This window comes from Numida meleagris, chromosome 1 (genome assembly GCF_002078875.1).
Source record: "Numida meleagris isolate 19003 breed g44 Domestic line chromosome 1, NumMel1.0, whole genome shotgun sequence".
NCBI lineage: Eukaryota > Metazoa > Chordata > Aves > Galliformes > Numididae > Numida > Numida meleagris.
In genome coordinates, this window is record NC_034409.1 from 172072409 (window position 1) to 172134866 (window position 62458).

Consider the following 62458-nt stretch of genomic DNA (forward strand, 5'->3'; position numbering starts at 1 on the left):
CATGCAGGTTTTGTGGCTGCCTGCCCTCTCCCAGTTGCCTGCTTCAGTCTTGTCCAGTCTGTCCGTGTTCTTGTGCCAGTGCTGTATTTCAGCTTAAATATGTCTCTTCTCCCACTCTTGTGTTTTCCCTGGTTTGTATTTATAGGTAATATTCTGTCATCAGCCTTACAAGGATATGGCATCCTGGCCTTACAAGGATTAGCCAAAAAACAAACTGTAACTTCACTTCTCTTCCGTATCTCCAAAAGACTAGTTACTAAAGTGATTCAATCTTGAATGTGTTGCTGCAGGACATGGAGGACAGATTTGCCAAGGGGAACATGCATGCTGGTTGCCATCTCTGTGGAGCACGAAGAAGCTCCTCTTATGGGAGCGGTGCGAGCCGTTGTGATGGACTCTCAGTACCTGATAGAGCCGTGTGGCTCAGGAAAAGCCAGGCTTACCCATATCTGCAGAATTGACCTAAAGTAAGTATCTTGTCTGCAAAAAGCAGATGTTCAGTCAGTGAGGCAAAAACGTCCAGCTCAGGGAGGGGAGGTGTTGGGAACAGACAGCGTAAGTAACATAGGTTTGCTGCTTTGGAGTCCTCTTGCAGTCTTTTCTATCCACCAGGCTCATTTCTGTGTTCAGCATGTACTGTTGTTATGATGTGATCAGAGAAATAAATCTGGTTGTTTGATTACTGCAAGGAAGCACTGCAGATGCAGCACTTAAGCACTGCTTACAATGACAAGTACTCAAAGTCCCCAACAACACCATGGGTATTGGAGAGTAGGGGGCATGGGAAGCCCTTTCCTGTGGAGTACAGTTCTTGTGCATTTGGGTTTCTTAGTAACTATGTCTTTCCATTTCTTCAGAGGACATTCCCCAGAGTGGTATAACAAAGGCTTTGGACATCTGTGTGCAGCAGAAGTTGCCAGGATCAGAAACTCGTTTCAGCCTCTGATTGCTGAGGGACCAGAAACGAAAATCTGAGGAAGTGTTTGTGGAAGTGTGTACGTGTAAATCAGGGTATGGCAGAGAACAGGAAGACAGAAAGCAAAGCTCTTTATTAGGTTACAGAAGTCTGACCAGACCCAGGTTTGTACAAAGGTGAGAAAGGAATTATATAGGAAAGTTCTTTTATTCTGGAGACTTTGCCTCCCATGTCCCTTCTGCATTGATTTCAATTGCTGAAGTAAAATTTTCTTCAAAGACCTTTTATCTTTATTGTTTTAAAATCGTACTATTGCCATGACTTGTGTGTTACATAACTCTGGTATTTAAAGGCTTCTAAGAAGCATATTTTAATTGTAAATAAATTGTGTACAGTATGTATATATTTATCTATATTATATCTATATATATGTATATGTATAAATTAATTATTTTGTATATAATTCAGTGCTTTCTAGAAGTCACTTGCATCAGTTGGACTTCAAATGAATCCGTCACTTGTTTCTTAGTGTGTCACTGCTACATAAGCTGTGTTTGCTGTTGTCACAGGACTACCAGGGATAATCCACGTGATAACAGAAACGTTTGTTCTCGAGTTTGTTTTGTGTTTGTGTGCTACGAGAAGGTACCTAGAAGTAGATGTAGAAGAATTAAGAGAATTAAGGAGGAGGGAAGTGGCTGTAGGTTTAAAAGTAATGAGCGGATCAGTTTCGACAGATACAATGCATGAAGTGTAACTGAGACATTTGGAAGGCCATTTATATTCAGCTGCAGAAAGTTTGTGACTGTCAGTACAAGGAGATGTTGAAAACTTAGCTATTGCCTTAATTAGTGGTCTGTCTGTCACTAGAGAACCTCACTATGTGCAGTGTTCAGTGTAACTGCTCATTCTTAGCGAGTACAAGATAACACTGTGTACTGAGGTATCTGAAAGTCTGAAAGCAGACTGCTAAGTTACTAAGCTGTAAATGTTTTGTTTAGCATTTCATCTAGGCTGTGAGGAAGTGTTTCTGTGTTGTGCTTTCCTTGATCCATAGAGATGGCTAATTATTAAGAAGCTCCAAAGCAGGTTGTCTACATCCAATGGACAGAAAGATGTACGGATGAACACCATGCCTTTTAGTACTCTTCCTATAAAAATAACTAAACTTTCTGAAGCTTTTAAACACATCTCAGAGATGTAAAAGAATAAATGCAGTCTGTGCTTGGGAAGATCGCTTTTATAGTAACAGCAAGCATTTTTGTATTATATTGCACTGATCTACGTGATCCTGCCTCTATAGGCATTGGTGGGAGCAGGATCAGCCCCTGACTATGAGGAGTAGGAGCCATGTAAGCCTATTATATCATTTCATTTTCAGGGACCTATTATTTGCTAATGGAAGAATGCTTTAAAAGTCGTAATAATGATTTGTTGATGTTACCATTGAGGCAGGGTTCTCTTCTGTTTTTCACTAACCTAAGACCAAAAATGATATTACATCTATGATTCAATAAGAATGTACAAGCCTGTTAATATTGTTCTTCATTAATCGCATTTGTTCACTTTATTTATTGCTGCATAAACCAGCTGAGTCATTCATAGCCAGTGTTTTAGCTCAGTCCTTCCAACAAAGTCGACTGAGATTTAGCATGAGGTTGATGAAATGGGAGACATTTCCTACAGGAAGCTACGGTCTTGTGCCCTGATCTAGTTTATGGAGAAGTCTTCCCATGCAGTGGCTCTGCTGGTGTGGTGAATCTGCCCTGGGTACAGGGACTGTGGGTGGACAATTGATGTTAGAGCATGGCCCCATGTGTCACTGTGCATATGCTGGTGGGGGACACTGCCATCTGAGGAAGTGGGGTGGACAGGGGCAGGGTGACCCAGCATGGTCCCACCATGGAGCAGCAAGTCCCTGCAAAAGTCACTGGCATCTGTCCCTTGTGAGCTGCTGCTCTCTTTGTCTCACCCATGTTCTATTGAGCAGTGCACAGGATCAGGGAGCTTGGTTGCCTGTGAGCTTGTATATTGAGTTTGCTGCCAACAGTCACAGAATCACAGAATGGTTTGGGTTGGAAGGGACTTTTAAGATCATCTAGTTCCAACCCTCTGCTATAGGCAGGGACACCTCCCTCTAGACTACACTGCTCAAAGCCTCATACAGCCTGGCCTTGAATGCTTCCAGGGAGGGGGCATCCACAACCTCGCTGGGCAACCTGTTCCAGTGTCTCACCACCCTCACTGTAAAGAATTTCCTCCTAATATCGTGTTGCAACAATAGTTGCAACAATAGTTGCAACATGGAAATATTGGGATTTTTTAAGTATTAAGGGATGAGTGAGAGCACTTGCACTCTATGTGCTCGTGATGAGGTCCAGGTGCTCCCCAGGTGAGAGGTTCCAGGCAGCCATGGACACCACCCACTGCCCATGTCCATCCTTTCCCCTGCTGCCATTGGGACTGCAATCCCAAGGAGCAGCAACTCCTCCCATCAATGCCTGTAGCCATGGCAGCAGATTTCATACCAGCTGTTTTCCAAAACAGGAGCAATTAGAGCGCTTCTGCTACATTAGTTTGCATAAATGAATACAATTGTGCCTCGGTATCAATGGAAACATTCTCTGATACTGGGAACGGCAATTGCCTGACACTAAATTAGTTTTGAAGGAAATGAAGGGAAAACCTGGTCAGTGTTTTTATCCTGTCCAAGAACTCATCACTCAGCTGGAAGGGGCTCTGTGCCACTGCCATTGTTAGCAAGGTAGGTGTGTCCTCCTCACATTGCAGAAGCTCTGTCATAGGCTCCCAGCATCTCTAAGCCGTGTATCAATGAAATACGTTTTTGTTAAAATGCACGTTATGCCATGTCTACCGTTCAGCTACCACAGTACTATTGTTACGTTGCCATTGAGAATACGTTATGATGATTATGTTTTGAAATGTTATATTCATATCAATACCTCATATTTTTACCTCATCTGTTGGTATCAGTCATTAGTTGTAAATAAATCATTGCAAAATTGAATAAATTTGCATATATTAAAGAATGACATTTGTTTGATGTGTTCATTTCATCCATTGGCTCAGGACAAAATGTGTAGCCCTTGCTTTCTTTATTACAGCCTGCTGCGCACTAAGCTTTTCTCATACAGGACCTCAGTAACTATTTTGAGCTTAAAATGATATTGTTGTCTGCCATGATTCTCCTGTATCGTAAGCGTACTGGAGCTTCATGGCAAAGATATAGGAGGAAAGTATTTTGGAAGGCTGACTTGAGAAAGGTAAACTCAGGTCTGCAACAGTACTTAAACCCCTGACTCCAGTGAATTATGAATTCAACCATCTTTCTACACCTACATACTTGTCAATAAGTTGTGTGGAGATCTGTAAGAGTTCCTCTGGAGATGGGATGCTGAATGTTGGGTTCACATTCTCAGATGCTGGCTGTCTCAAATCCGCCACTGCCAAAGAGAAAAATGGTGCAACAACAGGAGAGTGATTCCTGAGGTTTGTCTTACACACATCTACAGATGGAATTTATTTCCCTCTGGATGGGCCTATGTCTCTCCAGCTGTATTTAATTATCAAAAGAAAAGGAATCTCAGCAAACCGGATGCTGGATTCTCTGGACTCCGGAGAAAGGAGTCAGCTATGAGAGATCATCTAGGAGAGAATAAATCTTTATGTCCCATCATTTAGAGAAAGCTAAGTATTATAATTTGGACTGAAAGTGCTTTTCTCCAATTCTCTGCCATAATAAAGGTGTGCAGCTGTAAGTCCATCCTTTCTTGCAAAAAAATTACAACATGTGATGTGTTCTCATTTCTTTTCTTCTCTCTACTCACCAGCAGTGATGTCAGGACAAACAGGCCATCATAACCCTTATGACACAGATGCTTTAGGTCCTGGTATGTGCAGCCTTTATGATGTTCAATTCTTGGGCATCATCCCCCTTGTAACTTCTTGGCAGAAGTCACAAGCAACACATCCTTTGAAATGGTGGGTACTTGTTAGATGAGAGCACAGGCTGGACATACTGAAATGGCTGTGAGATGAAAATGTTGAAATACCTGCACAAAAGACTGCTGCAGAGTGCAAATCAAGTAGGAGAGGGTGAAAAATGGCATTGTCACTTTAGCTCAGTAGTGACACGGCAGAGGCAGGGAGAGATCTTGCAAGCAGCACTTGTAGAGCATGAACCACTTGCTCTTTGGGGATTTAGCTTGGCTGTGTTGGGCTCTCCTTACCAGATGTGCAACAGTCACAGCTGCAAAAGGGCTTTACTGGGATGGGTGCTTAGCCAGGCCAATCATGTTACAACCTTACCATGATGTGCCTGGTCCAGGGTACAGAGTGTCAAATCCCAGGTTCAGAACAAGGTGTGTGCTTGGACTAAAATATACAAATTTAAATTATAAGGCATCTAGCTCCCATGCCCTCAGCATCATGGTTACCCAAAGATGTAATGGATGCCAAAAAGATCCACACGTAATCATGGTGCAACTATAGACCATAGGCTGTAGATCTGAGCAGTGTCTGGGGCAACAAGTAAATGACAGGGAAAATGCAGATAGCCATTTGCCTGTCTTTTCTAGGCTGATGTTGGGAAAGCTCTCCATAATCCATAGATCTGCCCAGACACTAGAAATGTTACTATGCCTATGATGAAGAGTAGCACCTTTTTGCATAAAATGTAACCTAGAGAGCACTGGGTAATTGTGGCCAAGCGGTCAGTGGTCACAGCCCCATACTGGGGAGGGCACTGCCATCCTGCCAGGGCTTGTGTCTGCAAAGGGTCCATGCACCACAGAGATGAGATGAGAAAGCCTCGAGCAGAGAATTGAGCCACAAGATGCGTTCACTGGCACCAATTTGCAAGGAGACAGGGTGGGGTCCCGGTCATGACTGCCCTTTAACAAAAAAAATGCATCATTCTAGGGTAGTATCTTCTCCAGCAGGAAACCACTCGGCTTGGAAAGAGCAGCTGCATGGAGCTTTGCTGACATGCCAGCAAGAGGATTGCAGCTTATTTCTTAATCAAAATACTCAATTCTGCAAAAGGGCATTAGGGAAACTCAGCCTAAAACTGCAGACTCTGCTCTTTCCTTCTCACCAGCTTGTAGCAGTTCAGAGACAGACACATGGCTGAAATACAGAGCCAGTAATTGCAACAGCAAGGATTTGCAACGGCTTGCAATTTATGGGTGTAAATGAGCCGCATGGCCATCTGTCCATCCCCAGACCATGCCTGCCGCATTCTGCAGGTTCACTGGAACAACTCCTTCTCCTTGAGAGGCCGCCTATTGAGTTACTATTTATTTCTTTTTTTTTTAATTAAATGAATGTGGGAACTGCAGACTGCTGACCAGACAGCAGTTACTCTACCAGCAGCATCTGCTGGTTGACAGTGCCCTGTGGTGTGTGTGGGACAGATGTGAGCTGGGCACCTGCGGGTAGCCTGACCCCAAACACACCAATCCTGAGCTGAGTGGCAGCCCAGGCCCAGCCAGCTCCAACACTCCTCCACACCTCACCAGCTCCAGCTGGGCCTGGTGTTCACAGCAGTAGAAGCTCCACAGACCAGGAGCCCCAATAGGTGGTCTAACTTGACTGTTTTTTCCCCACACTCCTTCAGTTTTGAGATCTGCCATGAGGGAGCTGCTTTACCCACATCCAGCACCCCTCTGCATCCAGCAATATTGGCTGTCACCAACCAGCATGAATGAGGAGCCCACCACCTCATGAGTGCAGGTCATATTTGCTTCATGGCAGCCCCAGTGGCCTGCCCAGTGCTGGCCTGATCCCCAGGGGTCAGAGTTGAGACCAGAAAGAGAAACTGACATCTTTTAGCTCTTCAGTTGGATTTCTGCTTCCCCAGAGAGTCACCTCCTCACTGACAGGACAAGAGGAAATGGCTTTAGGTTGCATCAGTGGAGGTTCAGCTTGGATATTAAGGAAAAACTTCTCCTCCAAAAGAGTGGTTCAGCACTGGAACGAGCTGCCCAGGGAGGTGGTGGAGCATTGTTATAGCATTGCTGGTAGCACCTATGCATGAATCATAGCATCAACTGCCTCCAGGGGTGGAGGGATGGAGAGAGAGCCATTTTGGAGTCAGATTTTGATCATTCAACTTTTCTGCTTCTCCCAGGGCTGCTGAGTCAGCTCCAGGCTGGACACTGCCCCATCAGCCATCAACTCACCCCATCAGGCTGCAGGGTCCTGCGCCGCACAGCGCGTGCCTGGTGCTCACATGTACATTGCTCCAGCTGGAGAATTGTTATTGTTGGGCTGCACTGGAAGGAAAAATAACATGATCAAGCTCTTTTTATTTTCTTCTTTTGTCTTTGTGGTCGTATTAATTCAGAATAATCATTATATAAGTTATGCATAGTGAGTCTGCCCCTCTACTCTGTTCTCGTGAGACCCCACCTGAAGTATTGCATCCTGTTCTGGGGTTCCCAACACAAGAAAGACACATTGAGCTGTTGGAGCAGGTCCAGAGGAGGGCCACAAAGATGATTAGAGGGCTGGAGCACCTCCCTTATAAGAGGTCAGGCTGAGAGAGCTGGGGCTCTTCAGCCTGGAGAAGAGGCAGCTCCGGGGGGACCTTACAGCGACCTTCCAGTACATGAAGGGGGCCTACAGGAAAGCTGGGGAGGGACTTTTTATAAGGGCATGTAGCGACTTGACGAAGGGAAATCGCTTTAAACTGGAAGATGATAGTTTTAGACAAAATATTAGGAAGAAATTTTTTACAGTGAGTGTGGTGAGACACTGGAACAGGTTGCCTAGCAATGTTGTGGATGCCCCCTCTCTGGATGCATTGAAGGCCAGGCTGGATGGGGCTTTGAGCAACCTGGTCTAGAGGGAGGTGTCCCTGCCTATAGCAGGGGTTTGGAACTAGAGGATCTTAAAAGTCTCTTCCAACCCAAACTATTCTATGATTCTGTGATCTATCTCACTGCTGACTTCACCAGGACAGCAATGGAATAGTCTGTGGCTATTATCACTACATCTGAAAATAATTGCTGAAAATAATGAAAAATTAAATGGGTGTCACTGGGCTAATCCAAAATGTTACATTATGTCTTCCTTGGCCTCACCAGGTTTCTTGCCTTGGGCAACTTTTTTTTCAGCAATCACTTGTATTTATCAGAGAAGAGATACTTTTATTGCATTTGGATTTTTTGAATAATTGAGTAATTTAATCTTTTAAGTGCCTCTGAGATCATTTGCTGTAATTAAAGACAGAAGATGAATGACTGAAGTGTAAGAGCACTGGAGGACTTTAAAAATGAATGTGCCCTCCTCTGCATCTCCTGTGCATAACTTATATAATGATTATTCTGAATTAATATGACCACAAAGACAAAAGAAGAAAATAAAAAGAGCTTGATCATGTTATTTTTCCTTCCAGTCCAGCCCAACAATAACAATTCTCCAGCTGGAGCAATGTACATGTGAGCACCAGGCACGCGCTGTGCAGTGCAGGACCCTGCAGCCTCGGGGTCTGAGACACAAGGAGAGGCAGCATCAGCCCTCATGTCCTGCAGCAATGTGGCTGATAAACGAGTTACAAATGTTTATAAAATCCACAGACTTCCATTAGAGGTGGACTTACTTAACGGCAGGCAGACAGGCCCCGTGACACTCTCCAGCACGTGCTATTGCTTCTGCCAGCCTACAAAACTTTCTCACCTCATAAAACTTTATAGTGCAGGCAGTTTATAATGCTGCACCTCTTGAACTAAACACTTGGCCAATTCACAGCTCCCTCCAGCAGGAGGAAAAAACAGATTTCCATAGACAGGTGTTTAGTTTGCTCAGCCCTGCCCAAGGCCCACTGTGCAGCCTGCCCTGCTGGTGTACAGCCCTGCCCAAGGCCTGCTGTGGGGCCTGTAAGGCAGAAGAACCAAAGCACAGCCAGCTATTTGCTCAAGCCTGTTCAGCTATCAACACACAACATCATGCTGTGGGCTCTGGAGGTGCTCAGCCTCAGGGTAAATCATCTCCCCTGTTCCACTCAAGGCCCCACAGCCATTGTCCTCCCAGCAATCAGGCCAAGGAATTCACACATTTTCTTGTGCTTTTGGACTTTCTACCCTGCTTTGTTAGTATTTTCCCTGGCTTCTCTCTGCTCCCCTGGTCCTTTTGCCGTGCCTGCCCAAACACACACAGCACCATGATGTAATAGCCAGCAAAATGTCAGCACCCACGAGCATCTTGGCTGCAGGCTCCTGATATTGCAACTTTCTGGTTTCTTAATGAATTTGATTTTCTTAGAACTGTTGGACAAAGTAGTGTTTTTGCTCAACTCACAATACAAAACAAAAGCCTCTGATACACCAGACTCTGCCACTTTGATGTCACTTTATTATTCCTTCTTTTTTTCAGTCTCCTATAAAGAGTGGGCTGAGCCAGAAAGCACCAGCCTTAGCCTTGTAGTTGTTGGCAAAGGACGGTTCAGCAATCCGAGAGCAATGCATGGGAGAGGAGAAAAACTTTCTCCTTTCCTCACCTCTGCTTCACAGCTCACCATGAGGAAGGGAGGAACAAGACTGGTCTTTTTCAGCTGAAGCTGAAGCACCTAAAACTGGCCATTTTAACCTTAGTAAGGATGTAAGTTTTTTCCTATGAGGTTTTTGCAAACAGAATGAATCTCTAAATGACTTAGAAGTAAATCGATAAAACACAGTTAGAAAAGCAATGTGTGTGTTTAAACATTTTGCCACTTGCAAGGCTGCTATCCCATTTGTTAGCTTTTTTCCTTTCTGCTCCCATTGCCTTTCACTGTGGCATGTGCTTTGCTGAGGCCATACCATGCAGGTCCCAGAGGCTGCCTGCTTTGTGCCACAGCCCTGCTGACCAGTTCCTTTAGGGCCCTGAGCAGCTCTGCTGAAACACAAGAGCCATAAAGGTTATGGCGGTGTTATGAGGGAATAAGCTATCACAACAACTTAGAATCATAGAATCAAAGAATCACCAAGGGCAAAAAAGACCTCCAAAATCACACAGTCCAACCACCCACCTAACACCAATATTTCCCCACTAAACCATGTCCCTCAACACAACATCTAAATGTTTCTTGAACACCTTCAGGGACAGTGACTTCACCACCTCCCTGGGCAGGCTACTCCAGCACCTCACCACTCTTTCGGAGAAGAAATTTTTCCTAACATCCAACCTCAAAACTTTCCATAGGATTATAGAATCATAGAATATCCTAAGTTGTAAGTTACCCATAAGGATCACTGAGTCCAACTTCTACTAGTATGGTTACTTCCACAGGTTTTTTACTAGTTAAAGTCAATGTAAAAAAAAAAAAATAAAGAACCCAAACCCTTCTGATCCTGTAGTCAGGGCTCTGCTGGAAAAGCCCCTGCTTAGAGGCAGGCCCCAGCATTCTCCCTCAAAAGTCAGGGCTGTTCATGCACCACTGGAAAAACAAACAGCAGCACAAACTGCTTGTGGAGTTACCACTAGAGCCCCTCCCAAGTCACTCTGCATTCAGATTGCAGACTGGAAAGCTGGACAGATTAAAAATTAAGAGCAGATTGCCATTTGTTATCTACAGTATCTTTATTTCTACGATTGTTGTAAAAACAATATAAAATTCATTCTTGCAATTAGTGAAGATCCCTCTGGCACTCACACTGCACAGTCTTGAGAAAGAAAACAGAAGCATTGCACTCAAATCAAAAAATATTTTGAATAAAAGTATATATATATTATTTTACAGGGTGTTTAATTTGGAGCATTGAGCAACAACTTTTCAGTCCAGAAAATCCCATGGCCACAGCTGGGTCACAGGAGGTGCTGGCTGGAGCTATCTGCATGAGCACATCGCACGTCCCCTTCCTTGGCCAGGGCCTGATCTTTGCCTCCAGGGCTTTTCTGTTGTTAGCATTTTTAAGAAAATTGACAAGAAACATGCACTGGCCCCTGATAACTTAAAATCATAGAATCATAGTATCATTTGAGTTGGAAGGGACCCTTTAAGATCACCTGGTCCAACTCCCCTGCACTGAACAGGGACACCCACAGCTCGATCTGGGTGCTCAGAGCCACGTGCCATACCACAGGCAGGCTGCCGAGGTCAGAGCTTCAGCAATCCCCAGGGCCAACTGTGCAGTGTCATCGAAACCCATTCCTGAAGGGCAAAGCACCAAAGGCTGTGTTATTCCTATGGGCCGTGGCACCATTACAGGATGTGATCACGCAGCTTTGCAGTAGCAAATACCAATTTACGCACAAATTAGCTATCCAGCTGGTGCCATCTGCCTGTCAGTGGTTACATATCACCCAGCCTGCAGTGTCTCCTCGCTAGGACTGCTGGCTTCACCCCTCGCACTGTGACCGGCTTGTCCATTAGCACACTAACACAACGTGCAGGATGGAAAGCTGTCAGTGCAGTGCCAGCACAGTCTGGGTACAGCCTCAGCACCCACCAGCACAGCACCTCATTGTCCTTTGCCTTCCCAAGTCCATTGTGTTTGCCTTCTCAAGTCCATTGAACCTCAGAAGCCCAAGGTGGATATGGATACTCAGCTCCCCCAGAAGATCAGGCCTGGTTTCGTTTTATTTTACCAACAACAAAATCATTAAAACACATATTCACATACAATGTGGAAGTTACATATGACCGGGCTACATTTTGAATAAATGTCACTTTTTGTTACAGATTGAGAAGCTGTCTGACACAACGGAGTAAATGCACACGCGTTGCGATTCATTGCAGTGACATGGAGAAAACCATTTTGCATTTCATACACTTAGTGTGAGCGATTTCTTTGTAATCCTCACTGCACCAGGCAGCAAGGCATAAGTACAGCAGTTTAAAATTTGCTCTTCTTCAGCAAGTGCTATCATGCTATAAATAATTTTTATGTATATTTTTAATGCTTCTTGACTTACCTGGAATTTCTCACCTTAATATCAAATATATTTTCACCTTGATATCAAAATTTACATTAGTGCAAAGAGAGACCATTTTAAGACCAGAACTGAAGGGCAAATATATTAATCATGGTGATAAAATACTCTTCTATTTCTACAGATTATTTAAGAAAAACATATAGTTTTCAGTTACAAATGAAAACAGTATTTCATACATAAGCTTTAATGTGCAACACAGAATCACAGATTCGTAAAATATTCAGATTGGAAGGAACCAAAGGAGGTCATTTAGTCATCTGTTAGCCATCTAGCAGATAAACATCACATTTAATACAGTGTAATCAGCTTAGTAGATAAATAATTCTTAATTAACACAGAGCACATTTCCTTTAAAATATTCTTTCCAGTGACTGACATTATTCACATAGCAATAAAAACACAATTACAGCTGAAGGCTATGCAGGCCCAGAGTTAGAGGTGGAGAAAAATGGCCACACTGCTTTCTACCACAGACGCTCCTAACACAGTAATTCACAAAGCAGGCAAAATAACACTCAGTCTTCTTCCATTTCCTATCTCTATTTCTACTAATAAATGATGCTCCTAATATTTTGCTAATTTCAGCCCAGTAATACTCTGGGAAGGAAATGTTGTCAGGGCCAGATCCTGTTGCTCAAAAGAAAACGTCCTGCAGAACCAGAAGAGCCTCATGGATAATGGATGGCTCATTTCAGAAGCAGCAGCTCCAAGATCTCAGACCCTGGCAAAAGCAGCCACAAAGTGTTGGGTTATTATGGAGCAAGGTTGAGATCTAAATTCTTCAAGCTCAGTATAACTTATGTGCAGAGAAAGGTCCTTTTACTCTTCTCAACTCTTCCCATCAGGGATGGCACAATCCCTGCTATCCCAGGACAAATCCCTGCTTGACAAATCCTTGAAATAAGATTCCCCAAACAGATCCTCAAGTCCTGCACAGCCATCAGTGCTGAGTTGTGCTCAGAAGCATGAAGTCAAGACAGCAAGTCAGTGGTGCAGCAGCAATAAGTTTGTGGGAACATGAATCCCAGCAACCTGAGTTGCTGTTCGTGCTATTCTGCTCTGTCTCTGCTCACCCACGTGCCCTGCTCCAGGCAGGTGTTGGCTCTGATCACCTATCATCAGCACTAGAGCCTACCTTGGAAGTATAAATCATCTTGTTTTTCCATCGTTTCTTGGGTAATTTTGTCATTCAGGCTCTTCCACCACTCATTGTGTTCAAAACACACTTATCAAACTCAGTAAGGGAAAACCACAGAGGGGAAAGCATCTGCTCAGCCAAACATCCCAGGGAAGGGTGTGAGATAGCTCCAACCACAGGAATTAAAGACTGGTCCCAAATCAAATGTACTAAACCACAGAGAGTGGTTTCTGGAAGCCATACGCTAGCAATCTTTTCTCGGTGTCAGTGTCCTGCAGCACCAAGCAGTGTGCATGCCTTCCTAGTGCTGAAGTGACCACCACACTGTGGGCTCCTATTTCATATCTCCCAAGGGGATGCAAGAAAATGGGCAGTGGGTGATGGATGCAGGGGCAGCTCTATTTATACTGTCTTTCTGCTCTTTTGGAATAGTAAGCAATTAAGAATATAGTAACAATAAAAGCAACAAATATGAAAGAGATGAAGGCAAATAATGATTTTCTGGTTCGGAAGAAGTGGCATTCAGGACACAAGGCAGCCTCCTCCGGGCACAGCACCTCAGCAGTGTCAGGACCAGGAAAACCATTGTTGTCAATTATTTCTCTGTAGTGCTTCATAGAAGGCTTGGGTTCATATTGATTTGCAACATAACTGTACAGACCATATTTAGGAGCAGTCTTGTCATTAAAGGAATAGACAAAATGTCCTTGGAGATTAACATTATCCAAGGCATAAGCTGCAAAAAAAAAAAAAAGGAATAAATGTCACTTTGGCATTCAAGAGCAGTATCATATACCAGTACACAGAGCGGGAACAGGGGGCTGCAAAACCCAGATGTGCCCCCTCTCTTCCTAAAAATAAGGTAAGGTACACATATATCCATGCAGTATTTGCCATAGAAAGAGTTTCTCAGACATTACCAGACAATGTGATCGCTGAGTATCCTGTAAATTATTTTCTTACACTTGGTAAACACAGCTGTGAGTACAGGACTCTGTTTAATGATCAGCCTGAAGCCTACTGTGCAAAGATGGGTCTTCTTTTCAGTGTAAAAGAAAGCAAGAATGCAGGTTTATTTGTCCTCTCACCCAGACTTCTGCAGTCTGTTCCTCTGGTTCCAGAGGGGAAGGGCAAGGAAGGAAGATACCAGGCTGCCCTTCTCGGTACCAAAGGGATGGTGACATCAGGGAAAGACACACTGACGCTGAGGTCAAATCACAGAATCATACAATGGTTTGGGTTGTAAGGGACCTTTAAGATCATCTAGTTCCAACCCCCCTGCTATAGGCCTCGAGACCTGGTCTAGACCTATAGACCTCTAGACCAGGTTGCTCAAAGCCCCATCCATCCTGGCCTTGAATGCTTTCAGGGAGGCGGCATCCACAACCTTGCTGGGCAACCTGTTCCAGTGTCCCACCACCCTCAGTGTAAAGAATTTCTTCCTGATATCTAGCCTAAATCTACTCTTTTCCAGGTTAAAGCCACTTCCCCTCGTCCTGTTGCTACATATCCTTATAAAAAGTTCCTCCCCACCTTTTCTACAGGCCCCCTTCAGGTACTGGAAGGCCGCTGTAAGGTCTCACCAGAGCCTTCTCTTCTCCAGGCTGAAGAGCACCAGCTCTCTCAGCCTAGCCTCGCAGGGGAGTTGTACTGAGGAATCACTGGGGATCCACTGGTGGAATGCTGGGGAGTCACTGGTGGGACAGTTACACAGATCAGAGCCCACTCTTGCTGCTGGGTTGTGATCCAAGAGACCACAGAGAACATGCCCATGATGCATGCTGCTAACCAGGCTGCTGGAAGCAGTGTATCCACTGGAGCATTAAACTTCAGCTGTCAGTCCCACCTGACAAAACCAATCCACTCACAAGAGTAAAAGCAAACTAATACTCCATCCCTCAAAACTGCTATTTTTTACAAACTAGAGCAACCTTTTCTCCCAAATGAACACAGAACTGAAAGGTAGCAATCACTGAATTTTCATGTCATAGGATCACAGAATAGCTTAGGCTGGGAGAGACCTTAAAGCCCACCCAATCTAAACCCCTGCTGTGGGCAGAGACACCTCCCACCAGCTCAGGCTGCCCAGAGCCCCATCCAGCCTGGCCTTGAGCACCTGCAGGGATGGGGCTTTCACAGCTTCTCCAAAAGTTGTTCTCTCTGCAGCCACATGCAAGACGCCAAGCAGTCCTAACCTACTTCTCACGTGCAAAATGAGATATTTATCTACCCTTTAACAGAGCTGCTACACAGGATAATTAGTTTGTGTTTGTAAAACTGCATGTGAATTTAATGCTGTCACATAAATGGTTATTGCTGTTCTTTATTTTCAATTGGCAAAGGTGAAAATAAACACTCCACAAAAAAAAATACAGCCTCAGCCTAAACGGTTCTGTACGGTCCCTGGAAGTGTTTATCTGCATAAACCTATAGGCTCCTCTGAGAGCAATGTGCCAGTGCAGCCACATGCAACCCCAGAGACCAACTGGAAGAAGGCAGAACAGGAAACTCAGGGTGAGACCACACACGTACCAACACCCCTCATTCCTCTGCAGCATGACCCCAGGGTAAGGACAAAAGATTTTTAGTTCCTGTCAGCGCAGAACATCTTGTGGAAAAAAATGTAAGTTCTGGAGAAACCTGATTTATCAGAGGGCCAAGGTTAAAAGCTTGTTATGTGTGTAAGGAGAAGATGGACTAAAGCACAGTAACAGCGTGGGGGAAGAAAGGAGAGTGAAAAAGCTCTTTGGAAGACAGAGCTCTGGGATAAGTGTTGTGACTGGTTAGCAAGGGTATGTTCACCCATTACAAAGTAGGCAGAAAGCCTGGAAAACATGGCTTGCATGCAAGGATTATGTTATTAGTGGGAAAACATAGTAGCTATTTCCAGGCTGCTTAGAAGAGGAGGGGAGTAATTGAGTGATACTGTTATCACATCTGTATGAATGACAAAGTTCTATGAACAGTGTGAGTATGTGGAGACTAATGGGAACTGAGAGAAAGGCCCATATTCACACACTTAGATAAGTCCCAAGAACTAGTACAGCCTGAAGTGTTAGCAAGGAGACAAAGCAAACAAGCAAAACAGATTGAAACCACAAGCCCAAATACATCTAAGATAAGTTTTTAACTACAGATGCGGAAAACATGCACCCAATACTTCAAAATGTTGCCAAAGGAACTCTTGGGCACTTAGTATGGATACTGATTAATTCCTAAAGGAGGTGGAAATTACAGATGAGGAAATTAAAGCCAACACTTAATGCAGTGGACAGGATGATGGAACTGCCAGCCATCCTTCACTACCTACCAAAATAATAGACTAGATTATATAAGGCTTGATAAATAAGAATTATAGGAGACATATATGATTAATGCCAATCAGCTGAGCTCTATGAAAAATAAATCTTGTCAAACTAATTTGACATCTTAACTTGACATCATTTTTATGAGATTGGTAGATCAATACAAGTAATGTTTAATGAGATATACTTACAACTTCATAAGGTAACTGACTTGGTATATGGCATTTGGATCAAGAAAATAAAATGTTATGAGGTCAAGGTGGGCCCATAATAAACAGATTTCAGCTGGACTCGAATAGAGCTGGTAGGTCTAGAAATGTAATTGCAGAGAGTAAGTGTCCCAGTAGGTGTATGTCCCAGTAGGTGATCATAAAAAAATAGCTTTTACAGCTAAGATATTTAATCATCTTTTAGTGGCCTGAATATAAACTATTCCTCACAAAGTTTGCAAATAACACACATTAGGGACATAGCTAGTGTAGCAAGTTTTCCACAGTAGGTTATGGGTACTTGAACATGAAAAAATATAACAATGGCATAGAAGTAGACAGCACTTCAGTACAAACAGTTCCATCCTGAGGGAATGGAACCATTAATGAGTAGATAACAGCAGATAGCAACAAACTGCATGTGACCAACCTGCTGCCAAAGGGCTGATAGGCTGCTGGGACTTAGAAAAGAGGAGTAAGATTGTAAAAGGCAACATTAGACATACTTCATCTACAGGTGTGGCTGCGTTAGGAACAGTGTGTCCAGACCTGGAATTTACACATCTCGGAAGAATGCTGGCAAACAGGAAAAAGTTTAATAATTGAAAGATTCTATATCATGTTTTATCTAAGGGACACAAAGAGCTTTGTTGGAAGTATTTGTCAGGGAGTTAAATGAGAGGTGGCTTATAGAACCATAGAATCGTGAGTTGGAAGGGACTTTTAAAGGTCACCTAGTCCAACTCCCTGCGATGAACAGGGACCCCTACAGCTTGATCAGGCTTATTTTCTGCTTGTGAATACCTACATGGCCAATACATGGAAATGCATTAAAAAATTGCTGAAAGATGAAAGCAAAGAAATTAACACTAGAAATAATTTTTTAATAATTATATATATGAAAATGGTGGGTAACTTGCCACTGAAACAGCTTATATTGAAGTATGAGAAATTCTTAATTAAAAATTAACTCATCCAGGCCTTGGGTTTTTCTAAAAAATATCTTTGTTGTGAGACAGGATGACTCAAAATGCCTCCATTTTACCTTATAATTTATGAATCTTTGAAACAGAGAGAACGACTGGCTTCAGTTCTGAATAGCAGGAAAGAGTCCAGGAAACAACATATGAGGCAGAGAGCTGAAATATTATGAAGAGCCAAGATAACTGCTGGATTAGATACAGAGACAGCTGAGGAACAGAACTCATATCCAGTTCTGAAGCACACCAGTGAAGAGAGAAGCAACAAAGCAACAAAATGGTTGAACTGAAATAGGAAGAAAATAAGACTACACACACATGGAGCTACTCACATAACATCTAGTTAAAGCTCTTGAATCCACCAAAAAGTTATGCAGAGTACAGGCAAGGCCAGTCGTCCTTATGCTCAGTAATACCAATCAGTTGTAAATAAAAGGAAAAACTAGGCTGTAATAATTTATGGAGTATTCTAAGCAAATCTTCATTTTTTTTTAAATGAAAACATTCTCTGTCATGAAGTATACACTGAAAGTGGTATTTGTGACATATAAACTACCTATGATTCCTTACCTTTTAAAGCTTCATTGATGTAATTCTGTATGTAATATACTCTGAGCTTATCGTGCACCATATTCTGGTCATCATCAATTCCATTAGCCATAATGTAAACTGGGACATCACCATACTTTGATTTAACCCATTTGAGCACTTTACGCAGTCCCCAGGGCACTACTGCAGCTCTGCTGGGGGAGTGCAGCCATGTGATGTCATTGATCATCTGAACTTCAAGATAGTGGTCATATTTTAGCGCATCTTCTTTCTCCCAGCCCACAAGGGTAGTCGTGTAGTGACTTAAGGCAAAGAAATCAAATGAGCCCTGAATTAATTTCTTTTCATCTTCTGAGAAAGAAGGCAAGTGGAAATTATACAGGTCAATGCTGTTTCTCTGGTGAAGCCATGCTCTCATCACATGTGGGTAGTCACCATTGCCAAAGATGGGCTCTGCAAGCCAGCCAATGTCAAACTCTAAAATTCTGTCGGCAACTTCTTGGTCATTCCTGGAAAAGGGACAAGCTGGTTCTACCCAGTCAGCTTGCAGAGCTATAGATATCTTACCCTTCTGAGATCTTCTGAATTCTTTGTCATAAAGATGCCATGCTTTCGCATGGGCTTTCAACAGATTGTGTCCTGCAGTGTATGTCAGGTTTTTCACAGACGGTTCATTCATTGTGATCCAAAATTTTACGTGGTCCCCAAGACTTGCAAAGCAGAATTTGGCATACTCAACAAAAGCCTGAACCGTTTCTGAGTTTTCCCAAGCCCCGTATTTGGCAAGAGAAGTTGGAAGCTCTTGATTCTCGGCCATAGGTTGCCATAAAGCAACAACAGGAGTTATATTAACTCTGAGAAGTTCACTAGCAAAACACTGATAATAATGTACAAGTGTGTGGTTGATTAGAGAAAGATTGCCTAAAGGAAGGAATGAAGACCACTTCAGTGAAAAATGGAAGTGAGTGACGTGCATTTCCTGCAGAAGAGAGATCTGGAGCCTGATGGCAGCGAAGTCAACACAGTGATGCTTGCGTTTGGAGGTGAAAACTCCATCCACTTTAATTAATTTCTTCGTCTGGTGAACATCCCACACATAAACATTAGGGTCAAGAAACTGGGAAGGGGTTGTGTCTTCCTAGGTAGAATCAGAAACACAGCAGATTCAAGGTGTTTGTTGTAGGTATGTGGGAATATCATTACCATCAGGCACAGCTTACTGACACAACTTTGCAAGATAAGCATTACATTTAGCACTTCTCAAATCTCTGATACATTAACATCTCTGGCTCATATGAAAGAATTAATCCTCTGCTAACATGTGATATCAGAAAAGTACCAAATTTACATATCTTTTTCATCCTGTTTGACAAACAAGCTTATGCCAATGGTCTCTGTGCTTATACCATCTTCAGATTGCTGCACTACTCACAGAAATGAGGGAACGCTCAGGGCTAAAGCATTAAACCTGCTTAGTCTCCAACTAAGCAGATCTGCAGCAAAGACTACAGGCCTTTTTAAAATGTTTTTCTTTCAAGATTAAGCTACACTAAAGGTTCTAGCTGTTGTAAATTACCCACTGGCTTCTGTTTCAAGACCACTCCTTGAACACAGTAAAAGAAATAATAAAGGCAACATCATTTCTGTGTCCAGTTTTTTTCATGACTGTAATGCAAGATGCATAAAGCTCTGCACTTGATTTTTAGCACAAATTCACTTGACAAGCAAAACTTTTCCTTCTTGCTAAAGATATCCCTATTTATTTAATTCATGCTAAACTCAGTTCCAAGTTATTTCAGCAAGACATCGATTTCTGATGGATTTTTTTTTCAGACCTCTGAGTAGACCCACTATATGTCACCCCCAATAAGCACAGTTTTCCTGCAAGTCTCAGGGCTTCAGATGTCAGATGTGTCTGTTATGAGATACCACAGACAATAAAACAAGAGCAGAAGTCTCACAGAATTATAATTTCACTTTTAAGTGAGTATCATAAACATAATAATGACTAGAAAATGGAAAAATGAATTATGTAAAATAGTGCACAAAGTGAATTCCTCTTTCATAATCTAGCATAAAGATCCAAATTTAAAGGTGCTGTTCCTATATACCTGTTTATTTGTCCCTCTCTCTCTCCTTCTGGTGCAAGGCTCCCCTGAGTTAAGATTTCCCTGTCCTGCCCTGTGTTTGAAAAGCAGGTGTCAGCCTACAACCAGCGTTCAACTCGTAGCTGAGGCTCTGCAGACCGTATAAAGAGCTGCTGAAAATCAGTTGCTATTTTCTCCGGAGAGGTCAGTGCAGTGCTTATAGAAGAAAGTAATAAAAAACAGCGTGTCTGAGGGAAATTGCTTTTCTGGAGAATTGTCCCTTGTAGATTACTAAAGCATGCATTTCCACTAATACTCTGGGAATGCTGTCAAAAGAGTTTTTCCACTGTGATGCATCTACAAATCATGCTACCTAAGCCTTACAGCACAAACTGTTTGGACAGCATTTTGAAATGAAAATATTCAGCTTTGAAGGTTTAGGGGATGGGGGGGTTTTTTAACTGTCTTAGGCTGACTGACTCCATAACTTTACAGCTGTTATCGATCCCAAAGGCAGCAATTTCATTTCCAGTCCCTAATCCATCTACGAGCTGGGAGGATAATGACCGTTGAATTTTCTTGGAAATCAATGTATCAGATAAGGAAGGTGCCATATTTTCTAAGAGAACAAAGTTAGATCTTAGTTTTGGAGTAAGAAAGAACGAACAAGCCCCCTATATTCTAGCCCGAAGAAATATTCTGTCTTTGTGGAAAATCTAAATTAAAAATTCTGTTCTTGGATCCAGTCTCAGAGCTGAATTTAACTGCACATCTTCACTGTGGTGGGAGAAGCCCTGTAAGCCAAAGCAGCATCTGAGAATTACAGAGCCAAACAGTTAGGGACTGTAACTAAGCTACACTTTTTACACATTATGAAGTCTTAACATTTGAAAGGTTCTCCTGAACTATCAGATTTAGTAGAAATAAAAACAGTGAGACCTCTGAACTGGATCCTTGATCAATCTATGCGCTGTCCAGGGGCACTGAAGCTTTAGACAGATACAGTTCTATACTAAAGGGCAAGGAAGGAATACAGAAATGTTATGCATATCCAAATAATTTACTTTTTTTTAACACATAAGTCCTCTAACAAAGGTGCCAAAATGTACACACGTAAGATGTAGAAACACACCATTTTAAACACTGGGAGTTTTCAGGAAATTTTCTAAAACATGCATAACCTCAGCAGGCAAATACAATGCCATTGACTTGAAAAAACAGTGACACTTTCCATCTCATAAATTAGGACCTTTAGAAATATGCTTTAGCACATCTAAGCAACTTCCATTAAACAGAATTAGAACAGACTTCCAGTGACACATCACACAACACATCCAGGGAAGAGGAACATCAGACCCTTTTGCTTCTGTACATTTTTCTAGGCCGTTCTTTCCTAAACTGTATCCCGAGCCAACTGGCTCTCCTTGGTCACACACAGAAAGTCTAGGGAAGGACAAAAGGCACAGTGTTTCTGACAAAAGTCTTAGTCTCATCTCCTCGCAGTGCTGCGGTAATATATGCCAGCAAAGACCCTATTCAGCAAATTTGCCAACATGATCTTGCCCAGTGGTTTGGCTGGAGAACCTAATGACTGCACTATCAGACTTACCTGAATGTAGTTGTCAACAATCCCCCAGGCAAAGCCGCAGGGAAAGAATCCTGCTCTGGGCTGATTTTCAGGCAAAGGAGGGAAGCCATTTTTTTCTATCAGCTTCTGATAGAATAAGACAGAAGATTTTGGTATCAGCTTTTTGTCGTGGCTTTGGAAGTCAACATAAAACAATCCGCGCCGAATGCTGTATCCCCTGTGCCATTCAAAGCCATCCAGGAGGGACCAGACTGTGTATCCAAACACATTAACTCCATCGTACCGGATGGCTGAGGAAAAAACAAAACCCAAACTCATTGCAGTGCTCTTTTTTTCCTGTGTAGATTACACCATATCAGCAATGTTTGCAGTATTCACATGTAAGAACAATGCAATAGGTCTGATAAGTACCTCAGGGTCTGCTTCAAAGCCCATTTAAGAAAGATATTTCAGCTGCACTCAGGATGCTCTGGGACAGGCTCCCAGGCCATGGGCACACTGTGCAAGGCAGCAGAACTACCTGGCTTGGCTTTAAAGAAGTCAGATTTAGAAAAAGGAGTGGTGCAGCAGCAGTTCAAGCAGTGCTGCTGACAAGGTGTGCCAGTCCTTGGCCTTGGAGGAGGGCATGCTGTGCCTGAACAGTGTGCAGCCTCTGAGCCAGTACTGCAGGGCACTGTGCTCTGATAAGCACGTGCTGCAGGTCACTCAGGGGGAGCAGAAGTGTCACTAATGTAGCACTAACCAGTCCCCAAACCCAGACAGACTCATTTTTCTCATTCCTTTCCACTACTAATATAGATGAAGAAAACCTGAACAACACTTCAGGGGTTATGATGAATTTTTATTACTGTGGATTGTAAGTAGAAATGATAATGTAAGAAGACTGCAGGTGAAGACCGACTTTGTCAATTCTGTCCCTTTTTATCTTTTATGGCATAGAGTTTTCCAGCTTAAATATTCAAAGATTTCTAAAAATATATATTCTAGATCAACTGTTTGGCTTTTATGAATCACCACACACTTTTTAGGTTAAAAGCATTGTCTACTGTCATCTGTACTGCCAGTGTTACAGCTTTATTTCGAGATTTCAAGCGATACTCGCATTTAGTTATATTAAACACTGAGATTCAGCAAAATGTTCCCGGGCAAGGCTCAGCTTCAGGAAAGCACACAGGAGAGTGCTTATTTTAATTACGTAATTAGACCCACCTAATTCAGCAATGCATTTAAGTGCATTGTTAAATGTTCTTTTGAACTTGAGTTTGGCTCAGCAGTCAGAGGAGTATGTCTCTATTACTCTACATCTTCTGTAAACCCAAACTGAGTACTGACTGCACATAATATTTTCCAACTTAACAACACTAAGAGCATGTTTTGGGGAATCAGGGTATCAAGATCCTCATTTCCTGGTTTTGTTAATGTACCTCATTAAAGTAAGTTATGAAGGGCCACATGGATTCTTGATTGCAACCCTGTTTGAATCAATTGAATTAGCTGTGGTTATATAAGCTATGAATTTGGCTCAGTCTCTATCGCAGGTCATGAGAAAATGTCTAAGGAAGTGGAACACGTCTCCTCCTAAAGGCATCATTCTTTTATGTTTGGCATATGCTGGTATTTTTCTAACCTCTGCTCATGTACATGATGACATCTGCCGTACCAGCAGAGTAAAAGCCGGCACAGGTCCACTTTGTTAGTCAGGATTTCTCTTTGAACAGCACGTTACCCCTTCTGTAAGTCATCACACAGCACTCCTGTGCTTCCTGAGCACCTCAAAAGTTCTCCTCAAATCCTTCTTTCAAAATGTAATAGCTTTAAAGTGTCGCCTATGAAAGAAGAGACTTGAAAAGACTTTGGAAGTTTAGAAGTCTCAAACATAGTTTCCCCTGAGAATTACACATTACTGAAAAAATACAACAAAAATGACTGTCTTTTCTCCTTTTTATTTTTGCTTTGTCTCCTTGCCCTCTTTTTAGTGTCTGTCAGTGTGCAAACTAGACCTACTGAAAGCTAAGCCCTCCGTCTGTCTGAAACTGAGTGCCCTTGTCCGTAAGGCCTGCTGGAAATAATGCCTGAGCCGAGCAGTCCACAAGGCATGCCTAGGTGAGCTGCTGCATAGAGCTGGGCCAGAGCTGGTTTAATGATTAAAGAACACTGACTGTGTCCTACCAGCTCTTCAGCTCCTGTGCTGTTCAGCTCAGTAATCTAGAAATAGCTCAAGGAGCCACATCAGTCAATACCAGATAAAGATCCTTAAAACCGTATGCTCAGCAGCTGTCCCACCCTGGAGGGGTGGCTGAAACCCACAACCCATTTCCACATGGAATTTGCCCAGGGATCTATGTTTTGCCTCTCAGTATACCTGAGAATAGCACAGTCCCGACCTGACAGAGGCCTGGCCATTCCTATTCTTCTTGCTACTCCCTGAATTCAGATCTGCTAACTCCCCAGGTGACGACCTATCCTCTTGGCTAGGCAACATAGCAGAGAAGAACCATCATGCCCTTCTGTTCTACATGCTCAACTTCACAAGAAACAGTCAATTTATTTGTTGTATCAGAAAAAGAGCAGAATATTATCCTGGAGTAAGATAGCCACCCATGAAGACACCATGAAGACTCCTCCAACCAATTAGCAACTTCAATTAGTATTTACATATTTTATATTATAGATCTATTCACTCTATTCTATTCTCACTGTTATTTGGGAAAAAATATACAAATAAAATTTAAAAAATAAAATATGAGTAAACAGTAAAATTTGAGGATGTGAATCCCAGATAAAGAGGCTCTTTCTAAAAGCAAAAAAAGCAAAACACAAACCCATGAGGCTTGTCTACAGCACACAATGTCTGAATGGATGCTTCAGCACTTCAGCTGAAATCAGGAGCTTACTTTTTAAGCAAACCTCCTGACTGCCCCAACTTAACCCGCCTTGATTCACATCACAGAAAGGTCTGAGGATGCATGTCCTGAGTTCCTCTGGGGTGAAATTAAACCAGAGTTGGGCTTCAGGAATGCACACAGTGTGGATACCTGTCCCTCAACACCAACTCATTGGATTTGTTCCAATGGAGCTGTACTTTGCTCCAGTGAAGCAGTACAGACAGAGGAGTACAATGTTTTGATGGAACTGGTGCATGCACACAGTGTATCAGGCAGAGGTACTGTCCAGATCTAGGAAGCAGCAAAATCACATCTATGTGGCCTTGGATCTAAATTAAATATCCTGGCTTCTCAGTGCTCTAAACTCCAATGCCATTTTACTATCACTGCTGGAGTGAATCTGGTGGGAACTAGTTCATGAATCTGTATGTGATGGTGCTTTACTGCACAAGACAGACATGCCCTAAGTCTCTGACAGAGGCAATGTATGCCTTTGTCTTTGGTCTTTCGTGTTGTACAACTTAAGACTGCTGACTGCCAAATACTATTAGAAGGAAGATCCATGTATGTATATCCAGGACTTTATAAGTGGAGCAGAAATATGGGTATCAGCCGTAAGGGTAAAACCCTTTTCAGTTCAGTACTTCATCTGACTTCATACAAACTGGTAATACTGTGCATTCAACAGCTACTGTCTGTTTCACATTCTATTACTGCCACTTGGGATGCACTGACTCATGTATTTATTCATCTTTTAATTTATTTTTTAATAAATAGGTTTCTGGAATAGCATATGACCCTTCTAAGTCTTTGTGATGCTGAGAATACAACAAAAGTTGTTTATACCCATCACATGTATGAACATGGCAATGTAACACAACGGCTGTCTTGTCTGAAGAAATACCTATAATAATACTGTTTCTAAAACCAGAAAAGTAAGCTGTCGGTCCACAAGTCAATTATTCACTTGTAAATTAACATATTAAAGACAATGTAAGTGGAAACTGAAATCCCAACAACTCATTGATGAGGACTGAAAGAATTTGTTTTGGCACAAGGAAATGGGAAAATAGATAGTAACAAGGTAGTGCATGTCTCTTACTGTGAAAAAAATGATAGTCTGACAAATAATGTAGATTATATAACACTCAGTTCTCCTTAAACTGATGCAAATTCGTATTATTGTGATTGATATTGAAAACTGTATTAATGTAACATTTGTGCAAGTGCAAAACTGAGATGCAGAATGAAAAGTATTTTTTTACCAATATATTTTTTGCAGAGGAACTCCTGCTGGATAGCATTTACCTTTCCACGTATGTATTCTCAAATTTTGAATATGCATTCATGCACCAAAGATATGGAAAGCAATTATTAACAAATAACATAATACATTTCCCTAAGTCCATTGAGAGTAAAGTTCACACAGGCTTTGCACTTCCTCCCACCAAAGATAGCTGAAATTTTCCTACTGACTTCAAAGACAGCAGCATCGAGCTCACTAAATGCTATCTGCAGATATTATGGGTCTTCCAGAGATGAAAAGAACAAACCCAGGAAAGAGATCTGGAGTCTCATTTCACAAATGCCAGCATGAATGTTAAAGACCAAAATAGATTTCAGCCTGTTTTTTGTTGTTGTTGTTGTTGTTGTTGTTTTAACAAATCTCTTTAGGCTATGTTTTTTTTTGTTTGTTTGTTTGTTTTTTTCATAATTATTTTGACAAGAACATATTAACACAACCTCAATCCTACCTTTCAAAGTTTCCATAATGAACTTCTTGAGATAGTAAATATATTTGGCATCATCTCTCTTGGTGCTACCAGAAACAAACCAGCTGTTTTCCACAATGAATACTGGGGGGTCGTTATATTCAGTGCTTATCCAGTAAAGGAGCTGCCTCAAGCTTATTGATTCCAATTGCTGGAATTTCATGTGCGAGTCCAAGAGCTGGAAACTCAGGGTAGCTCCAAAAGAAAGAGCAAAAAAGTCAGCTGTTCCCTTGATGTACTTCTTGTCTTCTTCACTGAATTCAGGCAGCAGAGATGAGAGGTTACTCCTCATGCTCTCTGGATAGTCGCCGTTAATAAATATGGGCTTAGCAAACCAGCCAAGCACAAAATCAAGGGATTTTTGACATTCTTTTATATTTTTTTCAGTCATATGTTGAGGTTTTATCCAGTGGGAGCTAAGAGCAATGGACACTTTTCCTTTTTGAGTTGGACGAAAATAATCATTGTACAGATGCCAGACTTTAGCGTGTGCCTGTGGAAAAGAAAGACTGTCATTAGTGTGCCCAAAGCTTGATTTTAAGTATTGTAATTTGTTCCAAATACAATCCAGTGTCATGTAATGACCACATAAACATTGCATTTGAGGGTCTGATCCTATTCATCAGCAGTTTACAACTCCTAATTTAACTTCTCAATATAATAACGAAAGACAAATCTCTGGCTGTTCTGGGAAAATTGCATTGCAGTTCCCTATGAGATAGATACAACTCCAGACACTGAGCACATCTTTGGTATTCAGCTAGACATCTTTGTGAGCTTTTATGATTGAGTTTGGACATATTTCCAGTACTTCCAAAAATGAAAGTGCATTTAACTAAACACGTCTCAAAAGACGTTTTCTTTACATAAATATCACTTTATTTGCAGATTCACAGACACATAAAGAAGTCAGGCCTATTTGTACAATCTACTGAGATCTCTCAAACAATGCAAGACACAGAAAACCTGCAAACTTGTTTCTAGTTGAACTAAAACACACAGTATAGGAAAAACTACTAACCTGGTTTTAGAAAAGCCTATGGAAAAAAAACGATTTATCACTGCAGCTGAAGAATTATTCCAATAATTCAATTTAATGTATTCATTAAAATTTAGTATTTATCTCAAGCATCAAATTTCAACCACTTGACTTCTGGTCTAACTTTATCTGCTACTATGGGATGTTTTCTACCAAATTTCTTCCCCGTGATCTTACAGAGTTAGTTGAAACAGTCTCTTGATGTTCCCTTTGAAAGCTAAATAGATTAAGTTCCTGGAGCCTTTCATTATCTTCAGGCATAGTTTCAAGCCCTCCAACCACTCTTACTGTTCTCTGAATCTCTTCCAATTTGTCATCATCCATCTCAAACTACAGCAACTGGATTAGACATAATATGCTAATGACAGTCTCGCCAGCAGTGAAACCAGAGATAATTTAATATACTGTTTCTGCTTATGTGTCCATAGCATTACACTATGAGCATATACTCATCTAAAATACCATGATATTTCAAGAGCACTTCACCACCTAAAATATATTTTTCTCTGCACCTAGCTTATCAAATTTTGACAGATCTATGAATCAACATCATATCTTTTTGTCATCCTCACATTTGTAGAAATTGTAATGCTTCTTTCTAGGTAATTGCTTAAAAGGCAAAAGACACAAAACCTTTTCATTAGAACAAAATCTACCTGATAACTATCCCCAGTTTACACATGCATTCTGAGACTTATCAGTTAGTATTTGTTCATATAATGTTGAGATGACACAAATTTTAATTTTTGCTATAGAAATTCTCAGGTGTGCTGAATATGTGACAGACTATTAATCAAAATGTCACGGGCATTTTTTCAGTTCTCTGTGGAATAAAAGACATATAGAAAACCAATCTTCCAATTCACACAGCTGGTATGTTAGCAAATTTTATCGTTAATATCATAACTTTTGTTTACAGATTCCTTTTCATATACTCTTACCATTCAAGCTTTCAACTGCAATGGTTTCCAGTTGCAAACCTGATTAAACATTAAAGAATTAAGATTACTGGTCATTTTTTATATGGACCCTGTCAATTACCAAGGAGAAATAATGACTTCTATCATTATACTGTTCTTGCAGAATTTTAATTGGAAGTAAAGGACAACTAAAGGTAAGATCAATAATTAGGGCTCAGTTCAGTTGCTGCCATACAGAAACGTACTTCTGTTGAGTCATCATGGGGTATGTAAAACACCTGTGCGTTTGACTGCCTGTGGAAGAAACTGATGCCATGCCCTTTTAGAATGGTCACTGAAACCCAAAGAACTTCGAAAATTCTAAATCAATAGAGGATGCACCTATGTGTACGTACCTGAATCGAGCTGTCAGATGCAAACTTTAACATACATGTTCTCAGGTACAGTATACCAACAATTAACATAATGCAGTCCTGCCACTTGTCTATACTACAATTAATTCTAATGCTAGTGAGCAACTGAATATAGCAACCACTTTAAAGTCTCATGACACAAATGAAGCTGACTGGCACTTACTTAACTTTACACTGAAGCACCAATGTGCTGACAACAGAACAAAAGACATTTGGCACCGTGACCAAAATTTCACACAATCAACATCATAAACACATAAGCATGATTTTTAAAATATCATTGGGAACAAATATGTCACCACTTGCAACTTCAAGAGATGTCTAGAGATACATTATTGATAGTACAATGAAGCAAGGAAGAAGGGAATTCCACAGGTCAGCCCTTTCCACAGAGAGGTGCTGTTCACTATCTCATAACAATGAAAAAAATATGAAGTGCAAAAATGTGGGATTATCTCATTCAATTTCACCTTCTAAAATGGTCATCTAGTCTGCCTCTTTAGAAAATAAAGAGACGTGTTAAAAATAAGCAGGATGAGTCATTCTTTGGGAGTGCATCTCTTTCCACTGCTGACAGACAAAACCTATCATTTAGTTTAGACAAGACTTATGATCTACAAATAGTTGAAAGCAGGTAAGAGGAAGTTAATTTAAGTGTTTGCCTCCTGAAGTGTGCATGAGCTGGAATTATACTATGCATAACTGTAGACTATCCATAATAAACTAGCAAACATAGAAAATAGGGTATTACAGTTCTCAGGCTTGGTGGACATAGTTTAATGGAGTAGTTCAAATACACATAGAAATTAAGCTGGAAGGAGCCATGACAGAACAGAGTCTCTCTGGATACCTGGAATAGGATTAATTTTCCTAAAATCAGATGTATAGTGCAGCTTTGGAGACTTCAGAGTATTCCAGGCTCTAGCTGCAGGTTCAGAAAGCTCTGAGTCCCGTCTAAATCCTAAGTCAAAACTGCCAGCCCCACACAGATGCCTGGGGTATTACAGGATGTACTGAATGATAATTTGCACATCCATACCTATCTTCATGCCAATACAAGCCCACTGCTAGGGTGTGACTCATTTTGAACTTGAAGACACTTCTAATTCTGCCATCCACATTAAAGCTAGATGCCCAGGCTACCACTGTAGACTCAGGCTCCACTCAGCTGCCTGAATATTGACATCTATTTTCCACTCCAGAATGATGGCTGTTCCATGTAAAAGTCCTAAATAGTGTGGGAAATCTCACATGGCACTACCTATACTGACCTAACAAAGTTAATTTGCCTAATGAAGTCTAGAGACTGATTCAGTGGTACAGTACGAAGGACATATCACGGCACCCAGCAGGACTGCTGCCTATGTCCCAGTAGTTTAAGGGTTTAGGGGTAGATGCCCAGATCCTTTTGAGATCAAAACAAGGCCGGCAGGTATGATTCAGGACCCAAATGGAGACCATGTTCTTCTGGAGCAGCAACTGGCGGCTAGACAGAATATCCTAGGGTGGCTCAAATCATAGAATCATAGAATCATAGAATCACAGAATCACAGAATCATAGAATCATAGAATCATAGAATCATAGAATCATAGAATCATAGAATCACAGAATGGTTTGGATTGTAAGGGATATTTAAGATCATCTAGCTCCAACCCCCCTGCTATAGGCAGGGATACCTCCCACTAGACAGCCTGGTCTAGTGATTGGCAACCATGCCCACGGCAAGGGGGTTGAAACTAGATGATCTTAAAGGTCCTTTTCAACCCAGGCCATTCTGTGATTCTATGATTCTATGACCCTATGATTCTAGACCAGGTTGCTCAAAGCCCCATCCAGCCTGGCCTTCAATGCTTCCAGGGAGGCAGCATCCACAGCCTCACTGGACAACCTGTTCCAGTGTCTCATTACACTCACAGGAAATAATTTCTTCCTAATATCTAGTCTGAATCTATCCTCTTCCAGTTTAAAACTATTTCCCCTCATCCTGTCGCTACATGCCTTTATAAAAAGTCGCTCCCCAGCTTTCCTGTAGGCCCCCTTCATGTGCTGGAAGGCCACTTATAAGGTCCCCCTGTAGCCTTCTCTCCTCCAGGCTGAAGAGCCCCAGCTCTCTCATCCTGTTCCAGTAAGGGAGGTGCTCCAGCCATCTGATCATCTTCGTGGCGTTCCTCTGGACCCGCTCCAACAGCTCAATGTCCTTCTTGTGTTGGGAGCCACAGAACAGGATGCAATGCTCCAGGTGGGGTCTCACAAGAACAGAATATAGGGGTAGAATCACTTCCCTCAGCCTACTGGTCATGCTTCTCTTGATGCAACCCAGGATACAGTTGGCCTGCTGGGATGCAAGCATACATTGCTGGCTCACGCTGAGTCTTTCATCAACCAACGCTCTCAAATACTTCTCAGGGCTGCTCTCAAGCCATTCTCCATTCAGGAGAACACAACCTGTACCTGTGCTTGGGTTTTCCCCAACTCAGTTGCAGAACCTTGCACTTGGCCTTGTTGAACTTCATGAGGGTGGCATGAGCCCACATCTCAAGCCTGCCCAGGTCCCTCTGGATAGCATCCCTTCCCTCTACCATGTCAGCTGCTTGGTGTCATCTGCAAAACTGCTGAGGGTGCACCAGTTCCAGCACCGATCCCCGAGGAATGCCAATTGTCACCAGTCTCCACTTGGACATTGAGCCATTGACTGCAGCTCTCTGAGTGTGACCATTCAGGCTTATCCAGCAAGTGGTCCATCCATCAAATCCATTTTTTTCCAATTTCATGACCAGGATGTCATAAGGGACAGCACAGAAAAGAAGCATAAGCCAGACTAATATTGATTACTTTATATTTATCTAAAATCTTACTTCTTCATCTCACTGACTTCCTTAGAACACATTTTAGTTCACAGCTGACTAGGATTAAGATCATGACAATCCATACTTCAATACTTTTCATGACACATAATGTGTTGACTCCTTGCAAGCTGCTGAGGGCTCTTACTTTGTTCCTTGTTAGCTCAAGCAGATGTGTGGTGCTGACAGATCACTTGGCTTGACTGGAAAACCTTACCAAAAAAGGCTGGTTACAAGACATGCAATCACCCATGTGTTTTGAGCAGAACTAACTGCTACAGCTTGTGTCCTAGTTTTGAGGTTGCTGAATTTGAGTAGTCTTGTCATTATTACTTGCTTTCAGACAGTAGCACATATTGCTAGATACCAAACTCTTGACTGACACCTTTTTTGGGGGATACTCCCCTACATTCTTAGACTTGAGCTAAGCTGGTACTGGGAATGCTGCCAGTTACTGTGGGGACTCTGTGCTCACTACTGTACGTTCTTTAGGAACATAATCTCAACTAAGCTTTTAAACACTTACTTTACCCTTAAAATGCTTACAGCACTAAAAAAAAAAAAGTTTTCTATCACTGCGAAAATGGAACAAACTCTCAAGATATAGCTTGTCCTTGTCCAAGTCCATCCACATTTATGTACTTAATACATATTTCATACTCTGGCGTAGACCTGTTTTCAAGTCAATATATTTTTTCCCCTAATTTTCCCACAAAATATACCCATTCAAATCATGCTCTACCTATATTCAACCTGTGAAACTCTGGTATTCATCAGCCCAGTAATGACCAAGTTTGGCCTAGATGATTTATCAAACAAATTTCCAAGGCTGAAAAGCCCTTCGCAATGCCAAAGTATGGGCCAGTCTACAAAGTCCAAATTCCTGCAGAAGTAGCAGAAATAATTCAACATAGGCAAACAGTCTTCATAATAATATGTCATTGTCATATCCTACTGTATCGCGGTACAGAGCTACACAGTCCAAGAATCATTAGGTAAAGTCAGTTTAGTAACATACAGACATTTGTTTGCCTGACTACTCTAAATTCCTGCTCAAGATCATTAACAGCTTCCTGGGTCTGGCACTGATATGTAACATTCTACAAGTTCTCAGTGCTTATGCCTATCATGATGCATAACCTTCATGACAGCAAATCAAGAATTATAATTGGGAACATCATGATTCAATAATTTGTGCTCATTCCTCTAGAACAAGTTGCCTCAATATTCAGTTTTGTGTCTTCTCAACCTATAATAATACCATTCATTTCACAAATAAACTGCACAAATTACCTGCTCTCTACGCTCAGATGAACTATGTTTTAACTCTCTATTTGCATGTTAATGAAGCTGAAGAGGGAAGTGTTACTAAAACTCATTTAGTAATACAAAGAGAAGAGTTAATTGGAAAAGATGTGCAAAGGATTTTTGATTACTAGAAGGTAGGTTGATGTATCTCCAACAAAAAATGTCATTACTCAGTCCTACATCAAAAGCCCTTCTGAAATGAGAATAATTTTTGGAATGGTATGGGAAACTCTAGTGTATGATTAGTCAGAATATACTTTGTACCAAGAAGAGAAAAGATGCAATCACCTTCTTTTCCCCATTTCATCAAAAACACGTACTTTAATCAAAAGCTACCAAATAAGAATGTCACATTTCATGTAATGTTTCACCCTTAGAACCAAAGTCAAGTAGGTTTTATCCAGACAGTGTTTTGACAAACATTGTCTTTCACAAAAAAATGATATTCTTAACACTGAGTAACAGATACAGAAATTTAGAAATTGCTTAAGAATTTTCCCACATTCTAAAGCAAATATGATAAAACCTTCACATATAAAGCACAAGACCTTGCTATAGATAATATGCTAGTCATGTAATTACTTCATTTTTTTCTATATATTTTTTTCAGAATAAATACCTATTTTTCTAGTTTCCTATTAAAGTCTATTAGTTAACATTACCACAAATTATTGATTCAACAAGTCTGGTATTTTTGACCAATTTCAACAACATGGGACCAGAGTTAGATGTGTAAATGATACATAGGATGCTAAGCAAGTATTTTTAAGTCTATAAATATTTAATGTAAAGTTTGCTACAATTTTAGCTTTCAGAGTTGATAATACACCTAAACTACATTATTTTGTTGCACTTCCTTTCTTACTGCAGTTTAGTCACTTTTTTTTTTTGGCTGTGTGCGTCATGGTAACATGTTTGTGCCTCACAAACATGGATGAATTTATACCATACAGAAGGCAGGAAGCAATACCATTCCTATTTAAGAAGAGCAAAAAAAGATATTATGGCATTCATAGAAGAAGAAGAAAAATTAAACCATATACCTTAACTTCTAGAGCAGTGTATTAATTCCAGAACAATGCCTCTGCTTGGTATGATTTTCATCTCTAAGAAAAAAGCACCAAAGATGGCATTAAATATTTGTCTAAAGGCACAAACCTCTCTGAACCTCATCCTGCCTCGCAAGGACAGGAAACCCTGGGGAACAGCAGCTGGATGACGCACTCCTGCCCTGCAAATCCCACTATCACCATCAGAGGCTGAGCAAACTCAGCCATACACTTCTGGAGGAAAATTCATCTCACCTCATTTTTGTCATCGCCTGCATCTGAGCAAGTCAGGCAAATGGCAAAGGCAGAAGATTCTAGGCCACAATTCATCCAAGCCACTCTTAATCACCTGATGAGAGTAAGATGAGAAGCGTGCATTTCCATCCGCTCACTCCACAGGTGGGCTGGCACCAGCCAGTTCTGTCTGAGCAAACCAAAGCAACAGAAGAGGAGATGGCTGGGAAAGCGGCTATGGGTCTCATGAGACACTCTGAAAATACAAAGGTCATCTGGAAAAGAATTAGGCAGAATCTGACTTCGAGAAGCAATAGGAGACAAGATAAAAATAGCTTTATTTCTGACAACAAATGTTTCTGAGACACTTGATGCATTTAATCATTTTCCGTTACCTCTGACAGAAAAGATTAATTATGGAACTGCACAAAAATAGTTCAAGGAATGTTGTGACCCATGTGCATATTAAAGATATGAGAGACTCTTAAGCAGAGTACAAAAAGAAGATAAAAGTACAGAGCAGTCTGAGAGATTTAAAGCTGAAAGACAATCTTGCAGTACTGAAGGGAGCTTAAATTAGTCCCTGATAAAAGACTTGACTCTGATTGAAATCTGGGATATACTTTGGTGGTATTTAGGGGAAGACCAAGAAATAATCACTGCTATCAAAACTGGTTCGGGAGCAATGAAGTACATAGACTTATAAAAGCTCCAGAAGTGAGACTGGCCTGCAAAGCCATGTACCAAAGTGCAAAGCTCTCAGGGGCAGGTCAGTTTCCAACCCTGCTGACATGCTCAAGTGCACAAAAAATACCACCTAAAAAAAGATGCAGGGGAAAAGACATGGAGAATTTAGCTATAATCTGCAAGAACAACTGCACAGAACTGCACATCCAAGGGATAGAACACCTCTTCTACAAGGAGAGGCTGTGAGAGCTGGGGCTGTTCATCCTGGAGAAGAGAAGGCCCCGGGGAGACCTGAGAGTGGCCTTTTGGTATCTAAAGGGCTGTAAGAAAGAAGGGAAAAGACTCTTTAGCAGGGTCTGTTGCGATAGGATAAAGGGAAATGGTTTCAAGCTAAAAGAGAGCTTTAGATTGGATATAAGTAAGAAGTTTTTTACAGTCAAGGTGGTGAGGCACTGGCACAGGTTGCCCAGAGAGGTGGTGAATGCCCTGTCCTTGGAGACACTCGAAGTCAGGCTGGACAGGACTCTGAGCACCCTGATCTAACTGTAGGTGTTCCTGTTCATTGCAGGGGACTTGGACCTTTAAGGGTCCTTTCCAATTCAAACAATTCTATGATTATATGTTGCTGTCAAAAGTACAAACCAAGATAATAATACCATTTTGCAAGAGTTGATAATCACTTGAAAAGTTAAATGTATAAAATGATAAAAGTGATCCATGATATTTATAGAATATAAATATTAAATATGTAACATAGGTAAAATAGTGCCGAGACATGGCACTGAGATCAAACAGATGCTAAAAGCCAACTGGAAAAGAGAGAACTCATTATAGTACTGCTGAGGAGAAGGCATCAATTCTTGATCAAACCTTTGGTCTCATGCAGTTTTATACAAAGTGGATAGCAAAGGAAACAAAGCAGCTGAGAAAGAAGTAGTCTCTCCTGCAGGAAGCTCTCAGACCCCAGACTACAGAACATTGCTCCATAAACTCCAGAACTCAAAATTCTCCCTATGCTATGGCAGAAGCCAAAAGATAAGAAAGATAAAAGGGTTGCTCTGCAAGTCACACAGTGAAGGGAACAACGACACTAACTTTTTTTTTCTTGAAAAAAAAAAGAAACTTTTTTTTGGTTACACGTAGACTGAAAAGATCTAAATGAATATATAAGAGACAATAAATTTCCATACCTTAATGGGGAGAAATTCTGGAAAAGATGACTAAAGCACCCATCTGTGCATATTCACCCCTTCAACACACCACTTGGAAATGCTTGTTCTACACATTGCTGGTCTATGTTTGTTATCACAACAGTTTAACAGGGAGACTGCATTTCTGACGGTTCAGTGGGTACCGAGACAGCAATTTGATCTAGGGAAAAGCTGTAGAATGAAAAGAATGTTTTCAAAAGTCTCAGAGAAGTTGGCAAAAGCTAAATAAAGAAAAAGGGCTAATTCCCTATAATTAAAATTGTGTGTTAGGAGAAAAAATACACTAACAAGAGATAGAAGTAATCAGAGAGGACTAAAGCTCATTATCACTATGTGTCCTGGACAGACAAGAAAGTCACAAAGAGGTATTTCTGCTTGCTGGGATTAATCTAACTACCTAAACCACAACACAGATCAGAAAGATGTTAAAGACAATCCATAATTTTGGTTGTAAACAATAGAATGAAGAGCCTGGATTACTCATTACCCTAAAGAACCCAAATTACTCACTACTCATATGCCTCAATTTAAAGGATCCTGGGTAGAAGCACTGTGCTCTGGTATGAATGATTAACCTAAAATCTTAACCTCGGCAGAGCAGTGGATTCAAAATGAAGTGGCCCTGCTGAAGTATGGGTCTGCTCCTGGATATGTACTGGAACATTTTGTGTGCACCTTAATGCTAAGAATTTTCCAGGAGAAAGACAGCAAGAAACCCCTGTAATGTCAATTTTAAATGAGTATCAATTTATTCTGATTTGGCAAAGCAATGTTTGTAGAGCTGGGAAAGGCTGACAGAAGGGCAGGCAGAAACTATTCCTGAGGTGCATTCATGTGCTGCCCTAAAAGCCCCAGATGTTCCTTAGCCACTTAGAGATGAACGGGTAGAGAGGCTTTTACCCAACAATGGTCCCAAAAGAAACTATACTGCAGGAGGACCCATGCCAAAGTATTTATGGATCCTGACCATCAGCCACAGAGGCAGTAAAAATATCCTCAAACCACAGACAGAAGCTTACTGGAGCAAGGAATAATTTCACAGACTGAGTATTTCTAAGGCTCTGATGTAGCCTATCATAAAAGCAACAGAAATTACTCTTAGCCAGAGCTGAAAGAGTTAACTAAACAAGCACCAGCCATGACCCTGGGAGAACAATTATAAGGAAACTGATGAATAGACCAAGTGGTACAAGGCAAGAGTGAAACATTTAGGAGTACACTGATTACCTTACCAACAGTGAGCAAAGTTAATAGGAAACCCCTAGCTCTACAAGTCTGTATGAGCTCTGTTCTATTCTGGTTTGTTTATTTTTCTCTATGATTTTATATCCATGTTTGCAGATACGATTAAGCCTTTAACCAAGTCATTAAAACCTTGCAGTGACGGGAGTGGAGATCAGAACAAAATCTGACCTCTTCAGCATACAAAGAAGGCCGGTACCAGTAGCCACATTGGGAATGCTGTTCCAATAGGGCCGCTTTATGTGCATGCTATCATCCCTCCACAAGGAAAGGCACTCAGTTCACTCTGTATGGAAAGAAGCATGCAATGCTCCTGGGAGACTTAGTGCCAACATAATGGGAAGATCAAGAAATTGTAGAGTGGGTGAAAGGTGTAATTAGCAAACTCGGCCTATTTAAGTACATCAGTACTGTGGGCTCAGCAGAATAATGAACTGCAACAATAAGTGGTCCCCACAGCATGCCATGGGGATCTCATCCAATTTGTTCATAGGAAAAGTCACTTTGAGGAGGCTAGAACAACAGAAGACAGTTCCATCTGGGAGAAGACATTAAATAATGGATACAGAATTATTGAATGTGTACTATAGTAAATGCTTCTACTACACAGGTTAGATCCCCTCTGTCTTCAGCACCCAAACATAACAGCTCCATGGTTGCCAGTATTAACTGGTAGGTACTTAACCTCACAACAAAACAGTAACGGCTGTACCTGGATACATCATCACTAAGCAACGACAACCAGTGGTTCGACGCACCAAATGGCATGAGAAAGTGTTTCTGGAGCCTTGGATGAACATCCTGGTGGGTAGCTCTTTCCATTGCTAGTTCCTTGTGAGGAACAACAGCACTAGGCAGTAATAGTGAAGAAGGAATTGGAAGAAGTCTCCAGTGGCTAACAGGGAGGCATTTGATCCTATACAGTGGTATAGGAATTATAAATTCAGGCAATGTATGTGCAATCAACATATTACAAACTGTAGCAGGCCATACACCACAGTTGTTCATGTCCAAATCTAGCTCATTCACAGATGAGATCATAACCTGATTTACTCTGCTGTAACCTTGGCAATTAAATGTAATTGTTCTGAGATTAGAGCTTTGTATCACTGACAATGGGCCTCAGAATACTACAGAAAGTTCCACCCGGCCCTCCAGATGGATGCACAAAGCAGATCACCAGGATAAGCACTATATATGGATGGTACCAATTTACAATCTTCACACAACTGTTTAGATCATTATTTAACCAGATGTGAATACAGAATTCTTCCTTCTTTTTCTAATCAGTCTGCAACTGTTTATGTGAGATGCAGCCATGTTTGTATGCATACCCAATATACAGCAATCACTATAAATTATCTCATTGTTCTGTTTTGTTCTGTTTTGTGTGCATTTAACAGAGCTGATTGAATGGTGTGATTTCAATTATCCAGTACCTTTGCTCAAGTTGCAAAAATCATTGAAATTGTATACTACATTAACTTTAATCCGGTAACTTTTGGAGTAGATTTTGCATGGTTGTTGCAGATAATAAAGCATTCTGTAGTGTTTGAAGTCTAGTTGGTTGTAAAAAGCAGCCAAAAAAGCAATGATTACAGCACACTGCAAAAGCAAACAAACTGAAATAACAACTGCAACAGAGAAGGCTGAGTGTCATTCTTGATGGGAATCCCTCTTGTGTGGTCCCCTTCGGCTGCAGGAATTTTGAACTTAGCTCTACATCATGTAGCTGTAATCCTACGTATGTCTTTTATATTTCCTGATTTGTACAAAATAGAAGAAAAATGAGCAAGCTGGGGAATAGCTATACCCTTGGAAGAAAGAATGAAGGACTAACCTCAAACCTGTACAGGTTATCATGAGGCCACTCCAGGCAAAAAGTGCTAACAGCTCCAAGAAGACCCACTGTTTATTTCTGATCCACAGAAACCATAGGACGATTAACAACATCATTGCTAGATTCAGGAATGATAGCTCACAGTTTGCAGACTAGTGAAAAAAGGGGTTTAAAGTCCAGTAAATACACTACTGCTACTGCTACCACCAAGCTACACTATCATATAAATAGGCTCCAGATCCTGACACAGAGTTAGATGTCAGACGCCTTCAAGTCCACTTGCAACCTAAGATTCAGTTCTTTACACAGAAGCCTCTAAGTACGATTTGGGATGTTCTGGACTCTCGAGACACCTGCATGGACAGATGTAACACAAACCTTTGAATCGGCAGCTGGAGGTTAGGTAGGTTTCTCAAATGACACATGGCTGTCTATGTGCGTAACTTTATTAGCCTGAGTGGTTTCTAAAGAGATTGCCTTGCAATCATAGGAAGTTATGGCTGTGAGGACACATACTGTGGAAGAGCATATAAGTCTGTCTCAAAATCCTAGAAAGGTTCAAGGAATCCAAGAGGACCTAAAATAGCCTTTCCCCTCTGAAAGTCTTAGGCCAGTAACAACTCCTGCAGGGCTGTGAATCACAGGGTAATGTAAGCAGATCAGGCAAGTAGGTCTCAGTGACACATAACCTCTGAAAGCTTGATGTCTCAGTTGTCTGTCCATCTTTACAACACTATGTAAGTCTGACTGAAAAGCCTGAATTAATACACTGGCTATTACTAGCTGTAATTCTTCCTCGTGTCAGTGAATCCATGATGTTTGGCTATGAAAGGCAGATCTGGGGAACTGAAAGAGGAATTAGATCTGCTTACTCAACAAAGGTACACCTCATCAGCATCTCCAGTCACTGGGGAGGCAGAGTTTGGTCAGACACGTTTATTTAGTGGAATCAGTGCATTCTTCAGCAGCCATTCAGCAGATCAAGTGCAGCTGTTCAAGTCAGATCCCAGAAGAAGAGAGAAAAATTTCAGCGCAAGGAAAGACAGGGAAAAGATTCAGGTGGGGCAAGAGAAACTCTTGGGTTATGGCATTTTTAAAGACTCAAACAACAGAGCTATGACATCAGAAGGAGATGGGGGAACAAAACGGGACATCCAATTGCAGAGGGGGAAGGGAAGATGGAATTTGATTTTTTCAATTTCTTCAGAGGCAAGGATAATTTATGTGTATTTACTCAGGTTTTTCCAGAAGCTCTCAGCTATACTGCAGTCACAGATTAAACTGGATTCAATTTATATTTCCTCTGATTTGGGAAATGCATTTAGAACTTCATCCAACGCCCGCCGAAATCATGAAAATACACTTTTCAGATATGAATAAGTCTCTTTATGTCTGTTTCTAAATGCATGTTTAATGGCATTTATAAAATTGCTCTGCTACAGAGATGAATATTAACTCAAAAGCGTACAAATGAAAGTTTTCCTGCTGTATTCTTCCAGTCTGTGAACATAATAAAAAGCATCATTTAAGCTCTTAGGTGAAATCTTACAGAACAGAAAAACGCAACAAACAAGAAACATTTAAAATAGATTATGTAACTCCTATAACTCTCATTTATAAACATAATGATCATATTGTTGATTATCTGTGGAAATTAAGCCAGGTTTCACCAGTTTGTATACAAGGAATCTAACTAGTTTGGCTGACATAATATTGAATAAATGCTTTAACATAATGGTTAGGAAGCTCAATGTTAGGAAAGGTGAGAGAGATAAAAATACGAGCTACAGTTGTTTCATTTTTTAAAATATATCCTATATTTTTATATGATGCAATATAGAATAGGGAGAAGGGTTGGTACATCAATATACTGCAATTCCAACCTTAGTAATTCAAGGCAGAAATCACAGTAAAAAGAGAGTTGTCACCCAATTCTTACAGAAAGAAAGGAAAAAGAAGGCAGAAAACAGCAAGAGAAGAATGATTGTTGTCAGGGCAATTGTTTAGTCTAAGTCATAAAGAAAAGGTCATGTGTTGTTTAATACATGCAGTCATAAAAACTAATCAACTGCTCCTCTTTCAGCAATCCTTGTTCAGTCTCTGTACTCCCACCACCACAGTACTGGGCACTACCATGTAAGAATCACCTGTCTTGAAGAAGAGCAGTTCAAAGCAGAGTCAGAGAAGCACCTTACTTCTAAGTCATTGACTCAAGAGATACACGGCTGCAGTAAAACCTTTCAGTAGATTTCCATGAAGACATCCATCAAAGCACTCTCAGGACTACATAGGTTTCTGTAAACTAGCTAAGTGTTACGGTCCCTCTTCTAGAGACCAGACATGACAGGCTTGAATAGTGGAGGGCAGAAACAGCAAGAAACCCAGTGACTGAAATGTTTTTAAATCCTGTTTTTTTACAGCAGTACAAGCTCATACAAGCAGCCAGATGTCTTACATATACTCTGAGCTTGTTAGATAGAAAAGGAGATTAAGTGTATCCCTGTGCCTAATAAAATTATAATATGTAGCTGGTTAATTTCCAGCCATAGTGCCCACATCTCCTTTAGCAACAGAACATAGAGGCAAGTAATTGGTGCTGAGGACTTACTATCTACAGAACTCCATGGACCAGAAGCTAATTAGCAGCTGGAGTACATGAGGTGCGCTCCTGCAGAGCAGTTTCCAGATTACCTCCATCCAAAACCAGTCCTCTAGCACTTCTGGCTACGAACTATATTGCAGCAAATGGAGACAATTAGGAGATTGATGATGCACACACAATCCTGTGTAGAAGCATACTTAAGCAGCTTAACTCTTTAAAAGCAAGAAATCTTTCGTATTTCTCATCAAAATCCAACAGGAAAATAATCTTTCATTTTGAGTGACCTCATGTGGTATATAAGGTAGTGACAGAGTTTGTACACCATTTTTTTTTCTAGAGAAAAAGATTTTCATTAGCTACAGTCATGCCAACGTGACCTTCAATGAGAATCATACAAAGGATATTGAAAAAAAAAAAAAACAAACAGATTTAGGAGAAGATATTCTGCATCAGTATGATGCTTTAGATATTCAAAACTCACCAACTGCACAGCTTACATGAAACAATGGTTCAATCACGCTAAGCAGTTGCCCAAGCATCAATGCAAAGCAAGCTGCTGGTCTGAATCTGGGGCTGCAGGGCTTGAAAAGCCAGGCGTTTTGCAGAGATGAAGGGAGGAAGGCAGGAAGGGAGGAAGAAAGGAAGGAAGGAAATAGAAGAGATTCTTGTTCCCTGCATTAACTGAATTTTGATTTTCACTGAAAGATTTTTACACATGAATGTATGCTGTTACAGAAGAGTGAAAAAAGACTGAACTGTTTGCTCCAAGTTTCTTTTGCCCTCCATGGAGAGAATCAGGAAATTTCAGGTTCCAATTTATCTTACCTTAATGAACATGGCTAAAATTGGTCAGAAGTGTCACGCTCTAGAAGTCTTTCCAGAGCATAAAGTGAGCATAATTTAACTAACTCAGATGTAAATGCATGCAATGTAACATCTAAAGTAAAGTCATACAATCATACCCATTTTTAATTGGTTCTTTCCAATTTATAGTAAGTATATTGTTTAGCACACTTTAATTAAATACACTCAATACATATGTAAAGTAAGAGAAGTTTATTGCTACCCTGAATGCTGTCTCCATAATCCCTCCTTTGGAGATGACTCCACTGCAGGAAAGAAAAATGGAAAAGGAAGTCCTGATTTTGAAGTATAAGTCTTATTTACTGCAGAGCAGGAGTTAGCTCTGCTAAATCTGAGTCTCTCTAGGATTCTGCAGGATGGTGGTTAATCAGTCGCTGCGTTTTCACTGTGGGCCCAACAAAGGATTTCACATAAAAGTATAAAACATTCTGAGCAAGGCTCTGGGAAGGCTTTGTTAAATCATATAATATTGCAGAAGAATGTGATGAGTCGTACTATTGTGAAGGAATTCTGACTTCAGAGAATTTTCACTACAAAAACTACTTCACTGGAAAGTCATTACCACCTTTTGATCCTGTGTCTACTACCTGACAGGGATTAGAAAAACAGGATTATAAATTTAAGAAGAACTTCAAGGGCACCACTCTGCTGCCATGGGCATATATATGATACAAACCCACTCATAACTTGATCCAGATTCACTTTGACATTGGTTAGGCATTTTGTTCATTCTGTTCCCTCTGGAATAATACTGCAGAGTCACACTTCATAAATGGCTACCAGTTTTTTTACAATTTTCGAGTTAAGTTTATTCGTGTTCAGTCTAAACACTTTTGTTCTTATACCAAAACTATCTCTCACCTTAGTTATTTTCTTCCTTGTTTCTGCCATTGATCTGTTAATAGAAAGCAAGTATATCCTCTCCCAGTGCTCTTGTTCAGGTAAATAAGCCATCTTCTAGTAAGATAATTCCTCATCTCTGCTGGAAACATCATCTGATATGGACACTTCAACTGCCTTACTGAGATAGAGATTAGATTTATCTTCTTTTCTTTCTCTAGATAACCTGTTATCACAGAGAGCTATCAGCTTGATTCTGATACCGTAAGTTCTCAGTGTTTTGGATCCATTGCACCTGTAGTTATCTACACCTAACTCTCATCCTCATTATCTTTCCTGTTTAAGAATCTCAGTGCTTAATATGATCATACATTGACAGAACAGACAAAAAACATTAATTGGTTTTGGAAGCGTATTTGTTTATTTCCCCACTACCTGATGGCCATATATCTTACCCTGTCCTACTTTTCCTTATGCAAAGGGAAGAACCACATGATAAGGCTACTCGGTATCCATGAGATCTTCCACAGAATACCATGGCCATTTGCTTGCTCCAGCTCTACAGCACTAAGGAGGCACTGCCTGGGGCAAACTGTACTGATGTCCATCAAATGATTCCCTGTGTCAGTAGACTCAGCTGAGCACTCAGGAAAAACAGGGGTGAGCAGGAAATACAGGATTTCCCCATAGATCTGCAGAAGATAGCATATGCCTTAAACGTAAGGCCGAGGCAAAACCTGCATATCATCCAGATCACATAGCAAAGCACAAAGTACTTCAAGCCAATTTTTGAACTCTCCTCCTCTGCCATCCATCCCAACTCTCCTCACCTTTTTTAACGTAAGTGTGACAGTCTCCCTACAAAAAAATTGATTTGAATTTATCACTATGGATTGTTTAGACTCTGTAGACAGAGTTGGGAAATTTAAAAAAAAAAATTTTTTCAGTCTTAGGATGAGATTCACCATGCTCACTCTTCTCCATTACCTGTAAAAAGACCCATAGATGTATGCTGAATATGTCTAAAGTTAGGTCTAAAATTATCTCAAGTTATTAGCTCAGGATTACTCTCCCCTGTGTCAATTCCACAGCCTGCAAGAGAGAGCCATCTACCTGGCCATCACCAGCCCTGACACAGCACCATTGTATTACCCTCAAGGTCTTGATTCACCACTTGAAATGATCCACCTCTATGTCAAAGTTTTGCAGGCAGCCAAGGACAGCTCAGTCAGTGTCTTCATTTTCTAACTGTGGTGCAGAGCCAAAGGGCATACAGCTACAACCCTAGTCAGCCCAGTGGACAGCTGACTCAGTGCTGGAGAACAACCCCAAGCTGCTCTTCCATCTGGGATCACTGGGAATGCTGCCAAGCCACTTAAAGGGAAATATCTTTACTCTAGACCACATTTTATAATGGCTATTGAAAGACCAGGTCTTGAAAAGCCAAGCAGATGCCAAACTATGTCTCAGAGCTGATGCAAACACTGCCTGGAAGATGGCATGGTGATGCTGGTAAACTGTGGGGCAGGATCTATTTTTCATGCTATGGCCTCTCTCAAGCTAGCAAAGCACCCTGCTGCTGACAGCTGCAATTCAGGGTGGAGATGAACCTCAGGAAATTTAACATAATGTTTTCAGATGTTGGATAAATATAACTTGCTACTGATAAACTTTGCAGTTTGAAGATTATCTCAGCTGTACCCAGTGCCAACAAATTACCTTTATGCTATGCACAAAAGCAAATGTGGGGACCGTGCCAGCTCTAATCTCCATCCATCTCTCCTGTTAGCACCATGATGTAGATCAAGAGCTGGCAGCCAACTGACAAGTGAAGCACCATTTCTGCACTGGCTGTGTCCATGCTTGACTAGGCATACTGATCTTCCCTGCCTGCCCTCCTGCATCCTCCGTCTGGAGGAGATAAGCTGATAAAAAATCTGCTAGAACATCTCACAGCCTGTTCTTCAGTTAGCCCATCCACTTCACAGTTAGCAAAAAGAAGACAAATTTTTTCTGCTAGAAAAAGTATTTATCTGTATCCAAATGACCACATCGCACTACAGTTCCAATAATCTACCTTTTTTTTTTTGGCATTTATATTGGCAGTGTCATTCCAGCAGTGCAGAACTACAGTGGTTTCATTGGGCACATTCCAAAATGGCACACACTGCCTAATGTCTTCTACTTTACCCTTTAAACACTATGAGACATAAAACTGAAGGTTTGGGCTGGTGTTTCCCAAACCTATGCACAATTTCAGCAAAAAAAACCATAGTGAATTATTCAGTAGTGGGGTCAGTAATTAATCTTACCCGAAACATAACATAGGGGCCAAGAAAGTAGTGGTTTTTTCACACCTATAGAAGAATAACAGAATATAGGAATCACTGCAATGGGTCATGCTGCCCAGCCCATCTCATATCTGTTGAAGAAGTTCCAAAATAAGGTAATCCACAAAAAAATGTGAAAGCAACTCAAAAAATAAATGTGGGCTATTCCACCCTTCAGGTATCATACTGATTTCTAACTGAGATCAGTTTAAACTTTAAAAGATGAGATTTTTTTTTTCAAATGAATAATCATTTTAAGTTGTTACCTGCATTCATTACTAATCCTGGTTTTTAATGTTGCCTAATTTTTGGTCGGAGCCACCTTCTTCACCAATTTACTCCTCCACCTAATTGGCCGTAACAAACTATTTCCTTATTTTAGTTTTGAATTACTGTCTTCTCCATTCATTGATTCCTATGAACATATGTAAGACATGAGTCCCCCACCTGTCTCTGAGCAAACATGAATTTTGAGTTGTGTTCTTTTCCTTCCCAGCCCACAACTAAAACCTCTCATGGGTTTTAAGCCATACATTTAAAGTCTTCTTTTTTCTATCTACTGACAAAAAATTGTGTAACTTTGTAAGTTAGTCTATTTAAACATATATCTTATTTAAACTGAAAAGTGTCAATATTAATCTGTCCTATCCTCCTCCTCCCACTATGTCACAAAAAGGCCATCATTCAGTGATTTATGTCAACAGGAAACACAAAAGTCACGTACAGAAGGTTGGCTGCAGAAAAGCTCAAGGCAGAGATGGGGAGAGAACATACAGCACTGAGACCAGACACCTGAACAGGACACGGCACTCAGGAAACTGACACAAGTCCTCCGCTTGAAATTAAAGTTGTTCTTCGTACTTTTACATGGCCACTGCTATAAAAGATAGTAGAACATGAGAAAAGCCTCTTAGAACACAAGATCTAGATCTCCTTAGTTCAAAGTTTTTTTTTCTCTGGCCCTCATATGTGGTATCCTATCTCCTAACATGACAATTAATCTTTAAAAATACTGCCTGTTTTCCTTTCTAGGTGTTCTTAGCAGATTCAGAAATCCAAGCTCTCAACTAAACTGTCTGTCTTCAGTACAAGATCATCCTTCTTTCTTTAATCATAGATGAATAGATGTTCCGTTCAAGAACAGTAAGCATCTTAGGAAGAGCAGATTATACTGAGCAATACCCGAAAGATCTGCAATCTTGCAAAATAAGGATGGGGCTCTGGCTACCTCCTGAGAGGAAAAACAGTAAGGAAATACTGAAGGGAAGATAATCCTCTAAGCTGGGAACAAGGAGACACAAAAATAACCAATGAGGAGGATGATTAAGCTGTCACGAGGAATGGGTTTGAGATGAGGAATTATATATGTCTGATAGGATAAGGTAATAAGGATAAGCAGTCAACTTTACTATGAGTGGGAGAATCCAACATGTGGACAAATATTAGAAAAAATGAAAGCTGATATTTAGTAACAATTTTTTTTGTTTTCTTTGCCCAACTTACTGAATTTGGCAAGACGATGGAGCTCAGTTTTGATGTCTTTCAAGAACAAATTTCTTTTGAATATTATTATTAGTGATAGTCAAAGAGAGTCAGTAACATCTCAGGACAGATTCCAACATCTCGTATAAAATCCCCATGCAAAATGAATCAAATAAAAATGCTTTGCTATTCATGATAAAACAACATATGCTGTGTTTTATTGCACTGAGTACAAGAAAACCACTAAAATCCTTCTAACCATAAAAGAGAAATACTGCAGAAAGTCTCATTCCAAATGAGGAAAACTGTCTCCTGCCATCTATCTTGGTCTATGAGTTTCTTCTCCAATACTCCCAAAAGATTTCAGCTGCTTGCAGCAGCCATTTAGATATCTGAAATTGTTTTATTACACAACCTGTGATTTAACAAGAAAAAATGAGTCTGCCTGGCAGCTTTTTTGGGCAGCTGTCATTGCTACTGTTTCTGTCGTATGTCCAGTGACAACATTAGTGTCACCGGAAGCCATGTTTTCTGATGGTTAATTTTGGTGAATTTCTCTATAGATTTGGCATACCAATTGACTTGCTTTTCCCTGCATACCTGCCAGCATGAGCTTTTTTTGCCATATGCTGAAACAGCTCAGGCATTTCTGCATGGTCTAAGGGTCATGATCCCCTATGAATACAAAACGCTAATGCCCCGCAAGTCTGTTTCCAGACTCCCCAGGTCCTTTCCCACACTGGGAACATGATGAACAGGCTGGATGGAGCTTTGAGCAACCTGGTCTAGAAGGGAGATGTCCCTGGCTATAGCAGGAGGGTTGGAATTTTATGATCTTAAAGGTCCCTTCCAATTCAAACCATTCTATGATTCCATGGTTCTATGATACAATGTGCGTTTGACCCTTTCCAATTCCTCTTTCACTTTGTAGTTCACATTTGCATACTCACTTCATCCCTAAAATTATTCCCCCTGAAGTACTCCCACAAAACAAACAGTCCATCAGCAAAAGACTGGATCACCAAATTTAGTTGCCTGCAGTATTATAGCAAGCTTCTAGACTCAGATAATACTCAGTAGTATCCACTATTCAACCCTTGTTTCCCATGTTCACGACATTGCAAGCCACAAAACAAATCCTGAAGCCTTTCAATGCAAGAAAAACCACCCAGGTTCTCCAAATGTCACAAGGGGCCATAGGAATAAAACTGGAGAGAACAAAGATATCATCCGACTTCTAAGGCCTTGCAACAGAAGGGAAATTATTTAGATAAAATTCCCTGCTGAACCTGGGAACCTTCCATGTCACTGAGAGAGGGGAAGAACAAGGCAGAACAAGAACCATCACTGTTCCCTGTCAATATAACTTGGGTAAAATTCTTTCCTGACTGCCAGGCCAGAACACTGAAAATCAGATCCCACAAGCCAGTACCTTTACAAGGCTGCACCTATTACCATTTCACCAACAACCAATTTTGAGATGTTGGCTGTATCATTACTCTAACCTGTGCTATGGAAAAATACTGTTCCTGAGCTGCTCTGTGCTGAAGTTTGCCAGTTTTAATATCCAGACTCTGAGAATGATTGTGCCAATTTGCTGCTGCTTTTATTGCAATTCTCTCCCCTTTTAAGCAACTATCTCCTTCAAGTACCGCTTTCCTATTTGCCAGAAATAGGGTAAGGGAGTGGGACAAATGACTGAGTAATTACAGTTTCACACAAAAGTGGCACAAGCAGCTCATCTATGAATACGAGACATGGTGAAACAGCTATGGCACAAGAATTCTGTCCTGACAGCTCTGAGACCATTTTACTTATTTCATCAAAGAATAAAAGACATCAGCATGCAGCTTCAAGAAGTCAGTCATACTGCAGTAGCTTATATAGCAATTTCACAAGGGTAAACTGACCCAATTTGAAGCCATGGGAGCTCATCCAATGAAGGAATACAGAAATCAGTGCATGAAATGACTGATTGACTCACTGTATCAAAAGAAATACTTTCAATAACACATCAAAATTGGAAAGTAAGAATTTCCATGGCAAAGTAAAAATAAAATGATGACCTTTTATTTCTCCTAGTTCTCAGCTTCTTTGGGAAACTGACATATCTCTCTCAAACACTTTAACTCCAGTGAATCAGCAAATTCCAGATGCACAGGTTTTAGATCCTAGTGACTTGCTCTAATTCAATTACATTACTTTCTGAAAACAGGAGGTATTAGCAATCTGAAGGAAGGCAAGCTGGTCTGATGGAAGGCACTAATGACAGGAAACAATAAGGAAGAAAAAGAAGGACTTTTCGATTGTACCAAGCATATTATTAGGAAGAAAAACTACTGTTGGACCATATTCCTGCAGCTTTATTCCTTGCCCTGTTTGCTGTACCCAGTAGTCTCTTCACATTCAAAACAATAGGCATTTTCACTGCTGGGAAGGGAAATGGATTAAAAAACTGAGTTCAAGAGCTCCTTCAGTGCGTTCCCAAGGTCCTACACTTGGCATGGCTGAGGTGCTATATGAGTACAAGAATACACATATTCTTCAAGGAATACATCTGTTCAATTTGGTAATTTACTTATCTGCTTGGAAGTGACAGGATTCTCAAAAGACGTTTAAGGAAAATTCATTTCTCACTGATTTTCCTTAAGCTCCTTTGAAAAGCCCTACCTCAACACAGCAGCTCTCCTTCCTTTTCCTGGCTGCTCAGTGCTCCCCACCTCCCAGTGCTGGTGGCAATGGGAGGACAGCAAGTGGAACACCAGAAGCCAAGACAGGATCTTGGACTGAGGTTCCGTCGCTGTGAAGCATGATGTGTGATTTCATGAAACCACCAGCCAGCTTCCCCAGAAAAACTCCTACAAGATTTATAAATAAAAATGAGCCAGAGAATGTCTTACCTCTGGGGGACTCCAAGCCATCTCTTTTCACATCAAGTTTAATTTTCAGTGCCAAATATGCACACAAAAATGGAGTAATTTCTCATAAGCCCATCCCCCTGCATTCCAATTCAGCACTCGTCACCCCACACTTCCCTGCTCCTCATTCATTGACCATTTTCCTAGCAATCCTCTTTCCTATCACCCTCTGCTTTTGTTAAAACTCTTTCTGGCTGGGTTGTGCCCCCTCGTGGGATATATAAGCGATTATAGTGTACTGCTCTGGTGGCCTTTCTCTCAGATTACCAACCTGAGCTGTTCAAACACACACAGCTTGTTCCCAAGCTGACATTATGCTACAGTGGGAACAGAAAGTAAGAATTAAGTAAGGGTGTTACCATTAGCCCATCATAAGTCAGCTAAAGTTTCATTTCAAACCTGAGATCAGAATTACTGGATAGACTTTTAAGTAAAGTTGTATTACGTACACAACATAAAACAAAAGAATAACCACTCAGCCTGACAATGCAATATATTCCTAATCTACTCGCTTAAAAGAAAATAAATGCTGCATAACTCTATCATTTCCACACGTATTTTGTTAAGAAAACAAAATTAGAATAATTAATCAATAACTATATCCATCACATGCCTGCAACAAAAACTATTTCTTAAAACACTGAAAGTTAAATAAACAAATTGAGTAAACTTTGCCCTCAGCTCTGGAAAACAACGGATCCAGTGGAGCTGTTGCATATTCAAAAGAACAAGGAAAAAGCTGACTGAGGAAAAGGCACTGGAAAATCCCAGTGAGCTCTTATCAGAGCGTGTGAACAACAGCTCCAAGCCTGTCCCCTCTTCCCACCCAACTATTTGCTGTCTTTCCTGGAAGTACAATCAAAACAAACAGATGCTGCTATCTTCCCAACTGTAAAGCAAATAGCTTGTAAACTCGCATGGCAAGTCATAATCCCAGTGGTGCCAATATATTCCAGCCTTCAGTAAGGGCTTTAAACTGATTAACCTACAAAACGGTTTCTGGGTTGACTTTTGGACTCACAAAATAACAAGGCATTTCCACAGCATAATCTCTCCTGGCCAATTTTAAATGATTCAGCTGTCTTCAGAGGTGCGCTGAGTGAAGCAGAACTCAAAGCTCCACTGTTACCATGACCTAAAGAGAAGTATCAAAATATACAGATCAAAGTGATAGTCCACTGGAAATGTGCATGGCTAACCCTTTTGCTCAAAAGCCCATTGCAGGGTGCCGTGCAGCACTCCCAGCCTTTCAGCACCCCAGGCTGGCTGGATCCTGAAATGTGCACAAGCCTCTGTGCTTCCCATCACACAGAAGCAGCAGAGCCCATCTGCCCAGCAGCACCAGAACCATCCACAGTCCAATTCCCTCAGCTCCCATACCAGCTGTTTTAAACAACATCTGCAAAGATTTCAGTAACTGGGAAAATCTGGAATATCTTTTGGTCAGAATCCAAACAAAACTAAACTTTAAACTTTTGTAGTTTTCCATGACAGAGAACACTATTTTCTTCACAGACTAAACATATATACAAAGGAAGCAACACAAATATGCTTAAATGCAGCCAAACTCAGAGACACTTCAATTGCTTTGTTCTACTTACCTCGGTATGCATCTAGAAGGACCTACCCTGCCAGATCTCCAGGGCAATATACCACAAATGCAGTATAGAAGGCCAGGGTTTTTGTGAGTGTTTTGTGCTCTCATAATAGTGTTGAAACTGTTACAGCAAACCAGAAGTCGCTATCACCAACATCCTGAACAAACTGTGTTCACTGTTGATATACACCATATTACAATTTTTCTTCCACTGAATTAAATTTCCAGAGTTTAAACTGTGTCATGTATCATTCCGCTATGAATTTGCAAGCAAAGAGAAAGAATACAGGTTTACAAGTGCTGTCACCTCCACTGCAACAAAATGGATCAGAAGTGTCATTTCTCAAACTGTTCTAGCTGTCTTGAAATAGGGTTTCTATTCTACCATTGACACTGAAAAGCCATTACAGAAACAAAGACCTTCAACACCTTCTCAGGTGCTGGGCTATCAATGTCTTTCAATAGATAATCTCTTTTTATTGGTGTGGAATATCTATCCCTTTAACTTTACATTTTCCTCCTCTCATTGATATTTATGCCTAGGAGTATTTAGAGAGAACACTAGTGTGAATATAATTCTATGTCCTTGTAATCGTTTGTCTCCTACTCATCCCGCTTTTCTGAAACCTCCAGTCCCTGGCTATGGACAACGCATTTCTCCTCTTGTGCTTAGACAGTTACTCTTCTTTCTTGGCAATCCACCTTCTGCTTCTGCTGGCACATTTTCTTTCAAGTGCAGAAATTCAGTTCTATTTCTCTTCCAGAAGCCAATCTTTTCTTTCATGTTTATATTCATGGCCATATTGGATGATGTTGTAGGTCTTTTCCAACCTAGCTAGTTCTATGATTCTATGATTCCATGGGTCACCTTCTCACTTAGACATCTGTCTATTATTTATTTCAGTAATTTCTAAAACATTCTGAGATATTTTCTACAACCTTATCATCCTGGTTTTGGCTGGGGTAGAGTTAATTTTCTTCATAGTGGCTGATATGATGCCATGTTTTTGATTTAGAATGAGAACAATGTTCGTAACACACTGATGTTTTAGCTGTAGAGCAGTGCTTACACACAGCCAAAGACTTCTCAGCCCCTCACACTGCTCTGCCAGCAAGGAGTTGGGGGGGACATACAGAGCTGGGAGGGGACAGAACCAAGATAGCTGGCCCAAAGTGGCCACAGGGACATTTCATACTATGTGGCATTATGCTGAACAATAAAACTAGGGGAGCTAGTCAGGAAGAGCTGATGTTGCTCGTAGACTGATTGGGCATCAGTCAGTGGTGACAAGTACCTTAGTCACCAACGCAGCATCTCCAAATCACCACATGCTGCACTGCTCTCAATTTAATGTCCTTATGGTTGCTGCTTGGAAGTGGTACTATCAGATATATAGATGTATTCACTGCCTGTATTCATGTCTAGTTGAAGAAACAGTAAAAGATGAGGGACAAAAATATTTTGTTCCTCAGAGTAGACGAGGAGGGAAATACTGTTACTCAAAGAGTTAATAAATGTGAGGAATTACGCTAAGGTAATTGCTCAATTGCGTCTACCAAAGCAAGAGAGATCAGAATTTGACCCTCCAAAATATGGGCATGTGATAAGTGAAGCAACTTTCTAATGCCACTGAGCATTTCATCCTCACAGAAGTCACTCGAACCAGAAAGGACTGCTGACAGAGGCTTCTTTTACTTGACCCATCACGGGGACAGCAATAGGAGTTCCTTGCCTTCGGTCAAAATGAAAAGGTGGGGAACTAAAAAATGGCCAGCTCTCTCAAATTAAAACACGCATCTAATTCTGCAAAAATTGAGGGTAGGCTTTATTTTCCAGGTCCTAACAATACCCTGAAGTATGTGCACAAACTATGTTCATCAACTAACTACCTTCAGTACTAGAAACCTTCCACAGCAGATGAAGTGGAAACTGGAAAAGTTTGTCATATAAAGGAAAATACGGTAACAGGAGTCCTCTCATATACTTCACTTCAGATCCCTCATAACTATAAGAAACACAGGATCTCTTCTAACTGAGGAAAGAAGTTGAAAGAAAGAACCAAGAATGTATTGATTTTCTGGAGCCTTATTAATGGGAAACAAAAATTGTTTCAAGGGGCAGACAGCTTTACACTCACATACCCAATGAAATTCTGTGAGATGTGATATTTCTTTTTGCCTATCTAAATACCCTTATCTATATTAAGCTGTTGTTAATCAGTACTCATTATCTTTTTGGCACAGAGCAGAGTCCTGCCCAATATGTTAAGCAAAAACTTTGATCTTAAATGAAAAGCATGGTATTTAAAAAGGAAGCATACTAGATTACCATGGATAGGAACCAGAAATATCACCTTGGTACCTCCAGCAACTGCTGTTGTAACAATTAACGCTCAGGCACGTGGCACTTCAAATGAAACGTAAAGACACATTTAGGGTTGTCTAAAGAATTAAATACAAAGATTCACAGCCTTTCTAGGTCCTGTCTTTTGAGTTTTAATAACATTTTCTTTAGTCCCTAAAAAGTTTTCATGTTACAGAATGTCTGCACTTGAGGGAGTCCACTGTTACTTTTCCTGGACAACACCGTATTCTCCAAGTAGTCCTGATGTTTCAATAACTAAGAGTCAAGGCACTCTTCAAAGATAACAAACCAGTTTTTATTACAGTAGAATATTTGAAAACAACATTTCTTTATCAAATGTGTATGCTATCAGGTAGAAATGGCAAGGGGAAAGTTATATACTCTATCTTTGGAGGTAATTTTAATAACATAAGCATCAGAGAAAGACCATTACAGAGCATTACACAGCATAACACAGCATAAACATTCCTAGCTACTTGCACAGAAAACTGCTTTTGAACTTGTTGCATGGTTTGACTGTAGCTGTTTGTCATCTCTAGCATTTGAAAACTACTTAATTCAAATGCTTGGTGATTAGCATAATCATTACTGCGGTAAACTATTTGCAACTATATATATACTACCCAGTTGGAAAAGACTGATATTCAAAACTGGAAACAGAGCCAATCTGGCTTTTGTTCTTTGAATTAACTCTTACGACAGTAAGAACAGGAAAAAAAATACTATTGCTTCAAATTATTCTTTCTTTTTTCTAAGAATAAAAAACAACTACATGTTCTTTTACAACTACAGTGAGCTGTGTTACTTTCAGGAAAATCCAAAATCATTCCACTTGCACTGTGTGAAAGTTCGATGGCTGTCTGAATGCTGAAAGATACAACACGCAGCAAGAAAAGACCATTCTCCTGTGCTGCAATTATTGACACTTTATTAGGTTTAGAACTGAAGGTCAACTAAAGTGTACTTACCTTTTGTTTTGGAAGGGAAGGAAAATCAGTACTCTGTTGCTACGTGACTGGTTTCCAAGCAGCAGTTCCACTCACTTCTTTGGGGAAACAAAGTGTTCTTCTGTTTCTGCAAATGCTGTTTGTATTGAGTATATAGACAATATAGTGTGAACTAGTAATGAAAAAAATGCATTTGCAAAAAACAGAACGTAATACAATGACCTCTATCAACAAGAGATGCATCATACACATGACAGATTGCTGTCGTGACATTTTCGGGCTGTTGACTCAAAGAGAATGCCAACCTTTATGACCTGTACTTGATCCGCCCAATTTATTTTGTGAATAAATGTGCATAGCTTCCCCTATTTCTTGGCAGGTTTGAAGCACATGTCAAAAGTGACACAAGTATCAACAGAAATACTATCAAAGGGTGATATTTTCAACAAATTCTGATTGGCATCTCTCAACAATCAACTATGGATGCATCCTTAAACTGTTTTTTCTGATGTGTGTTTTTACATGATTATTGTTTAGTCTTTATGAAAAGTGTCTCCTATTCTGTCCTTTCAGAGACTGATATGTTGCAGTAGTGGAAAAATGAAAGGTAATTAAGAAGAGCAGGACAACAGGATAAAATCCATTCAAGCCAAACTTAAACATCATTAATCAGATCGAACTTCATCACCCTGTTTTCAGCAACCCCAAACTGGACAACCCAAATTCAATCAGAGACTTATTTGATTGTTTATTCAAATAATAAATAACTAATTCAAAAAGAGAGAGCCCAAAATCCACATTCATATCTGTTGAATTTTCAAGAATTTAAAGGAAATTATTAAGTCACTTAATTAGCATCCTGTAAAATAAATTAGTAGACATCAGCTTTCATTGGCTATTAAGCTTTCCACTTCTGAAGGACTTCAGTTTGAATAAATGCAGAAATAAGACATTAAAACTATCTAAATATTATAAATAAGGAAAAAAAATGCTATGTTAAGAGTTAGTTAGTCTGCTCATTTGCTGAGAACCAAACATGTACGAGGATATGTTTTACCTTGTAAAAGACAAACATCCTGCAAGCTTAATTTCACTGGAGGACAAGAGACAAGAACAGCTCAGAGAAGAAAATGAATTTGGAAGAAGCCTGAGACTGGATGTTTCAGGTAATGTAAGACAAAAGCAGCAAATGTTTGGGCTCCTGAAGGAGTATTTTTGTGTGGGATGATACAACCTCATCCTTACTGATGCGGCTGTGAGGACTGGGTCTCCCAGTAGCACAGTGCACACGCCCTAAGCTATGTGATGAAGAAGTAGAGCAACAGCTACTGTTCTTATACAAACCAAGGCTGCATCAGCTCCTGAGAATAAATGACCAAAGTCACCTACAAAACTATACACACCTCCCTACACACATTAAAAACAGTATTCAAATTGTAAAGTCAATCACACAATAATTATGTGAGAGGAAAATTTAATTTGCACATGGAAATGTAATTCAATGCTTTCACCATGTGTGGTGTCATTTTGTCAGTCATTACAAGATTACGTATGCTTTCTCTACAGATATCAGATCATGTAGTCAAAGAAGCAATACTCTGCAGCTTCCTATCTCATTGCCTGCATGGTCGAAATGTCTAATAGGAATAAGCTGCAGTAATGTAGAAAGGAAAAAGAGGACTGCAATGCTAGAACTGAGAGCTTTTCTGTCCTTAAGGGTCTATCTCTGCCTCTGCTGAAGACTCCAATCAGGAGAAGTTACGGATGGGACCTCTTCTCCATGGGGTCCATCCCTTATGTTTTCTAGGGTTTGGGGATCACACATGTAGAAGAGCTGAAAATGTAACTGACCAAGAATAAAAAACAATCACATGGTGGGAAAAGGACACTGACAATCAGTGGACACTTTTGGTCTTAATTGCATCTGTGTTTCAGTTCCTTATTTAAGAAACATGGAAAATATGATGATACCTTGCTGCCTTACACTGTTGCATTAAAAAAAATGTTCACTGTGAGCAAGCTGAACGATGGTGATTAGGAGAAAACCAATGCTGAGATTCTGTTGCTAAACCAAGTACTGGTAAACTTTCCTGGTTTAATTGTACTTTGTACAGTGCCTAGGCAAGCTCGTGCCTCAGTTTCTCCTTTGGTAAATAGAAGAGGCACTTTCCTTCTTCATGGTGCTTTTCTGAAAACAACCATACGCTTCAGATTATGAAAGACTCAGATACTGTGGTGATGTGGGATATCAATACTTAGAACAGACAGCACTATGGAAAAGCCAAGGACAGACATGGCATTTATTTGTCTGTTCTCTAAGGCCTGTATTAATTTGAGTCTGAAGCTACAAATAGAACAATGGGTAGAGGGGAGAACCACACAGAATATGAACTGCCTCATTACCCGCACATTTTGCACAGCACTTCAGAAAAAAAAATAAAGTGACAGACAGCATTAAAACTCTATCTCAGTAAGCCTACCACCCTTGAAGTAATGATTCCAAGGTAATCTTCCTTTTGACAAAATGAGTGCTCGCATTTGCAGCTTTAATGATTTCTGTTGCATGTCATCTGTAGGAAGAGAGAAACAGAGCTTCAGCCCCTGAGGTTCTGCACCTCAGGCACCAAGCTGACAGCCCTTACCCTTGCCCCGCTGCCTTCAGAGGAACGATGCAAAGTGTACCAAATAATGCACCAACAGCTATGCAGTGACTGTGAAAAGCATAAAAACGTGAGGTGATACGGCCCTGCTGCAAAACTTGTGCCCAATCCTGCAAGCACTGAAGTTTAGGAATAGCTTTATTCATTTACTCACTTAGTTCAATGAATTGAACGATCACGGCACTAAACTTGGCCAGGTGCACCCTAAGGGCTGCTGAGGTTTCTGAACCAGGAATTTCAGTGCTGTCTGATATCTTGCCCACATCTTCCCCACCTATTTAAGTCTTAGAGTACTTATTACCATTAAGTCTTAAAGTACTTATACCTCTAAACAATGCAAAGGCAATGCAGGAAATTGGCAAAAAGTTGAACAAGAAGTGTTGGATGTTTTCTCGATGTTCTTATCTCATGTATGATATTCCTTGACACAACTGCTGCTGGTAAGCCATGTCAAGCAGAAGAACGTTAGCAGAGAATGTGAATGTGCACCAAGGTATGGCAGACTGTGCCTCACCACATCACTCCTGCTAGACAGACAGAAGTCTAGTAGTCCTTCACCCTGCCAGAGAAAAGACTTGTACACAATTTTGCTTAATTCTCCTTGAGAATCCACAAATGCTTCCAGTACAAATGACAGTTATACCACATACACTGAATAAAAATTATTTCTAGCAAAGTATTTACGCCACTGTCTAAACTAGCTGAGGAGTAGAGGTTCTTTTTTTTTCCCCAAAATTATTTACATTGTCAAAAAACCCATATTTTGCCAAGAGTATCTTGCAGTATGACATTTCAGCTACCTCTACTATCTCCACTAACTCAGTGAGACTTTTTTTAATCAAATGCTTAAATTCCTTCTGTAGTTGTGTTTAGTATTTCCACAGTAACTGCAAGCCAGCGCTGAACTGGCACAGCTGAATATATCTCACCCATCCCCAATAGCATGTGCAGATGTTGGAGGGCAGAACTAAACATTTCTACAGCATACAGAGAACATTTCAACTCCATGTCATACAATCATAGAATGGCTTGGGTTGGAAGGGACCTCAAAGATCATCTAGTTCCAGTCGCCCCTGCCTTGGGCAGGGCTACCAACCCCTTGATCAAGCATTAGATCAGGTTGTCCAGGACCCCATTTAACCTGGCCTTGAACACCTCCAGGGACAGGGCATCCACAACCTCTGTCTCTTTATCTTGTCATTACCTTAAGATAACTGCAAATATAAAGTTCATGTCTCCAGTTTATGAAGCATAGGCTTTTGCCTGGCTACCATCAGGGAGCAGGGGGCACATTCAACCCCAGCCGTTATTCCACACTGATTTAGTTTCCAATCCAGCAGCTACCCAGTGAATTGATCCATGCAATGGGGAAGGCTGTGGGCACACTTCCTGCTGACATAATCCACGGGCTGAGGAGCCACTGCAGCTCCTCCGATGGGAGATGAAGGCATCTTCCCACCACCCACCCCAGGGCCACCTGTCATTTACCTGCAGCAAGTGGTGCGCCACGCGGTAGCCCAGGCGTGGGCCGCCCTGCACGCCGGGTGGCAGCCGCCCCGTGCCGTATCCATGCCAGGCCACCACATAAGGGTTGTCCATGGTCAGCCAGTAGCGCACCTGTCCGCCAAAATGCCGGAAGCAGAGCTCGGCGTAGTCACGGAAGAGCTCGGGCAGGATGGGGCTGGCCCAGCCACCAAAGGCATCCTGCAGGCCCTGTGGCAGGTCCCAGTGGTAGAGAGTGACGACGGGCTCTATGCCCAGCGCCCGCAGGCGGCTCAGGACTCGGCCATAGTGGGCCAGCCCAACGGGGTTGATGGGTGCCGTGCCATTGGGCATCAGTCGAGCCCAGGCCAGTGAGAAGCGATAGTGGGAGACCCCCAGGTGCCGCAGCCCCTCGATGTCGCGGAAGATGTTGTTGTAGCTGTCGCTGGCCACATCACCGCCTGTCGGACCTGGCAGGATGGACCCTGCTGGAGTGGCGGGTCGGTGGGTGAAGGTGTCCCAGATGGAGGCCCCTTTGCCGCCCTGCCGCCAGCCACCCTCTGTCTGATAGGCAGCGCTGCCCGCGCCCCAGAGGAAGCCGTCGGGGAAAGTGTCGTGGAGGAAGAGCTGATCCTGTGGGTAGGGCAGGTGGGCGAAGCGGGCCCAGGTGCCCGCACCCTGCCCAGGTGCCCCGAGCAGCGGCTGCCCGAGCACCAACAGCACCAGCAGCACCAGCAGCACCGGCGGCGGTGGGGCCATGCTCCCGGCGGGGCTCCGCGACGCCAGCTCCCTCCTCCCAGCCCCCCGCCGCCCCCTTTTATGCTCACCTCTCTCCTTCCCCCCCGCCCCGGTGGGCACGGCCATTAATAATTACCTCGGAGCTGCCGCCCGCATCCTTCCCGGCCTCCGAGGGGAGGGGAGCGGCTCCCGCGGGGAGTAGGGCTGCCTCGGGGGCGGGACCCGGGCTGAGACGGGGCGGGTGGCTGCGGAGCCATGGAACCGAGCCGGCTGCCTTCTGCCCTTCGGGGTCGCCTCCGTCACCCCGGCCCCTTGGGGCGAAGATCGCAGCGGGGGCGGTCCTGCAGCCCCCCGCGTCCCCGCGGGAAGGCGGGAGTCCGCACCTGTCCGCGGCTTCGGAGCCGCCCTCCTTCCCTCTCTCCTTTTGCCGCTCAGGGGTCCCAAGCCGCTTCCCCAGGGAGCCCCCGAGGGCCCCGACGGCCGCATCCTTCAAGCCCCCCGCCGTCGCGGGAGCCGCGGTATCCCCGAGTGGAGGGAACACCTCTCAAGGGGAAAACGCGAGGAAATAAAGGTGCTGTGCTGACTGATGCTGCTTTTCTGTTTTTTTTTTTCCCTTCACCTGTGTTTTCCTCGTGGTACTGTGTCAAGAGACGTGGCCACCGTGATCACTCTTAACAATCAAAGAGAGGCTCGGTGACCAAGGACCTCACACCTCCGGTATTCACGGACTGGCACCTCGCAGCCTTATCGCCTTCTCCTTTCTGGAGCTGGAGGTTGGTACATCTGGCTGCTTACCAAACGCAAAACAACTTCCAGTGAGAAATGCCTCACAGATCTTTATGCAGAGGAAACAAATCAAGCTGGACATTTCAGTCTGATTATTTGGTTACACTTTTTAACTGTCCATGTGGGCTTGATGCAAGGACCTCATCCTAAAGGCAGGTCTCAGGTTGCTGCTCGTGTCTGCTTCAGGCAACAAAAACTGGGCAAGAACTGGCTCAACACATTGCAAAAGCTCGGTACTTTGTTGTGTGAACTCTAACACAAGTTGGGACACCTCGGAATAAAACACCAATTAGGCTGTTAGAGAGATGTTCCCAAGAGATAAAGTTATTGTTTAACTAAAAAATGAAGGCATTAAGAGCATTTCATTTTATTTTTAGAAAATAGACGCCCTCGAGGTAAAATTACAGGTATCACTAATAATGAGCTGATGGATTTAAATGCCTATAGCAAGTTGCTGAAGGTTTCCTCCAGCGCATAGGATGGGTTTTTGCACAGCTCAGGTCCAGGCAGCGCCTTTATCTTGTTTCGTCTGTTTCTATTAATGATGATTAAGTTGTTCCCACTCTAGGGGGATAAAGGTCTGAATGGGGGACCGCTGTCAGCCCTTCCTTAAGGGAGGAAGGTTGTGGTGTGGGAACGGGCAAGTGGCAGGCTGGGCATCGGCTGCTATGAGTTTGCTATAGTCTGACAAGCTACTAATGTTTGATTACAGTCTAAGTGATAACTTGAGCTCCAACTGCAGCAACAGAAAACATTGTCAGCATCACATGGTGGTTACTTGCAGAAGCTGGAGGTCAGTCGTTGGATGCACAGTGGCACTGGTTGGATATTGGGAAAACTTAACTGAAAGAGTGGTGAAGCATTGGAACAGGCACCCAGGGAGGTGGTGGAGTCACTGTTCCTGGAGGTGTTTAAGAAATGTGGAGATGTGGCACTGAGGGCCATGGTTAGTGGGCAGTATTGGTGGCAGATGGACAGTTGGACTGGATGACCTTAGAGGTCTTCTCCAGCCTTAATGATTCCATGATTCTCTCACTCTATTGCTGTGGTCCTTCCTGTGCAAAGGGTGAGGAGCCTTACTTCACTACTGACCCAATTTCAGTGGCAGTGTGCTGCCTTTGCTGGAGCTCACTGCCTGAGTGTTTTGAAAAATGGGACATAAAGACATGCCTCAGAAATATCCTAGGCTATGTGCATTAGTGATGCCAAATCCATTGCTGACATTTAAGGAAAAAATCTTCAGTGCATATCCGGTGTCACAAGAGATTCCAAAACATATCTTGATACATTTGCTAATTATTAACAAAAACACAGATCAATCTTATTTACAGTTAGACACTTAAGTGAAGAACTTTCATGAGGAGTTCTTCTCTTCCAGAGTTTCTCTACAGTCAAAGAAAAGAAAAATCTTCATGGCACTGGTATGAGTCAGGCTGGCTGAGATCTTAGTCAGCTTCTGGAGGTGGGTGTCTTCCTGAAAGTTGTCCAAGGAGCTGCAGTGACTGTGCTGCCAGAGTAAGGACCCCACTTTTGAGGGGTGAAATCTGGCCCTGTGTTCCTAACTTGTCACTTCATTTGTATACACCTGTCACATAAAAGCTGTCCTTTCCTTTCCTTTCCTTTCCTTTCCTTTCCTTTCCTTTCCTTTCCTTTCCTTTCCTTTCCTTTCCTTTCCTTTCCTTTCCTTTCCTTT

General features: G+C 41.5%; 2 protein-coding genes across 13 annotated transcripts in view; one reads left to right on the top strand and one right to left on the bottom strand.

Annotated features, from left to right (window-relative positions):
• Nucleotides 1-3969, top strand: part of STARD13 (StAR related lipid transfer domain containing 13) — a 253667-nt gene extending 249698 nt beyond the window's left edge. For all 8 annotated transcript variants that reach the window (XM_021377987.1, XM_021378004.1, XM_021378012.1 and 5 more), the window contains 2 exons: nucleotides 291-467; nucleotides 858-3969. In XM_021377987.1, the coding sequence (XP_021233662.1) occupies nucleotides 291-467; nucleotides 858-975 (295 nt within the window). In that variant the 3' untranslated portion in view covers nucleotides 976-3969. The remainder of the gene's footprint in view (nucleotides 1-290; nucleotides 468-857) is intronic.
• Nucleotides 10480-60494, bottom strand: KL (klotho). Of its 5 annotated transcripts, none has more exons than XM_021378099.1 (6): nucleotides 60116-60494; nucleotides 59248-59726; nucleotides 26350-26860; nucleotides 21732-22000; nucleotides 18057-19173; nucleotides 10480-13728 (listed from the first exon to the last, which is right to left on the bottom strand). In XM_021378099.1, the coding sequence occupies exons 1-6, from the start codon at nucleotides 60234-60236 to the stop codon at nucleotides 13391-13393; spliced, it is 2835 nt and encodes a 944-aa protein (XP_021233774.1). In that variant the 5' UTR covers nucleotides 60237-60494; the 3' UTR covers nucleotides 10480-13390. The 5 variants fall into 5 exon arrangements, with proteins under 5 accessions (XP_021233774.1, XP_021233768.1, XP_021233781.1 ...); XM_021378093.1 differs by having other exon boundaries at nucleotides 59248-59729; XM_021378106.1 differs by having other exon boundaries at nucleotides 59248-59711; nucleotides 60116-60493.

What these genes read in the sequence shown, in the direction of transcription:
- KL (XM_021378086.1), bottom strand. Translation starts at nt 60,000, where the DNA reads ATGGCCCCACCGCCGCCGGTGCTGCTGGTGCTGCTGGTGCTGTTGGTG. An exon ending in TTGTTGACAACTACATTCAG is followed by an intron (nt 19,174 to 21,731) that starts GTAAGTCTGATA and finishes GATTCTACCTAG; the next exon opens with GAAGACACAACCCCTTCCCA. An exon ending in CATCAATGAAGCTTTAAAAG is followed by an intron (nt 13,729 to 18,056) that starts GTAAGGAATCAT and finishes TTTTTTTTGCAG; the next exon opens with CTTATGCCTTGGATAATGTT.